Source organism: Mchenga conophoros, linkage group LG18 (genome assembly GCF_057382185.1).
Source record: "Mchenga conophoros isolate Kocher_MC1m ecotype Shallow Benthic linkage group LG18, M_conophoros_male_GT1.1, whole genome shotgun sequence".
Lineage (NCBI taxonomy): Eukaryota > Metazoa > Chordata > Actinopteri > Cichliformes > Cichlidae > Mchenga > Mchenga conophoros.
The window spans coordinates 34,603,725-34,667,351 of NC_140543.1; the positions used below are offsets into that span (position 1 = coordinate 34,603,725).

Below are 63,627 nucleotides of genomic sequence, written 5' to 3' on the forward strand. Positions count from 1 at the left end.
AAAAATGATTTGTCCTCTATAACCACTGCAAATACAGGACAACACTACCACACTACATGCTTATGGTCGCTGTGTCAAGGATGTCAAATGACATAGTTGTTGTTGGAAACATAAGTAGCATGACACAGGATTCCTAAGCATGTAGTGTGGGTGCAGCTGAGTAGCTGACATGAAGGGAGCAAATGTTCCAGGATGGCACTATCTGTTGTTTTTTTGTTTTTTGATTTTCCACAATTTGTTTAATAGGCTCCATGAAGCCAAACTGACAAAAAAAAGTTGATCATACAAAGAACAAAAAGTACAAAACAGTTCCCGGTTTGAGATATATATAAGCTTTAGGGAAACAAAGTTACATTTCTCGATCACTTTAAACAAGATTAGTCCATTTTACAGCACATTAAAAATGCAGATGTTGAGCAGAGCACGGAAGATACCTTGGACAGACTGTAGCATGCTGCAATTTGCAACTTCATGAACAGCCGGCCACTTCGGATGTGTAGTTCACCAGTCTGAAAGGAATTCACTCTTTTGGGAAATTGAACAAACAGGAGCCTCAGTTAAACTAAGGGTTTTTTTCTCTTTTTTAATATTAATTTGAATTTAGCATCAAGTCTCCCAAAAGTCTGTTTATGAGCATATATCTTTCCTCTCAGTTTAAAACCTGGCAGGAGGTAGGTCAGTCAGAGACTGAGGGGGAAAATAAGGAACACAAACAAGCCCCAGATATTGCAATATATAAGAAAAGGAATCAAATCAGGAAGCACTTCAAGTGCTGGACAAAGTTTAGAGCAATGGTAGTGGCTGTTCAATGAAAAGCCACACTGAGAACTGTTTTGATCCCCAAAAATGGGACTTTACAGTATCAAATTACAGATGCCTTTTAGTTGCACGATCTTTGAGAAATGAGTCCAATTAAGCATGGTTAAGATTCTTTAACTGTAATTTGTAACAGGTTTTATAAGGAATGACCAAAACCCATTGCTACATTTTTCTTCTTTTTAAAGATGCTGAACTATTACAACAACACTATCTGTTGTTAATAAAAGCACCTCTGCTTTTTCCCGTGCACTTCTCGGTTTCTGCCTGAACCATCTGCAAGCCTCTGATGGTAACAGTGAGAGTACTGTCCTGTGGCTTTATCTCCCCTCCTCCATCTGTGTCTCTGATCTGGTCCTATCTCCTTTCTGTTATCACCTCATTATTTCTCTGCATGTGCTGTTTTCTGCAGAAATGGCTGCTATTTTCATTCTGGTCAGACGGCAACATGGGTGATTCAAAGTAATCAAAAAAGCACAAATCAGTTACTAAATCTTAGCTTGACCTGAGAGAAAAGGAGTTCCAGGTTAACCTAATCCCAGAACATGCTAACCACACAAAGTAAAGTTATTTACTCCAAATAGGGGGACATTTTATTGGCTGATGAACTGTTTTACTCTACCTGTAACTGCTTGTAGAGGAGCAGCATCCAAACTGTACATACCTGAACAATTTTGCATTTTGACTTTGGTAGCACATTGCAGTGCTTCGTTCTAGCTCTATTTTGATTAAGTGCACAAACTATGTGGGAGATAAAGCCATCATCCTATTGAAACTTTAGCTGTTCAGGAGTAACTACACAGAATTACATGAGAGGTAGCTGATGATCTGAGTAGTACCTACAAAATGGCAATGCACCTATTCTCAGAGTACCCCTTCACCCAAGATCATTGCTTTTGCTTGCATGGTTGTATTTGTGCTCTTGAAAACTATTTGATGAAAACACCAGTGCAGCTGGCTAATGAAGTAGGGCAGAATGAATATTGATTGATATTGATTGGCTGTGCAGACTGCTGCTGGATGGCTCTCTCTCTCTCTCTCTCTCTCTCTCGCTCTCTCTCTCTCTCTCTCTCACACACACACACACACACACACACACACACACACACACACACACACTGTGTGTTGTGTATGAACTGATCATACTGCAGAGGCCAGTGGTGATGGAGAGGGGGAGAGTATAGAGAAGGATATGAAGGAAACAGTGCTATGGCAGGAAACTGAGGAGGAGGAAAACATGAAGGATGGAGACTTGTACAGGAGCGGGCGTTCTTCCATTGATGCATAAGTCGGCTCTACCCTTCTCTGGTCTGACTCATCTTCCACGCTGGTGCAGTCTGCCTGTGTGCATTTTCCAGCACACACACACACGTGCGTGCAGACGCTGGCACGTTAACAGAGGGAGCTCCGCCTCCTCTGCAGTGTAGCGACAGCTAGAGAGGGGCAGCAATGGAGGAGCCAGCAGTGCAGCAGGAAAAAATAGAGGGATCGTGGGAAGGAGGGCATGATGAAGGAAAAGCAGACTGGAAGAACGAATGCTCTCTCTCATCCCTCCTTAAACATTCCTGTCTACTTTGCTGGTCATCTCCCAGGGACGCCGACATCATGGAGACTGATGAGAGAATCCTTGCCAAGACGGCCGAGATCAGAGTAAGAAGACCACAGCACCTAGCACTGGTGTGTGTGTTTGAATCTGTGTGTCTGTGTGTGTCTGTGTTTTTTGTCGAAATCACGTTTTCTGTTATTTGTGAGATCATTTGGACAGTACCTATATCATTTTTATGCATGTGTGTGGCTGTAAGGTTTCCAGTTTGGGACCCTTCCATCACTGCATTTCCCATGATGCTCTCATGTGATGTCATGATGCTGTAGGACTAGTCTCACAAACATGAAGCTGTAAACACACACGTGTTCAGCGCAAGTCTGGATTGCCAAATGTCCTGGTCCTTGAAATGTTCAGATTTTGGTGACTTCTCTATGAACTTTAAAAAAGGGGAAGTGCCATTTCTGGTGCCAGAACAAAAACCAACCAAGCAAAGGGAAAAGCTCTGTACAGTAACTTGGGCTGGTGTATTTTCGTAATTTTGTTTTTTCACCTGCACTTTGTGTGTGTGAATGTTTCATCATCCCAGCATTTATATCGTTCTGCAGATTTTAACTGTGTCTTTGTGTGTGATGTAGGAGCTGGAGAGCGCAGTGGCAGTGGAAAACTTGGAACTTCAGGAGCAGAGGTCAGACCGCAAAGAGCTGGAGGAGACACTAGTTAAATTAGAGAAACACAAAGAGAAACTGATACAGCAAATAAAGGGAACCAGACAGCTCTGCTATGAAGAAAGTCAGCAGGTAATGATGCACAGTACTGCTGCTCTGGCAGCCTGTGCTCTGTATGTAGTTTTCCTTTAGGTTTATGACGCTTTGCTTTATTAGTATGTTTTAGGGTTGAGTTCTGCTCCTCTAATATTTTGAGTTATTTTGTATTCATGTTTGCCGAGTCTCTCTTGTTCCTGTGTGTGTTCCTTCATCATGGCCCCTGTGTCAAGCCCCATGTCTTAGTCTGCATCTTGGTGTGTTTCTTGTTTTATTTTGACAGTCTCTTGTCCCATGTTCAGTGTGTTCAGTTTTGCTTCCCCCTTCTCGTCTGTTAGATTATGACCTGCTGTGTTCCCCAGGTCTCTCCTCTTTGCTGTGATTTCCCCTTTTGTATATATTATTTGTGTTTTACTCTGTCAATCATTGTGATCTCTCTCTTGATGTGTGCCCTGTCTGTGTGGTAAATCGCTGTACTGCTATGTCTGTTTTGTTTTTGTCAGTTAGCCTCCCTGGTTTTTTATTTCTCAGTAGATCCAACAATAAAACTAAGTTCAGTCCTGCCTGCATGTATGCACTTTGGGTCTGAAACTCTGCCTGTCTGAGACATAATCTACAGCAATATATGCAATATATGTTATTGCAGTACTATTGTTATAATATCGTAACATGGGGTGTCTGTTGATTTCCACCTCTTTTTATATATTTTTATATATACATATAAAAAATTCCCTTCTCGCCCTTGTGGGTTGTCTATCCTTCAAGCTCGGTCCTCTACCAGAGGCCTGGGAGCTTGAGGGTCCTGCACAGTGTCTTAGCTGTTCCAAGGACTGCGCTCTTCTGGACAGAGATCTCGAATGTTGTTCTGGGGATCTGCTGGAGCCACTCGCCTAGCTTGGGACTTGCTCCACCTAGTGCTCCCATTACCACTGGGACCACTGTTACCTTCACCCTCCACATCTTCTCGAGCTCTTCTTTGAGCCCTTGGTACTTCTCTAGCTCCTCGTGTTCCTTCTTCCTGATGTTGCTGTCATTTGGAACCGCTACATCTATCACTACGGTGTCCGGTTGGTTAGCCACCACCGCTTTGTCCGTCTGTATCTGGAAGTCCCACAGGATCTTAGCTCGGTCATTCTCCACCACCCTTGGGGGCGTCTCCCATTTTGACCTTGGGACTTCAAGGCCATATTCAGCACAGATGTTTCTGTATGAGTGAGTAGCTTGGTGAGTTTGTATCCTCTGCTGCTTCTCTTCAATGTGGGGTCCCACAGGGTTCAGTTTTAGGCACGCTTGTTTTTCTTCCTATATCTCCGACCCCTTGGCTCTATTTTCAGGAAACATGGTTATGCTGATGACTCCCAGATTTATTTCCCACTTAAAAAGATAAATGGCTTCTCAGTAGACCCTCTACTCAGATGCCTTGATGAAATAAGGGCCTGGATGACTTTGAACTTTTTACATTTTAATGAGCAGAAAACAGAAGCGATGGTTTTTGGTGGTGCTTCTGAGACCACTGCTATAAATCTTGGTTTGCTGGCACAGTATGCTAAAGCAGTCATCACTAATCTGGGAGTTAAAATGGAGGCAGATCTTAAACCTGAAAGCCAGGTCAGAGCTGTTGTAAGATCTAGCTTTTTTCATTTGAGGCAATTAGCCAAAATAAAGCCCATCTTATCAAAACAGCTTTTTGAGACAGTAATCCATGCCTTTGTTACATGTAGGTTGGATTATCGTAACACACTTTATTGTGGGGTTAGTGATGCATCCATTAGGCGTCTGCAGGTTGTGCAAAATGCTGCAGCACGTCTTTTAACTGGAACAAGCAAGTCTGAGCACATTACCCCCCATTTTAGTTTCACTCCACTGGCTACCTGTACATTTTAGGATTGTTTTTAAAATTCTCTCATTTGTTTTTAAATCTCTTAATGGCCTGCCCCCCCCCCCCCCCCACCCCACCCCACCCCACCCCACCTCTCGGAGCTACTACAACTATATACACCTGCCCGTTCCCTTAGGTCCGCCAATCAGCAGCTCCTTAAGGTACTGAAAACTAAGTATAAATTTAAAGGTGATCGCGCTTTTGCTGTAGCTGCTCCAAAGTTGTGGAATGATCTGCCCTTGCACGTTAGACAGGCCTCTTCTCTTTCTGAGTTTAAGAGTCTTCTTAAAAGATATTTATAGTGTCCCATTAGAATGCAGCTCCATCTGAATCTGCACAGGTGCAGTTTCTACGTAGACTGTAAATGGGCTGTGAAGCAGCTCGAAATTCTCATTTTGTGCTTCAAAGTCACCAAAGCGCCGCAAACTCAGTGCGCTCAGTTTATCAGCAAAGTGCACATTTGGGAACATTGTTGCGCTGACTTGGTTCAACATTACTTGGCAACAGGGAAAGTGAGGCAGGTTGCACTGGTGCATTTGTGACAGCTTCACTTGAAATGCCTTCACCGCATCATACATGCCATGTCCATGTCCTTGCTGAGCTCAAAAACTCTATTGAGAATTTTTCCCCAACTCAGCCAGCGGACCTCTGTATGATAAGGAATGTCGGTAAACTCTGAATTTATTTCCCACATAAAAGACTGAATTTGACAGTGATTTAAACTTTTAGTTCGGATAAAATTTGCGGTTTGCGTTACGGTGATCATTACATGCTCCATTTTTGGGACTTTACCACACAGCGTTTCCTGGTGTATGATGCCGTGATATGCTGTTAACTCACCGGTACAGTTCTCCTGCATCTTTACTCGCATCCTGCTGACTAGTCCACTTTTTTCACCACACAACACCAGCGCTCCATCTGTTACAAATCCAACAAGTTTGTCCCAGGGCAGTTTCATGTCGGTTACACTTTGACATACGTTTCTGCTCAGGCTCACATTTGCCAAAATCTGCGTTTTGTCTGGACACAAGACGTCGCACACCATCACGCAGCTCTTCAGAAACTCTCCCTCGGTAAATGGCCGGGCTGATTTGGCTATCTCCTCTGCTACAATAAAACTTGCTTTCACAACAGCTTCACTTTGTGATTTTGCTCTGGTGAAAAACATCTGCTGAAATGTCAGATTCTTCTTTAGCTCTTCTACTTTCTGTAGTTTCTGCATTTAGGTTTTTCAGCTTATCCTGATGTTTTGTCTCGTAGTGCCGTCTTAAATTAGATTCCTTAATTACAGCCACATTAGCTCCACTAATAAGACACACAGGTTTACCGGCAATGTTTGTAAACATATATTCAGTCTCCCACCGGTGCTTAAAGGCTCTGTTTTCAGAATCAACTTTTCTCTTCGCCATTGTAAGGGGCTAGCTTCGCAATTCGCTAGCTTCGGGAATGTTCCCAGCTAGCCTAGCATTCAGCAAGGGATCTGTAGTTTGTGTGTTATTAGTGCCTCATATCGGCAGGCCATGCATAACAATAATAATAAGTCTATATAAAATGATAAATGTCCGCCGGGCCAGATGTGGCCCGTGGGCCTTGAGTTTGACGCTTATGCTATTTGCATTTACAGCACTTTGTGAACTGTGGTTTTATGTTAAAGTGCTTTATAAATAAAGATGCTATGCTATGCTATGCTATGCTATGCTATGCTATGCTATGCCAGCCGCTTGGTTATGGCGTTCCCTTTATGCCCTGCCTGCTAGCATCTGGACCCTGCTGTGCTGGATTGTCTCAGGGGCATCCAAGACAGCCTGCACCTGGAGTCTTACCTAGTGTGATAGACCCTAGCCTCTATGGATCTTGTGCTGAGAGCTTGTTCCTGTGCTGCCATGATTAGTGCCTCTGTGCTGTCTTTCAGTCCAGCTTTGTCCAGCCACTGGTAGGACTTTTGGATATCAGCCACTTCCACTCTCTGCCGGTGGTACATACCATGCAGGGGCCTGTCCTTCCATGATGGTTCCTCCTCTTTCTTGGGTTTCTGTTGGCTCAAGTTGTCACTGACCAGGCAGTCAGTTTGAGCCATCTTCCTAATATAGTTCGTTGTCTAATCCTGGACTGTGGTGCTGACACTCACCAGTCTCTGACCTCCTTCCTTCCACTTACCATACAGCCTAAGGGTGCTGGACTCTCCACGCATGGTCAGGAGTTTCCTGATCTTGATGATAGGCTTCTAACCTCCGTTCTTACCTAACGGCCTCTTCAGGTACTTGTAACTGTCCTCTATGTCTGCATTGTTGCTTTCTGGTAGTTCAATCCCCTCAGTTCTGACTACCTTCCCTCTCTTTGTTATCATCCGACTACACTTTTCCAGCCCGAACAACATTCCGATGTGATTGTTGTATATCCTGGTGGTTTGGATCAGTGAATCGATGTCTCGGTCACTCTTGGCATTAGCTTGCTGTTATCCATGTAGAGGAGGTGGCTGACAATTGCTCCATTCCATAGTCAGTATCCATAGCCAGTCTTATCAATGATCTCACTGATGGGTTCAGAACAGTAGTGAGGACAGAGCATCTCCTTGGTAGATCCACTTGATGATGGCTTGTGCTGTGGGCTTGAAGTTGAACTCTAGCATTGTCTGCCACATCCCCATTAAGTTCCTGATGAAGGCCCTTAGGGTCATGTTGATCTTGTACAGTTCTAAGTATTACAGGATCCAGGTGTGGGGCATCAAGTCATGGGCCTTCTTGTAATCAATTCGGCAGTGCACAGGTTGGTCAGCCTAGTCCACCAACCTAGCTGGTGTTTTGCGCCACTGGTATTCTTGCCAATTCCTTTCTGTGCCCCACTCATGTATTGACCCATGTGACTGTTCATCTTAGCCACTATGATGCCTGACAGGAGCTTACATGTGGTACTGAGGAGGTTATTGGCCGGTAATTGGACGTCACCGATACCATCTGGGGGCTCTTGAGGATCAGAACTGTCCGGCCTTCAGTTAGCCATTCTGGGTGTCTCTCATTGACTAGCAGCTGGTTCATCTCCGCTGCCAGACGCTCGTGGAGTGCAGTCAGCTTCTTCAGCCAGTAGGCGTGAACCATGTCAGGGCCTGGTTCTGTCCAATTCTTCATACTGGCGACCTTTGCTGTGGTCTGTTCTTAGATCTACTAGCCAATGAGCATTGCTGTTTTGGGTTGTGTCCTTCTCCCATATGCTCTTCCAGTATTGCTCTGTCTTCCAGCCTTGGTGTTGCTATTCTTACGATAGCACAGTTGTCCCCTTAGGAACTTTATGTTGGGGGTTCAACGTGAAGGTGTGTATCCAGTAAGGGTCAGCAGGCTAGGCACCCATGCTAACCAAGCCTATCTCGGAATATTTGCGATATATTTAACTGAAGCCATAACTGTTATGGCTGTTAACTGAAGCCATAACAGCTTGGACTTCACCAGGTCAGGTGTTGAGGAACCTGGACTGTCAGGAGTAATGAGAAATGGACCAAGGTAGTAGATACTTGTTAACGAATAAGTTCAGCTGGTTTGGTTTGGTGAGTGACGGAGGGAAGTGACTGACCATTGAGAGCATTTACAGCTACCAGAACCTCACAAGTTGTTGCACCAAATCTCTGTCAATCAGACTCTGCTTGGCACCTGCCTTCAAAAGCACTTGTATTGAATAGGTCCTGGTCTTGCCACACAGGGTGGTAGGGAGTTGCATACGGGGACCCTCGGCATCTGGAGAGGCACTGCCCACTTAGTATCCCTGTCACGGCCCACAGTTACTGGTAGGCACTGTCTTTTGGCCAGACACGTCAAGAGGCCAGAAAATGGCCCAACAAACCACAATACATACACAACTGCTTGTCGAACCTCCTCCAGCATTTCTCTGATGTCAACCTTGTGCATCCCAGTTGCATTGGCTCAGGGGGAGGCAAAGCAAATGCCAACAAGGAAGACTGGGGTCCTTGAAGATCAGGTCTCTTCAGCCTTCAGTTAGCCATTCTGGGTGTCTCTCATCGACTAGCAGCTGTTTTATCTGTGCTGTCAGACACTCATGGAGCTAGTCAGAAAGGTCCGAGGAGCAAAACGAATGGAGAAGTGCCCACCCGGTCTTGTAACCTCTAACCCTCTTCTCTCTCTTTCATGCAACCGATTGTCAATCCTGATTGCAAAATCGGCTAGGCTTTCAAAACACCTGGGTTCATCCCGTGCAGCGAGCTCATCCTTTTAAAGGGGAGCACAAAGCGTTTTCTTACCCCCCTGTCTCTGTGCCCTTAACATGAAAATTAATGGAGAACTCGGCTACAGACCGGGTACTGTCAAAGGCCGAGCAACTGATGGGCTGCTTCATCTGTGCACAAAGGATGGTGGAATAAAACCTTAAAATCTTACAGGAACTGTGCATAAGTAAGTATTTCTAAAGAATGTCACCAGGAGGTAAGATCTGACCCATTACAAGTCAGGGTCCTGAAAGGAACCAACAATTATTTATTCCCTTGAATTAACATTGGGAAAGGCCCTGGAAGAGTGCTGGAATAGCAGAGCAGAATGAAGAAGAAGCCTCTGCACTGGCCCACCTCCCCTGTAAATGGTTCAGGAGAGGGGAGCGCAGAGAAGCGGAAGCTAAGAATGTGGGTGCACTAGCCAGGGACAGGGTTGCAGGAGCAACTCGTTGCAAAAAGGTTTCTCGGATGGTCAACAGGGTGTTGTTCACCCTGCCTGCCTATTGCTCGGACTCACAGAACTGTCTAACTAGACTAGACGCCTACCTTGACCTTGGCCTGTAGTCTCCTTCTCCATGGAGGGTACTGCTCCTTGTGGCTGTTCAACTTGTAGCCAAGATTCTCACTGTTCATTGCTGCCGTGGTGTAGATCAGCTTGTTAGTTTCGGTAACCAGCTATGGAGGATCCAGGTTTCAAGCTTCGCCATGAATCTGTCTTTCACTCAACAATCCTTCTTCTATCGCACATGGGCTTGGTACCCAATCTCAGGTGGGGGTAATGGTATCTCCCCCCTGACCTGTCGTCCTGGCTCCCCTTTTCTATAGCATGTGTGTTGTACCTCTTCAATTTCTAGCCATGAGAGCGGTCCCTTCTTCCGAATGTTGGAACACTGAGCTACTAGTTGTTTTGCCATCAATGTGGATGCTGGGTACTGAAGATTCCATAAGAATCTTAATCATATTCGTGTAACCCCTTCCACTGGGGTTACTTGTGTAGAGCATTCCAACAGTGCACTATTTTTGTCTCTTGCCCACCGATGCCTTCCTGTTCCTGTAGCCCACTTCTCATCTGGGTGCCCTGGTTTCTTAACACCTGATGCGGACCTTGTTAATCCGGGCGATGTCCGAGCAAGTATGGCTTCATATTTATCTCCTTCGCTCATGTCTGCGGTAGGCTTGATTAGCATGGGGGTCTAGCCTAGGACTCTTATTGGATACAGTCACTCCAGGCGGAAATCGAACTTGCGACTCCCATTCCAAAGCTGTGCAGTCATACCGTTACACTTGCTGCTTCTTAATTAATGCTTATTTAAATAATTAGTTACTGCTAAACGTTCCTCCAGGTGTTTCTTTTTCGTGCCACTTAAGCATGATTTGAACTTCTGCAGGAAATCTACATCATAGTTTATATAGTGAACAGAAATTCCTTTTATCCCTACACGGCAACCTTCCGCACCATTCAAGTCATCATGGTAGACAGTAACATGACATGGAGTTACATTCCTTGGGAGGTGCAAGTCAGGTTACATTGAAGGTTGCAGCGTAGTTAAAATTGGGCTACAGTTATGTGTAAGTTGCGATGCAATCTGACACAGATGTATAATTCATGTGTTACTCTTCTAACCTTGTGTTGCTCTTATCAGTCTCATCAGAAAGACATTTCACTGCTCTTAAATTCAAGATGAGCTAATACATTTGTTGTTGTAGCCCACTGGACTGACTGAGTCCTGTCTTTCCAGATCCTATCTCTGCAGGCAGAGGAGGCACAGAAGGAGAGCCAAGTGGAGGAGTATGAGAGGGAGCTTTCCAGAGCCAGATGGAGGCTGAGGAAGCTAAGAGAAGAGGTGAAACAGGCCAAGAGGAAAGTGGAAGAGGCTGGAGAGCGGAACAGTCCTCTACAAGACTCGATCAGACAGTCTTATGAAGAGATCCTGCAGGTACAACGATCACTACAAGGATGTTTGAGTGCATCTGTCCATAAAGTGTTCATATCAATGATTTCTATTTTATTAATATCACTTATCCCCTAAAGCTTTGAAAAATGGACCATCTGTCCATGACTGCACTAAGAAAGTGAATGAAGTAAATAACTATTCCCGTTTTTTGGTAGGAATATAGTTTGTTTTTCTGATTTCAGAGAAACACAAAAACATTTTGCATTTAATTATCTCAAATAAAATATGTGTTGTAAAAAGAGGAAAACATGTATCTGGTTTCTTAAGTTTAACAATACCAGCTTTTCATGTTCACCCCACTCCTGTGTGTGTTTCTTGCAGGAGGAGCACACCCTGTACTCTCTGTCAGGAGGTGCAGTCACTCCAGAAAGCCATCTGGATGAATCAACATCTCTTGCAGACACCACTGAAGATAATCTGCCGTCTCTGAGGCCATGGGGAAGGAGCCAATCACTGCCTGCCTATGCTGACCTCATAATGGTAAATGGCAATGATGATGGCGAGTACCCCTTACTGAATATGAATGACAATTTTCAAGTGTGATCTAAAACAATACTGACAATTCCTAGAAGTGTGAGAACAGGCCTTAGTCGCTGTTAAGAACAGAAGGTTTAGAAACTATCATCTCCACATTTAGTCACTACTGAAAGCAGATTTCTCCAGTGTTCCTTAAAGGAACTACTAGCAGACAAACTGGACACTGCGGAAAGAAATCCCATGGCATGGATAGCTTTTTTCATGTATTTGGAAAATAAATATTTAGTCTTCTTTGACAAATCGATGTCGTTAGTCCAACAAAACTATAATGAATTGAATATTCTTGTATGGGAAATACACCTCTGGTCACAGAAGCTACTGTTTTTACAGATTTACATGGCTGCCTCTAATACACATTATACAACTGTGACCTATGTTTCTCTCTGGACACCATCTGTCAGCTGTTTCAGATCATCTGCTCTAGGGCTTATTAGTCCAGTCCTGGACAGTTGTTTGATACACTTCAAATAAATAATTATTTTTTTTATCTCTTTCCATACCCTCAAGGATCTACAGTCTTTTATTCTGTGGAACTTAGAGAGATTCTTAGGCATGATAACATGACACACTTCACCAGCAAAAAGAACAGCAGATCCTGAAAGTTTAAATACGACATATTTTACCTGCCGCTCCCTAAATCTTTGCAGGGAGCCATTTGCAGTGGTGTAATAACCAGAGACCAAAGAGAGTCAGTGACACTCAGTGATTTCAAGCATCTACGGGTGTGAAAAACACTGGGAGAGGCAGGTCCCACATAAACTTTTCTCAGCTTTGAGACTTAGATAGAGAGAAAGAGCCTTAGAGCTTTTTATTGTCATTGTGCAGTTTCTTGCACAGCGAAACTGGGTAGCTGGACCACAAAGTTGCAAAAGTAAAGAAGAGAAAACAATATACAGCAAGGGAAAAAAATGCAATATATATGTGTACATATATGTGAGTGAACTATATACATGTTATATGGGATGTTAATTCCACTGAGACCAAAATATTGTAGAGACTGAGATATTGCACATAGTTGATTAACAGCAGCTTCAGAGCGGTTGTGGTTTGAGGCATGTGGTTTGAAAAATAATAGCATCATATAAAAGCTGCATTTTCTATTTACTTATCCATGTCTAAGATTTTAATTTGTTTCATGATCTGAAACATGAAAGTTTTACACATATTCATAAATATTGCATTTGTCAAGATAAAAATCTGTCAAAAGACTGTACAGAATGTCGTCTTTTGTCTTTGTTACAGCAAAATGAAATAATAATAATAATAATAATAATAAAAACTGTGGGACCAGTGTTTCCCAACCACTGTGCCGCGGCACAATTACACTCTCCTCCACTAGAGGGCAGTAAAACTACCTCCTCTAATAAAATGGGTTGCCAACTGCCAGTAAAACAGAAGAAGGCGAAGAAGAAATTACATAATAGTCATGCTGTGAGACGACACAGGGCGTAATAGCAATAGATAAATATTTGAAAAGAAAAAGTAGTCAGTCTGGCCTGGGCCCTGGAGAAACCAATTCTGCTATACCTGGTGCGCGGGCAAAAATTATCAACATGCTTTTTGTGACATTTTTGTTTGGTGGTGTGCCGTGTGATTTTTCTAATGTCAAATATGTGCCCATGGCTCCAAAAAAAAATAGCACACGGCAACTTGATTTACCAAAGTTTCTTTTGTGAAAATAAGAAATAAGAGTGAGGCCTTCAAAATGCCAAAAAAGAGGAAAAAAAGAGGAAAAAATAGAAAGAAATCTGTGCAACACAAGCTACACGAGGGAGACACAGACGACCAGATCTCACCTGCTAACAGCATCATGGAAGATAATGGCAAGCAAGCAGAGGCTAGTGGAGAACAATCAGAGAACTAAATAAATTCAGAAAAGATAACTGTGCGTAGCTGAGTGGAATCAGAGAGGCTATAAGTAAAACAAACAAGAAAATGGAAGAGGCTGAAGAAAGAATCATGAAACCCGAATACAACTTAATGAGGAAGCAGTAACAGAGATGATGAAAAAAATCATCCTAAAGGGACGATCCAGAAGAGAAAACATTAGAATATGTGGCATTAAAGAAGGATTGTAGGAGGAGTCTCCATCAGTAGTGGATTTGCCTGACTCCACTGAGCTACAGGTGGAAAGAGCACACTGCACTCTGGTGCCAAAGCCACCACCAAATGTGGCGCCACGGTCCATAGTTGTAAAGATGGCCAACTTCAGATTGAACGAAACAACACTGAAAGCAGCCTGGCAGAAACATGGATTTGGACAGATTTGAAACAGGATTAACCTAGATCAGCGGTCTCCAACGTTTTTTGCGCCACAGACCGGTTTATGCCCGACAATATTTCCATGGACCGGCCTTTAACGTGTCGCGGATAAATACAACAAAATAAAACTAGTACCGGTACCGAAAAAAAGAAAATTTATTCGTAACACACATGAAAAGACCCAGGAAAACCGAGTAAACGATAAAAACGATAACAAAATAACGCTGAAAACCAATAAAAACCCTGAAAACCAGACATTTCACACCCGAGCCTCAACTCTCGCGGCCCGGTACCAAACGACTCACGGACCGGTACCGGTCCGAGGCCCGGGGGTTGGGGACCGCTGACCTAGATCATGATTATGCAGCTTGGGTTTTAAGTTGGCGAAGGGAATATGCAGAGGAGACCCACCTAAACTACAAGGAACAAGAGAAATGAAAAAGAATGGGTTTTACAAATGTATTTTCATCATCTCATAATTCTGGATGAAGATGAGGAGTTGCCATCCTTTTATCAAGCATTTTGAAAAAACATTTGCGATAAGAGATAAGGAGGGGTGATTTATTTCAATAAGGGAAAACATTGAGGGGAATTCAATTACGCTGCTAAATGTGTATGCAGCATCTGGTAGCGATATCCATTTCTTCAAGAAAATTGAATTCGAGCATACTGAAAGATCCCCACATTAAAGATAAGATAAGATAAGATAAGATAGAACTTTATTAATCCCTCGGGTGGGTTCCTCTGGGAAATTCGACTTCCAAAAAAAAGCACAGCAACGACCAAAGTTACAGTTACAGAACTGTTATATATATATATACACACACACACACACACACACACACACATATAAATACAGAGACAAATATAAATAAAATATACAAAGGGGATAAATAGAATAAATAGGAATAAAAAATAAAAATACAAGTGAATTGCACATTTCAAGTATTGAGTCTATTGCACTGTTGACTATTTACAAAAAGTATTGCACAAGGTATTGTACAGTGAGGTGAAGAGGCACTACAGCTTAGTTGTTCCCTCCTTTGTCCTCCTGTTTCCCCTCCCTCTCCCCTCCAGAGAGGAGTTAAACAGTCTGATGGCATGTGGGACAAAGGAGTTTTTAAGTCTGTTAGTCTGTTAGCAGAGCCGCTTTTATTTGGAGACTAATGACAATGGTGACGTGCGCCCGATATTCCATGGGATGAAAAAAGCAGCTCTAAAAGGAAGAATCAGAGTATCAAGAATCAAGTAAACAGCTGCTGGACATGTTTGCGAGGGAAGAAACAAACAAATATAGAGGCATTATTTCTGGCGTATACAATGGGCTTAAAAACAGGGAAATACATTCAACTCTATATATTAACGTAAAGTGGCAAATGGAGGGAGGAAAAATGGACAACATTATGGACATATCGATGGAAATGTAGCGGCTCACAGGAAGTATAGCAAGATATTTTATTACCCCTTACCAAATATCTTGCTGTGAGGGCAATTCACTGGGGAAATACTAAAGCAAATCATAGTCATGTCTTTTGGGATTGTCATGGTATTAAAACCTAGTGGCAGGAAATACACAATGCAATACAACTTTAGGAAGTCATCTGCCTTTGGAGAGTAAAGTTAAATCTTTTGGACTAATGCCTGAAGGATGGCCAAAGAGAGACAAATATCTGTTTATTATTTTGTTGGTGGCAGCCAAGAGAGCCATTACAAAAACTGGCTCTCACAGAAAGCCCAACTCTGAGCATGTGGATGGACATCACAGTAGACATTTACAGGATGGAGAGAATGACAGCAGACGCCAGTTATAAGAGGAACCTGTTTGCTTGATGCTGGAAGAAATGGATGGACTGTCTGATACTACACAGACCGGACATTGACCTTGGATTGTACTAGTCTCGAATCAGATTTGGTGTAATAACAATTTCATGTCCATTAATGTTCCTGTTTTTGTTTTAGGGGTTTTTGTTTGGTTTTTTTGTGGGTCATACATGTAAAAAAAAACAAAACAGGACATTTAAGCTTTTACTTTGTAACTACTGATAAAAATGAAAGTGCACAGTATATTGATTGCTGAATTTCAATAAAAAGTCAATAACAAACACTCTTCTGTGTTATATTGCACTGTGACAAGTGCTGTATAATGATCAATTTATACAGCACTTTTCTGCTCTTTCTGGGGTGACTGTAGCTCCGGAGGCAGAACAGATCATCTATTAATTTGAACATTGGTGGTTCAATCCCTGGCTGCTCCAGTCATGCCAAATATCCCCTTTCAAGATACTAACCCGAAGCTGATCACTAACACATCCATCGGAATGTAAATGTGTGTGGATGTTAAAAAGAAAAGAAAAAAGTGCTTGTGTGATTGAGGCAAGTTTTATAAAGCACTTTGAGTGAAGAGAAGAAAAGTGCTATATAAGAACCAGTCCATTTCCCATTTCACCCATTTACGCACACATTCATACTGCCATTTGTGCACTTACACTATATCCGATCCAGTGGCTGTTTGGCATGAATTATCTTCTCCAGGGCATTTCCACATTTGGACTGGAGGAGCCAAGGCACTGAATATGAGACATTTTAAAAACACTGCTTAACAAAGTTATTAGACCATAAAAAGATATTTATACAATCAAAACAAAAAGCACAAATATTTTAGAAATCTATCAAAAATGAATTTAAATTTAAATTCAAATTTAAAACTAGTATCTGTATTTAGCAGGGAAATATAGATATGAATTCACATGTTTTCTCTGGGGAGTCAAAAATGAATCAAGCTCATGCATGTGGACTATTAGTGTGTGATCTGGAGCTGTTTGTGATCTTTTTTCTTCAGTGTATTATTCTATGTCTTTCATATTTATGCTACAGTTTTCGCAGGTTTTTATCATGGAGAATATATATATATATGTGTCTTGCGTTTTCTTTTCTGTGGCATTTTAGTAACTATCTCTCTCTCTGTGCCTCCAACACCTCCAGGGGGGCAGTGGTTCACCTTTCTGCAATAATCTAGTCGGTACCAGAGAAGAAGATGACAGTGGGACCAGCTCACCAAAGGTAGCTTCGCTCTTACAGAACATGTCGTGTCATGCATAGCACGAATTATGTGCAAAACATTTTAGGCTAAAATCCATCCAAAAACTTGACATTGTAATTAGTGCTGACTTTATTGATATGAAATCAGTTTAAATTAATTTAAAGACCTCTAACCGGTGTAACTTGGCAGCACCAGCTGTCACTAGTCAAAGGCATCTTCCTTAGTTTTGCATAGAGCCATGGTGTTGTGACCTCTGGTTGTCACGCGTCCACAGATGGATAGGTCTGACATAGAGGATGGCCTGGAGGAAGGGGACCTCAACGCCGAAGGGGAAAACGAAAGAGACCAGGAAGAGTTCACTATGAACCCCAACCCCCTCAGCCAGCTGGACTTCTACCAAGCCAACCCCTTCGCCCGCTGTCAGTGTGACCGTATGTAACAAATTCAGAGGCTGAGCTACTATTGCTGTCGTGGATTTCAGACTTTGGCACTCTTTTCTCTAATTTACTTTGAAAGAGGTGACACGCATTGCTGAATTGGAGTGGGTATCCGTTCACTTTGCATTGCAGTACTGAAAAGTTAAGAAAAGTTGCATTTCTCGAACATCAACCTGGCCCCCAGACAGTTAAATCTGAATGAATGCTGTGCCAGTGCATCTTTCCAAGCAAATCACTCAAGAGTGTGACTTTGTTTGCTTGGGTAGTTTGGCATCAATTTGAAGAAGTGGTTGATGATTGCAATACCTAATCTTCCTGTTAGAATATGAACATACTCAAGCCCTACGGCTACACTCAAAAGTGATGTAATTGAATTGTTTGAGGGTTAAGTGATTTGGCCTTAAGGTGGTAATTGGAACTGGACATGAACTATGGCAGCCAGAGGACTGGGAATCAGAACTGTTAAAATCCAGCCTCTGGGTTGGTGGAGACTACAGCTTTTTTTCTGTCAGAAGGGACAACTTAATTCATGCACAAGTAGAACTTTTCCCACTAGGACATCGGGCAGCTCTGATCCTGGGGCTGTGTATGTGGTTCAAACTCTGGAGTAGGAGAGGACTAGAGTAGGGGCTCAGAAAATAAACCAACCCAAGCTGGGCATCAAAACTCCTTCAACTCTAGGGACCAGAGGGAGCTAGGCTGTGACATCGTGGGATAAATGATGATTTTTTTATTTGGCAAACTAATCATATATGCTTTTGTTACCTTTACTTTTTGTTGCAGTGGTATTAATAAAGTACAGTGATTTCATTTCTTTTACACATGATTTATAGATGACCTCTTCAATGAAGACCTATTCCTTAAAACAGACTCATCTGGTGAGTTATAATAGACCACTAATCTAAACAGAACTTCACTTGACATAAAGAGGCTCTTGTTCATTTTGTTGTTTTGTTACTCAACTTCAATACTGTTCTTAGCAAAACTTACAAGTATAAACTCTTTAAATATTCTGATTTTCAGATGGCTTTGGTTCTGACCCTTTCAAAGGCAGCGACCCCTTCGCAGCAGATATTTTGTTTCCGTTGACGAATACTGCCACTGGTGAGAGCACAGGAAATGCCGGTGACGAAGCAGACACCAGTCTGTCTTGTGTTGAAAACAAAGCTTCAACGGGAACTCAGTGCTTTGAGTCAGAATTCCCAGATGAAGACAGTGACATAGAGATTAGCTACAGTCGAGAGGACCTGGACACCATTGCTATGGAAGATGATTCTCATGGATTTAAACCCATTCAGAGTTCGTCAGAGGAGCTGGGGCCAGAGCCTATCCGAGGGTGGCGTTCCCAGGGACAGTATTCTGTAGAATCTGACCCTAATGGGTATGAGCTTGATCTTGGTGCTGTCTCCCCGCCCTCCGACATAGAAGAACATAGTCTGGGATCTCTGGCTGGAGAGGCTATTACTCAGTCATCAGCAGGATTAGAGCAAGGTAATTTATATTTTAGTCACACGCCCGGTTATCAGACATGACAGTTTTTCAGTTTTACTTTTTATTACTTTCATTTACAGTATCTCACAAACGTGAGTACACCCCTCACATTTTTGTAAATACTTTGTTATATCTTTTTATGGGACAACATTGAAGATATGGCACTTTGATACAATGTAAAGTAGTCAGTGTACATAACAGTGTAAATTTGCTGTCCCCTCAAAATAACTCAACACACAGCCACAAACTGCTGACAACAAAAGTGAGTACACCCCTAAGTGAAAATGTCCAATTTGTGCCCAATTAGCCATTTCCCTCCCTGGTGTCATGTGACTCGTTAGTGTTACAAGGTCTCAGGTACAAATGGGTAGAAGGTGTGTTGTCGCAAATGTGACCAAATTATTCAGTGGTGCAACTAAAAAAAAATCCTAGGTCTCACTGGTGTGACCAACTTTTCGAGTAAATAAAATAAAATAAAATTCTCAGCAACTCTGAAAATCTCCGTGTGGTCAACAACTGACACACATTATGCGCCTATCGTGGTCTAAACCAATCAGAGATAGTCAGGGGCGGGACCTCTGATTGGCCGTGGTCCTGTAGTTGTCCTTCGTTTGTACGTTTGAAAGTGCAGGCAGATAGAGAGAGGTCAGTAGCTCGAATAAAGCGATATCGATTCATTAAATCCTGAATCAACTTTTAAATATTGTGATATCCTAGAACTCAGGAACCACGGAGACCATGTTGACCTCACAGTCACTTCTTTGTTATATTGAACTGGGGCATGCGCCACACACACTGACACCACTCTTCAACAACTGTTGCCCCCTGGTGGACAATTCCTTGTTACAACATAACAAATATAAATGTATTTTGCCAGAAACGCCAGAATCTCAGGTTAAAGCTCACAAAACTATTTCAACAAACAGCAAATGAGAGCAGGAAAACGGATTCTGCACAAAGAAGTAAACACAGAGCCGCCACATCAGAATCAGCTTTCTCTTTCTCGGCTTTCTCACCCGAGGGCACGGGTGAAAGCCGACAGCTCACTGATTCTGATGCGTCCGGTCCGCGCTGTGTTTACGTCTTTTTTGCGTGAGATTCTGAGCTGCAGGTTTTATCTCTCTCCAACCGAAATTCACTGAACCAGCAACAAAAGAAGATCCAAACTACGCTTCACATTTGGAAAAACATCGTCATTTACATTTTTCATTCGCTTATTACCCGCCGGTCTACCGTGGTTTACAGCACTGTCAGCCGCTGTCTTTTTTTTTTTTATTGACTTAAATGGCCGCGAACTAGAAAGCCTAATTTTTGCTGTTCAATACTGAATTATTTTTTTTTTAATTAAAAATTTTGCAATATTGCAGAATATTTTTAAGTTTATCTGCTATAAAAAGCCAGGCCAGGAAAATCTCCCTCATGTTTTTCTGTGTTTTATCCTCAGTTACTTTGACACAAAGGCTCACACCTCTGATGAAGTCTCACATGTATCAGTACTGATAAATGATCAGAATTAGAGTATTTCTGACTGTCTGAGGCTAAATCGGGACCTTGTGAATTGGAACTGAATGGATAATAGAAATCAGTGTTGATACCCAGCCCTAGTGACCAGCCTAGGCCCGACAGAAGTGGATGTAGCTGTGGGTAATGAGAAAAGATGAAAAGAACGATTGATAACTTTTTTGTTAAGTTAAGGCCTGATCTGTCTGAAATTCATAGCCAGCTCTGACACGGAGCCATCAACCTCTGAACGCTGAAAAAGCACAGTGTATCCAGAAAACACATTATATGCTGCAATAAATGCACTGCCCAAGTCTCCCCTCTCTCCATTGCCTTTCAGTGGCAGGCAGCAGCAAACAGGTCATCAGAGGAGGCTGATGTGATGATGAAGTTTTACATTACCTACGGTATTGCCAAAGAGTGCCAAAGCACTTTAAGCACAAGCAGTTTTTCAGTAACTTATCTTGTAGAAATGTCCTCCAAATAAAGAACTTTGTGTTGACAAGATTTTTAGTTAATCATTTACACATTAATAGTGTCTGTACGGACAGCAATTCCAAGACAAACTTATTTGGCTCAGATGGTGTCAACGGTGTGTAGTGGCAACCAGGTGGAGTACAAAGACAAGTCTTGCCTACAGTCAAGCATGGTGGTGGGATGTTTGGGGCTGGATGAGTGCTGCTGGCACTACAGTTAATTGAGGGAACCATCCTTAAATGGAAGGTGGAGGAGTGAAAGGTCTCTAACAACCACCAGATCCATGATGTCATCATGGAGGAGTGGAAGAGGATTCCCGTTAACAGAGTTAAGGCAGTGTTGGAGAATAATGGTGGCCACACAAAATATTGACACTTTGGGCACAGTTTGGACATTTTCACTTAGGGGCATACTCACGTTTGTTGCCAGCAGTTTAGACATTAATGGTTGTATGTTGAGTTATTTTGAGGGGACAGCAAATTTATACTGTTATCCAAGCTGTACACTGACTACTTTACACTTTATCAAAGTGTCATATCATCAGTATTGTTCCATGAAAGGATTATGCTAAAATATTTACAAAAATGTGTCTCACTTTGGTGAGATACTGTGCATGTGCATATACTGATGCTGGGAGTCAGTTTCCTGCTTAAGTGGTGTCTACTTTAATTGCTGACCTAGGAACACATTTCCATTACACAAAAAAGTTTCAGACTGAATTTCTTTTCTAAAACGGCAGCCGTCAGTGCTGCTCCTCAGCCTCCTACGCCTGTGGGATGAATGTGAAAATCCTATGTGGCTTTGAGGTGACGGTAACCAGGATTCAAACTCATCTGAGATTTTTAGTAGATGCACCTATACTATAAATTAGAACATTCTAGATAACGTCCTTTTTGAACTATCACATTTAGACGATTTTCAGAAAACTTGACCTCTGACCTTGACCTTGAGGTCGAGGTCACCGGGATACAAACTTTAGAGAATTTTAGATACCGATGGTTTCAGTTTGAAAATCCTACATCGCCTCGTTCTCGAGTTATTGCATTCACAAACTTGGGTGTCCACAGGGCCCACTCAGAGGCCTTTAGGGGGAAAATATGCCCCCTATTGTTTTACATGTTGCATGTGATGAAAATTTAAATTAGTATCACAAATCTTTTTTCTGTGAAAATGGACTGACAGCATTTCTGGACATTGACTACGTTCGATTTTAGATGTGCAATTTTGAGCAGTATAATTGTCTTTATAAACTTTAAACCTTTGAATATCGTATTATTTCAGACTCTTTAGCCTGTAAGCTTAACGTCTTAAAATTGTGGTCTTGTAACTGCGTCATAATTCTATTCTTAACTACTCACTGTATATTTCTGCTAGGTGAGTGTCTTGGTTTGACTCAAGCTGTTGGCGAACCTGTCCTGTTGGAGCCAGGTTGGACAGGCAACAGAGAGGAAACGTTGCCCTGTGATGTCACTTACAGTCAGCAAACAGAACAGGTTAGGAGCATCAAAGAAGAAATCCAAATCCCTGCTGTTCCACAGAACTCACTAGAGTCCCAGAACATTTTCACTCAGCCTGACTCACATCAGAACAGCCTTGAGTTGAACTATGAACCAACCAGTCAGTCTTCCTTTGACCCGTATGGCTTTAAACTCAGCCCAGAGCATTCTAGTCACACTCTTTTAGACCCTGATGAAGATGAGTTGAGTCCAGAACCTGCTGATGATGATCTGACCTTTGACCCTGAACCCTGCTCTTCTCAACATCAGCTGAACTTTGATGCCTATGGGTTTGACATTACCTCCTCCCAGATGACACGGGACTTTGACCCTTATGGCTTTAAGCTGAGCCCTCAAGAAGAGAACCAGGAAGTATTGGATCCCTGTGGCCATGACAACCAGGATGCAATAGACCGTTGTACCAATGACAACAATGAGCAAAGAAAGCTCTCAAGCTATAATAACCCAGAAATACTGAAACCTCATACCCATGAAAACCAAGAAGTGCTTGAAAATGATAGCCACAATAACCAGGAATTTCTAGATTTGTGTAATAATGGAAACCAAGAAGTGCTGGAACCATCTAGCCTCGAAAACAGGGAGGTGGTTAACCATAAAAACCAAGTCCTGGAACTCTGTAGTCACAACAATCAAGAAGTTGTGGACCTCTGTCGGAATAATAGCAGTGAGCAATTACTTGAACCTTGTGACTGTCATAACCAAGAAGTGCTGGAACCTCACAGCTTTGGCAGTCAGGACGTCCTGGACTTCTCCTATCCTAAAAATCAGGAAGTGTTAGATTTAGATAGCCATGGTAACCAGGAAGTTTTGGATTTTAATAGCAAGGAAAACCAGGGCGTGCTAGTTTCAGGTAGCTACAATAAGCAGGAACTTCAGGAAAATCAGGAGTTACCTGACCAGGAGGGGTTGGACTTGTTGAGTACAGACATTTTGCCTGAAGCAAACAACATCCAGTGCATTCTGGAACCAGAACAGGATGTCAGTTCTGTTAATGACAGCTCAGATAGTGATGTGGCATCCGAAAATATGCTGGGACTGCAGCTCAGTAACCCCAGTGTCTGCACCTCGAATACCACACATACTAGTACTTTAAACATGGCCATCAGTAGCATGTCTGCCAGCCAGGACCTTAATTCGTCTGCTGCCCTGATCCACCACAACCTTTTAGAAGGTGATCTCGGTTCAGTGTTTGGGGCTGGAGGATACATTGGATGTCCTGATGTAGCTGATGACCTAGAGCCATTGCAGAGAAGGCAGACAAACCCAGTACCAGAGCCAGTACGACCAGTTAGGCCTCCTCGACCATCTCTCAGGGTAAGTTGGACGTTATTTTTCTTAACTTATTATAGCATTAAATCGATGGCCAGTTAGTTTGATATATCCTGTGAAATCCTAATTTCAGGTTTACTGTCCTTTATTTATTTTTTGCTTTTATTTGGCCCATGATTGTCGACATTTTGTAGAACTTGGAGATTAAGAATAAATACCCAACATTTAATATTAATATAATTCAAGCCGTCATTAATGTGTTAGGGTTAGGGATTTATTTTTTAAATATGTTATGTGTTAAATTTGAACTTTGAGTTGAAATAATTACAACTGTAAATATTTCTCAAGAGTAGAACCAGGTATTTAGTCATTTTAGCAAAGTTAGAAGTAGAATAGCATCCATTCACATTTTTCTGATCTAATACTTTGTGACTATCTGCTAATACACATCAATGTTTCAGTGTTAATAAGCTGTTTTCCTCATTGTGAGACTGGCCATAATTACTGTATATCTGGCTCCATTTGAACACCTAACTTAATCCTAAGAGACTACATTTACTGGATTGTTGGTATTTATTTGTGAAATAATAAATGAGAATCGGATAAATACATGAAACAAATATTTTTGGATTGATTGATCCAATTTAACTGTCAGACTATGAATTGGCTCCCCAATATTCCATCCAGGTTTTGAACCAATATTTGATCCAAATGTCGCATCATTGTATCCCTAGCTAGAATTATAGTTGTTCTGTTAGTCAGCTATTCCATTAAACTGCTCCAAAGTCCGAAACCTTTCAAACTTCTTACAACGTTGAGATGAAAAACATTTCTTGTAGGGGTTGGACAATATGCCAAAAGTTTCCATCCAACAGCCAGAAATTGTTGATATATTTATTGTTGGTTTGTGGTGCCATGCATACATGTTTTTCTTTGTACTGAACATTAATTCTGGTTTCTTTGGCTAATGGTTTGCACCACTACTAAAGTGCCTGCTGAACAGCCCTGAACCTATCTTAAAGAAAATATTTTTTCATTTTGTTTGAAGTTCAAATGATTATTTAAAATAACTGTTAAAAGTCAGCGTGCCTCTCGAACTGCTTTGTGCATAGAAAATTATATTTAAAAAAAAAAAAAACATCTACTTAAAAATATTTACTTTCATGTGTTTTAGGCCAAGGACAAGGCCCAGTCCCAGACTCAGGTCATCGATTTAAAGTGATCTCTCACCATGAAACATTCAAGTGAGGTTTACTGTGTCAGCACGGTTCCTGTGATGACAACAAGGCAAGAAGTGAAGATGATAAGGAATAAAGTACGACAAAGGGAAATGCAATGGAGGAAAAATGACTAAAGAGCTCATTCTGGTGTTAATTATCACAGTAAATTAGTTCAGGTTAATCAGAGGAGAAACAATGGAAGGCAAGATGAAAAAACTACCAGGAACCAAATGATAAAAAAGATTTCCTGATTATTATATTAAGAAACATGATTTTATCCAGTTTTTTTATTTACATCTGTCAAGGTTGCACACGACTGTCTGACCTACTATCTTGTCTTTTTATGATTTGATGAACTGAAGAAGGTTTTGACGGACCTGACTGGTCTGAAGTGCAAATAATGTCCATGTTTGTGATGTGACATACAGTAAATATTAGGACATATGTTACAAGACTTCAAATAGATAAACTGTATATAAATGATACAATGTAATCTGCTGTTGTGGTTTTGAGATTATCTATCCAATTAGTAGTTTAGATCTGAGTTGCATATGAGCTGTAGAGAGTTTATAGTCAGATTTACCAATGAACGCATATCCACGCTCACAACAGTGTTTTCACACATCATTTAAGAGGCTCCTTAAAGAGAAGCAGTGGTTCACTGCCATTCTAGGCTGGATTCTTCAGTTTCACCAGTGACAAAGCACGACTGATGGCTGTGGTCAGGTGTGTGCTTTGTTACATGTGTAGCACGCTCAGTAGTAATGCGATGCCACCCATGTTTATAATTGGACTGTAACTGAAAAGATGGCCACTTCATTCTTTGTTCCAATTTCATACTGCACACTAATGCTGAAAATAAAAACTATGCAGGGATTTTGGTTGTGTACTGTTAGTTAGGCAGTTACAGACGTAACTACCTAACTAACAGCGCAGGCTTCCAATTCTTTCTTTTGTTTGGTAGCAACAAATAAAAAAGCAGCAAAGCTGTGTCCACCCAGGAAATGTGGGTGTGGTTTGGTGAGCAATGAAAGTCAGCGACATTGTCTGACTTCAAGTGGCGATGGGCAAAAAGCCCAGGATGAACTTTTCTCATGTTGGAGGCCACTGGAGTGACTGACATTTGTAAATGCATGAGGTCACCTAGGCAACCACAGCCTGGAGCGTCTACTAGTGATCAAAGCGATGCATGAGGGGAGCGCTGGGGTGGGGACACAACACCAAAAGACAGATAGTTACATCTGAGTGGAAGACTGTTGCCTTGTACCGTTGTCATCAGTAGTAAGCTCTTGTATTTTTGTCTCTCCCTCGTAATGTAATTAATTTTACTACTGCTGATATTTAAAGACACCAGTACAGAAGTACTGTATGTAACTTTCAGAAAGCAGTTTCTTCTGTCCAGCAGCTTTTTATAGCACTGCCAGTGAAACTTTATGAAGTAATTAAGATGTGTTTTCATTTGTGGATGGCGCACACAAAGTCGAGCAGATTTACAGTGGTAAGGCAGATCTGAGCATTTCATTGGTGTAAACATCTTTGCTTAGGAATGATCTGAAGCGTGGAACCAGGACACAGCGAGGGTAAATGTGGAGTGGGTCTGGCACCGGTGCCGCTGTTACGCTGCCCATCCGGCAGTTTCTTCCACCCAGGTCTGATAAGTTTACTGTGATCAGACTAAAGTAGTCAGAACCAACAGTGACGCCACAGCCAGAGTACAAAGCAGAAATCTGTGAGCTGATCATTTTCTGTAGGTTAATCACTCCCAGAGACCTCTTTGACACTGTTATATCATTTTCAGGTTATAATTAGATATCTAATTATATGTAAAACACTGTTATTCCTTTTGATTGTACCCACACAAGGTCACACGCACAACTGCTTTTTAACAAGTACATGATATTTACTGGTATGGTAGCAGAGCATCAGTGTAACCAGTTCATTAGGCAGTTCAGAAATGGCACATAGCGCTTTATTCCTCTGAGCACCCGAAGCCTGTTCTACTGCAAGCATCATTTAACCATTTGCACTCACATTCACACAAGCACTTTCTTTACACCTGAGAGCTTTTCTCTAACAGTCACATACACATTGAACTTGGGGTTCAGTGTTTTGCAGACTGGAGGATGAAGTCATCAGTCTTCCTCCTGAGCCAACCTGAAGTACAATTCCAAAAAGTTTTCATGCTGTGTAAAATTTAAATAAAACAGAATTGGCTCATCTTTATTCCTGATAGAACACAGAAAGCATATCAAATGTTTAAACGGAGAAAACATATCATTTTAAGAGAAATATGTAATATTTTAATTTGATGGCAGCAGCACATCTCAGAAACAGGGTCATGCTTCCCACTCTGTAGACTTTGGGAGAGGAATGCTGTCCCATTCTTGTCTCATAGAGATATTTTTCACTTTATGATGCTCCACCAGCTGGTAACAGCAAGGACTCTTCTACTATGAAGGCTTTCCATGAAACACATGCCATCTGGATGGGAGTATATGCTGCTCTAAAACTGCCAACTCCAGAGGCACTGATGCACTGCCACACCATCAGAAACGCAGGTTTTTGAACTGAGCACTGACAGCAAGTCGGATAGTCTAGAAGACGCAGTGTCCATGTTTTCCGATTTCAAATTAAAATTTCTTCACTTTGCTTCAGTCCATTTTAAATGAGCTTTGGTCCAGAGATGGTGGCACTGTGGTGTGTGTGGACAACACAGTGAGCTGTGTTCACAGACAGTGATGTCTGGAAGTGTTCCTAAGCCCACGCACTGATTTCATAACAGGATCGTGTCTGCTTGAGGACCTGAAGATCAGCTGCATCTAATGTTGATTTTCAGCCTGGTCCCTCATGCAAAGATTTCTCCAGATTCTCTGAATCTTCTGAGCTTATGACTTTGGATGATGAGATATTCACAGTCTTTGCAACTATTTGTTGAGGAACATTATTCTGAAATTGCTCTACAATGTTGTTGAAGCACTTTTTTGCAGATCTCTCTCTCAGATGTTCTCTTTTTCCCCCCAGTCCTGTTACTGACCTGTCATCAGTTTGTCTAATTACGTATAAAATGTTTCTTTTTTGTGTCACTTACTTTGTCAGCCTTTTGCCGCCCCATCCCACCTTCTTTGAAACATGCTGCTGCCATCAAATTCAAACTGATTGTTTTTACATGGTAGTACAAATATCATGAGTGTGAGTCTACCTTTACATGGCACACTCAGCAGGCACTGATTGAACCTTTCAGTTCACACAAAGCTTCAGTTCAGCCTACCTCACTCTTTTACCATGATTTCATGACAGCAGCTACACCCATTAAAAGCAAGTATTCCATGACTTTCATATTTGTAGATATGTACATGAACTCACATTTTCTTTTGATTGTACAATGGTACACATCATATAGCAAAGACATTAAAGTGAAGTCCCACATTCCACCTGCTTCAAACGAGATGCTTCCACTGAATAACTAGAATGGTTCCATTGGAAATGGAAGAAAACACAAGCTGGTTCACGAGTTAACATCAAGGGTCTAATCATTTTAAACAGAACCAGTTAAAGAGCCAGAGCTAATTTAATATAAAAGAGTCAGTGAGACCCCGAAGACCAGCCATCGTCACCTTACCTTATATTCAAAGTTCTTACTTCCAGTTAAAGGATTACTGATGTGTCCCAAAAGTGCATCCTGTTCATCTGGACATTTTCAGTGGGAGAAATGTTTCGTCACTCATCCAGGTGACTTCTTCAGTCTCAGCTGACTGCAGGTTTCCCCAATCTTATATACAGTACATTTGCACAATGAGTGAAACTAGCACCACTGAAGGAACAGTGGGCTGGGAGGTCAGTTCCTGGATCATTAATATGCAAATTGTCATGACCACCGATCAATGGCCATGAGTCCCATTCACAGAGAGTTAGGGAATGGCATGCATCGAGACATTATTGACGTGCGTTTTGCAGTTTTCCTATGCATTTTGGTCTTTTGTCCATGGAAACCATGTGGGTGTAGCATAATGTGAGGGTACACACCTTTAAAGGATATTTAGATCTAATGTGTGTTTCTGTATCATTTAGTATCAAGTTATTGGCAAAATCTAAAATTGACAAATCTACTAGCGTGAATCACAACACTTCATATACAAGCACAGTGCTCCATGTATTTGCTTTGTTCAAATGTACAATCATGTGTAAAGAAAACAGAACATTTAGAAGACTTATTTTGTTCATTTGTTGCATTTTGGAACATAATTAGTTACATACACAACACTAAAATAACAGTTTGCACACTGCCAGCCTGTTACACACAGAAACTATGACGTATTGAGCATGGTCTGCTGCAGAAAACTGGATTATCTTTTTCAGACAGCTGGCTAAAACTATGCTGTCTCAAGCTAATAGACTGTAAACCTAAGCTGCCCGCTGGAAGCTCAGCTTCAACAGCAGTTTCCTGTCTGACTGCCGCCCCCTGACTCATCCACCAGTGGCTGTACTGACGGATGAGAGTGCATTGTACCATGATGTGCTTACAGTTAAGCATATTCCATATAAAGTAGTCTCACACATACACAAGCATGCATCATTACAACCAGTAACATGTGATTTAAGATGGTGCTGCATTGTATCTTATGTGATAAAAAGCAGGTTTGCTCAAAATGTCAGACTTTTTGTGGTGTAATAAAATAGCAAATCTGGAGCTCCACAGTGTGCCAGCTGTTAATTTGTTATCCATTCATCTTTGGCCCAGAACCTGCCCTAATTCTTGTGTGGATGTGTGTAGATTTTTGTAGTTATGCATATAAACTTACCTCAAATGTTAGCAAAATAGGCGTGTCACAGCTACCCATGTCAAATAAAAATGAAAGTCAGTTTCTGAGTTTGAAAAATTGAATGATGCAGTCAAAATAATGTCGTCCTCACAATGTGAAAACCTAAAAAGAAGAATATCTGCAAACATGAGGGTATTGTTCTAAAATGCATTTGTGAATAACAGTAGTGATAAATCTGAAGGTGGTAGAAGCTTTACTGACCACTTTGAACAGGTTTCTTCTCCGCCTGGAGAATGGATCTCAGTTCTGATAGTCTCATGGAGATACATATTAATATGGAGTATCTGTCAATAACATAATTTAGCAAGAAACATTTATCAGTAGAGTTTAAGTATCTTAAGTATCTGCAGGTGGAGCCGTCGTCCTGCTTAAACCATGTTTTGTTTTTTACTCTCCCAATAAGCTACGACATCTTTCATTAAAAATTGCTACTTTATTGCTACTAAATTATCCACATGTCAGGAGGAAATCTCAGCAGACTGCCACTCTCCAGGGCTAAAGTGTTTTAATCGATTGCCAAGGTAACATCCAAAAAAAGCAAAAATGCATCACTGTACATAGACACATGTAGCGCACACTAAAATGACAAGGTCTGCAATCAGTTTTATTATATACACAGATAGCTATCCATATCTCTGATTTAAAATATCTATATATTCATTTTACCAGCTGCTTTTATTACCCACACAGGATAAGAATATTACCCAAAGCATTGGCAGAGCTCTTCTACTGTTCAGAGAGGCAGATATCAAGTTCCCTGTGGAGCTTTTCATTCTTTGCAGCGTTGAATGACGTGTTTTCTACGATGTATATGTGTGTGCTCCAAAGCCATGGTCGAAGGACAGCATATTCAGAAGAAATTGTGCGTTTTGTCATGATGCAGCCATGGTTTATTGTGATGATGATTCATTTATGTCTAATGTACAATTTGGTGTCTTAAATGTGTGATGAAAAAACTAAGAAATAAAAGTCATCTGCAAGCCATAATGTGGTCTGCTTTTCCATCTCTATTGTGGAATACAAATACAAATACTGCTACCAATACAAAGCGAGAACGATCAGATGACCCCTGTGAGTCAGCACTTGTGCAATGGTGGGAAAAAGGAACTCCCTTTTTAACAGGAGGAAACCTCCAGAAAGACCGGGCTCTGGGAAGGGCAGTCATGAGCCAGCACCAGTTGTGGGGTAAAGAGGTGCGTAGTGAAAGGATAAGATTGGATTGATAAAGAATTTGGAGAAGATGTTTTATTAATTGTGCTTTGTAAGAAAGAATTGTTTCATGTTTGTAACATTTTTACCTTCAGATATTCATAAATCAAAGACTATGTGTCACAATTATCCTCTTTTTTCCTGTTCTGAGGCAATTCACAGACAATTTCAAAGACAAGGATGGAGCGCTTCTGTTCAGCCAGGCAGGGAGCCAGTTCTGCTGTAGCGCCTTTGAATCTGGCCTCAATGTTACATAGTGAGAGCTGAAAAAAGGATCTGTAACTGCATCTACTGACACATGGCTCCAGCATAGGAAGCGCTGGATTCCTGGTGCTGGGGCAGGCCAGCTGGGCCCAAGACCAGTCTTTGTTTACTGGAAATGAGTACAATGGATTCAGGAAGGCCCACCAGCAGTGGCTGTTGGAAGAAGTATGAAATTGATGTTTCTGCTACATTTGGGATCTGAGTGATCGATGAAAACAACAAGATGAGATAAAAGTAGTAAAGTAATCTTCAGCTTTTATTTAACACTATTTATATACAAATAGAATAATCCATGGACCTTTTGTCTCCCCCCACTCGTGAGAAAATAGCTGCTAAATAATCCACTGTGTTCACTAACCACCAGTGGTGATTTATAAGACCTGGACATTCAAATTTGAAACATAATGGGTCAAAAAGAAGAAAAAGGCAAAAGATTTGGCTCAGACACACAAATATGTTGGAAAGTCTTCCTAAGTAACCCCTGACAAAACAGCACATCAAGCTGATGCAGATATGACATCAAAACGAACTTGAAACAGCTTCAATTACCAGCTGTTCGTCCATCTTCTTCTACTTAACCATTTCAGGGTCACAGTGGGCAAGAGCCTAACCAAGGTGTAAGGTTTTGCAAGGAGAAATGAGAGACAGACAACTATTCACACGTATGGGCAATTTAGATTCACCAAACTTAACCCCAATAGCTGCATGTCTTTAAACTGTGGAAGGAAGCCAGAGTACCCAGAGAGAACCCACGCAGACATGACGTGAAAGGACAGGCTCCAGCCAGATGCTGGATTTAAACCCAGGTGCTAACCACCCAACCACTGTGCTGCACATTTACCAAAATATTTGTCAAACTGTTTGCTTTTTCTATAATCTTGAACCATTTAAACGTTTTTTACAAATGAAGATTACAGATAAACTGTGATTGTGACTTAATGATATATTTCAGTTACTTTAGAAAAAGAAATGTTGTTTAATGAAAATTACTCTACAGCCAATGAGCTCCATGCAAACGCATGGGTTGGACGCAGGTTCCGCCAGAAGACAAGCTAATAAATGATGCCGTACTTCAGGCATGAACATTCTAATAATCCAGTCATTTAGACACAAATCACGACTTTGCTGTAGCAGACTGGTTTTGGTTACTGTTTTCCTGATGTACCCGATGATCACACAAATGAAAGGACAAACACTGGTGAATGTGAAAGACCAAATTCTTGATGAAGTCTTTCACTTTCAGTGTCAACTAAGTAAAGAACTTGAATATGAAATACAGAAATAATACCCATAATACAGTGTAAACTTGGTTTCAGAGAGCAAACTTAACCCAAGCACTTTACACTGGTGCTGATGACTGAGACGTTTGCAGAGTTTTGTTTCTCTGGCGACAGCAGAGGACGGTCACCGTGACGATGACGATGAGGACTGTTAACATGATGAAGCCTACACCAACCCATGCTCCAACACTCAAATCTGCAGAAAGAACGAGGGTCACTGTTAAATAGACTGGTTCTACCTGAGCACTCAAAGTGCTTTATACAACATGCCTCATTCACACACAGACACACACACACACACAGAGAGAGAGAGAGGGGGAGATCATTACAGTTTTTTACAGACGCTAGGACACATGTCCCAATACTTAGGTCACTTTTGCAAAACTCTTCACACAATCCTCCTAACTGACCGTCAGCTTGGCAAAGCAGTTCATTTCACATTCAAAATGCACTACAACTACCAAAACACTTCATTCAGGTCTCAAATAAACTCATTCTTCCAGAACACTAGCAAAGGTTGACAGCCGACAAACACACTTTGTCATCCACAAAACAATGACCTAAAAACACTAACAACATGTAGCATTACACAGCGTTTTCTTGTGTAAAACAAGGACACATCTCTGTTTATAATTTCAATATATGTTACTGGAATGAATCAGACATCATGCAGAATTCGTTAATATTTGTTTATGTAGTTTTATTTTTTTGCACTAAGTAATCCCAAAATACAAGTATTTATATACACACCATCCACTGATACACATACAATAGTAATGCTAATCTACTCGGTCTCCTCCATTTGGCCACAGGTTCTCATCCACATCACATTTTATGTCATCTAGGGCAACACACCTAGGAAAGAATCTTCTGGCTGCCAGAATTGAAGGAGTTGAAAAATTGAAGGAGTAACACCTGTGTAGATGTTCATCTACAATGAGAATCAGCTGTGGCTGGTTAAACTGCATTTTTAGATTTAAAATATGTTTCAATAAAATATTGCTGTTGAATTTTGCTGTCTTTTCAAGTTTTGCATTGTGTTATTGTTTTGGCCATAAGTTTAACAGTTTTGAAAACAGTATGTAAGCACATGCAAAATGTCCTGTCCGTACAAAGATTTTTGGCAGTTGTTGTGTCTGAGTGAGAAGATAATTCATGAAATTTGAGAGATGTAGTCATTGAATGCATTTTGTGCCAAAACAATGATAACTGGTCCTCAGTTTAGCCCACATAGACTTCTGTTGTGCTCACTGTGTGAGGAGTTTTGCAAACGTGACCTAAGTATTGAGAAATGTGTCCTAGCGTCTGTAAAAAACTGTAAATCACATCCTGTCAGCCAGTCCCTTATGTCTGAGAAAGTTGTCACAGTGGATGACTCCACATATTTGGCACAGATGTTCAGTGCCCTCCTATTTATACAGCACTCGGAGTACACTAGCTTATGACCCACTGAGGCTGGGTGTGCCTCCTCCTAATCGTGAGCTGTTGATTTTTCACATAAGGCTCCAAGTGTTAACCACGATACTATGAAGCCAATGGAATCAAATCAAATCTGACAAAATACCAAATTAAGGTGTCTTAATTTCCAGCAGGGGGCAGCACTCTCCCTCTAATGCTGATATACACTGGTTGTTTATTACTCTGGTCTTGAGTACTTAAAGAGGAAGAAGCTGCAATTGAAACAACTAATAACAAATTTCAGTATGTATTCACCAAAGCTGAAATAGTTTACAGAGTTGCATGTAGAATATGTGTACCTTGCAGATTGTCCTGGGAACTTTCTGTGCACTGCTGCATGCTCCAGGATCCCTGCTGAGTGGCTTTGGGTCTGGATCTGATGAACGTTGCCACCATGAAGCAGTAACTCTCTCCTTTATCCAGCCCCGGTATCACTTTCATACTTGAGTTTGATATCTCATCTCTCTAAGGGGTAACAGCAGGACAGATTACTGTCATTCATCTGTAAACATTTAACCAACTAACCAAGCAGACATTTGGATGTTTGGGTCAAGTCTTCATTTGACTGATCGTAAGACCAGGCCCAGCAGAAAACAGCTAGCCTACACACACAAATGCCACATTGTTGTTCTTTATTTCAAATTCTTAGAGCTGCAGTTCTGGATTTTTAGAAGATGTCCAATTACATTGGTAATACTGACCAGTGTTGAATGAAACTAGCCATAGGCCCTAAATCTAAAGGCCCAGATGAACTTGTTACTAACTAACTAACTAACTAACTAACCCACCCACTGTGTGGGTGCCTATAGAATGGGCTGACCACACTAAGCAGAGAGGGACCCATAGTAAGGCCCATTGCTAGCCCATATTCTTCGTGTGAGCAAGCCTAACGTGGAGCACTAACAGAATTACATGAAAAAGGTGTAATTTTTTCAGTTTAACAACATAATTTGCAGCTCATTTCACTTTTAGCGTTAACATCAGATTACCTTTCCTGTGCTTCCAGACTTGTAGTAGCGGATCTTATAATTAAGATCTTTTTTGAAAATGTCTCTGATGCTGAGCTGCTTCCCACGATCATAAATGGAGGTTAAAGGATCAGTGATGTTCACTATTACTCTTCTGTCATCCAATGGCGCCACAGTGAAACTCACAGCACTGATGTTACCTGGGGACAGGACCAACCAACAGTTATGCTGAGACTGCCTGCAAAGGTTTATTCATGCGCTAAAAGTCAGTTCAGTTAGTTTACAACATCATTACTAGAGCGAGTGAGTTTTTGAGTGGATGGGTGCTCTACTAAACATTATGCAGAATGCCTGATTGGTGCAGGTATGGTAGCCTTGACATTATGGGCTCAGCCACAACAGGGATCAGGATGCATGGATGACCTGATCAGGTCCAGGCTTTGATTGACATTAAGCTGTGAAGGCTAAGGGTGTGTGTGTGTGTGTGTGTGTGTGTGTGTGTGTGTGTGTGTGTGTGTGTGTGTGTGTGTGTCATATATAACCTACTCTCTCTATAGGGATTGAACCTGGAAGATTGAGTGTGAGGGAGTTCATAGTCCATGTCCATGATTTCTGTTTGAACATCAGCAAAGTAGGCCCTGTGAAATAGGGACACAAAGAATACATATGCTTTGGAGGCACATTCATCTGCACTTATATAACACATTACGAGTCAAACGTTTGGACACACCTTCTCATTTAGTCATTTTTCTTTATTTTCATGACTATTTACATTGTAGATTCTCACTGAAGGCATCAAAACTATGAATGAACACATATAGAGTTATGTAGTAAACAACAAAGTGTGAAACAACTCAAAAAATGTATTTTAAATTCTTCAAAGTAGCCGCCCTTTGCCTTGATTACTGCTTCGCACACGCTTGTCATTCTGTCGATGAGCTTCGTAAGGTCGTCACCTGAAATGGTTTTCCAACAGGCTTGAAGGAGGAGATGATGAGAACTTGTTGACCTCATTCTGCCAACCTGATTTCTGCACAACACAACTGATGGTCCCAATCCCATAAAAACGGCAAGAAATTCCACAAATTACTCCTGACAAGTCACACCTGTGAAGCGAAACCATTTCAGGCGACTACATCATGAAGCTCACCGAGAGAAGGCCGAGGGTTTGCAGCTCTGTCAACAAAGCAAAAGGGTATTTATCAATGTTTTTTTCTTGCTACATAATTCCATATATGTTGCTTCATATGATTTAATGTCTTCAATTTGTAAAGTAAAGATAAAGAAAAACAATTAAATGAGAAGGTGTGTCCAAACGTTTGACTGGTAGTGTACATATAACTTTTCTTGAGTAAAATCACAGAGCACAAATATTGCTGACAATAAGAAAAAAATCAAAAGTAAAAGTATAAAGTAAGCTCGATGTAAACCTACCAGATGTGTTTAAGGGTGATGGAAGTGTTCTTACCTATCCGAGGCCTTGAGGGACTGAGTCAGGTCACATTCTGATGCTGATATTTGGATACAATTAGGACTTTCTTCCCAGTCAGCATCTTCACTGCAAGTCACACGGCAGTTACTGACATGCGCTTATGAAAACAGTTTTTAAAACTCAATGGAAATGTTCCGCTTGACATGTCTGGATTGTGTTGTTTTTTGGCAAGCAAATATTTCCTCCTGTACACATAGTCATGATATATGCAAGCAATACATCGAGGTTAATTCACTTTTTCAGTTATTTATTTGAATCACTCTATCACTGTGACTGCCTGCCTGTAGGTGTGAACTCTTTCTTTAGGTTCTAGGTGTTCTTCCTCGATGACAGATGCAGGACACTTGAAATATTTAGTCTTCCCAGCTCATGGGGCTCTCTGGCTCTCCCTCGCCACCTTGACTTCCCATTGAACCCCATGAGTTGTATGATCTTGTTAAAGATGTTCATTAGAAACTAACATAGTGTTGTGTCAGTTTAGGACCAAAGCTGGGAAGGCTCGTAAAGAATTGACCAGGTAATCCACGGGACAACTGCTGCCTAAGCGGAAACCGTTAGCTGCCCCACATGTGTCAGGAGTATTGGAACGGCTGAGACGCATTTTCTCTCAAACTTAAATGTGCTGTGGGCCACTGCGGGCACTGTCATCTCATTGGAGGGCCACTTTAGTGTTCAAGTAGTACAAAAAACCCAAACAAACAAGAAAACACTCACAAACATTTCCATTTTTTTTTTAATTTCAAATATTGTATAACAAGGTAAAACTGCAAATGTTTTCCCCTCACTCTTAACTAACCGAAGCCTTTCATTGAACTACCAAATAGACACACTGGTACTCTCTCTCTCTTGCGTTATATTTCTTCATGTCAATATATGGGCCAGAAGTAGGGGTGACGTGGGCCACAAGTGGCTCTATGGCTTTCAAACCCCAAAACATACTGCGCCAACAATTGGTCCGCCCCAACGATCTGGTCCCACAGCTCAAACAGAGTAATCTAGTGTTCACCAAACCTGTTCAAAGGGCCACAGGCCCAGAAGCAACCTCCGACGGGCCCTGCCTGCGGCAGAAACGCAGAGTAAAACAAATAAACCACACAGCTGGCGAGATAATCTTTGAGAAGATTTCAGCTTTTTTTGAGGACAGTGGTAATGAAGCATGTCTGTATGCTTGTAAATGGGCTGGTTCTTATATAGCACTTTTCCACTCTCACTGAGCACTCAAAGCGCTTTACACAACTTGTGCATTCACCCAGTCACACAAGCACTTTATCTAAGGTTTTAGTGCTTGTATCACTCCGATGGATGCATCGGAGGGCAACATGGGGTTAATATCTTGCCCCAGGATATTTGGTATGTAGACTGGAGGAGCCTGGGATCGAACCACCACCCTTCTGGTGAGTAGATCATCATGGCTTCATCCATGGCAGGAAAAGTGAGTGGTTTGGCTGCTGCACCTCAAACCTTTATTGCATTGTGCAGCAGATGGTGTTGTGCGCAAAACTAAGCACAGAGCTCAAAACAACAATGGACAGTGTGATGGCTACAATTGATTAAAGCCTCCAGCACTGCTTATTCCACATGCTGCTCTCAGAAATGTCTGCTGAGCACCATGACCTGTTATTGCACAATGATGTCAGGTGGCTGTCCAAAGGCAGTGCACTGGAGTATTTCTGTGATCTCAAAGAGGAGAGCACAACTTTCCTCTGCAACAGCAGGCAAAAAAACAGCAGAAACACATTTGAACTGCATGAGGACAACAGCTTCATGGCCAGTGTCTGCTTTCTGAGCGACATATTCAAAACATGAATGACCTCAATGTGGGACTACAAGGCAGAGGCAAAACTGACACTGAGCTTGTGGAACAGATGCGTGCACTCCAAGCCAAGCCGAACCTTTCACCACCGACTTGAGCACAGGCCGGTTGCTGCATTTTCCAGGGCTCTGCAAAAGCATCTCATCTGCGGCACAAGTCATGGATGTGATGACTGATTTCACTGCGAGGTTGAAAGAGAAGTTTTCTGGTCGATTGGATGGACTTGCTCTACGCACAAAGGTGATGAGTTTTGCCAGAGACCCATTTAGTGTTTTAACAGAAGGGCCAAACAAAACAAATGTCAGGTTACTGTAGACTTGTGTACTGTTGATTTAAAACAAACCTGCATTCCCTCAGTGTGCAGCAGTAAATGTTGTATTCATATGTGTTACTGCTATGGGTTTGTGCACTGATAGCTTTGATAGGATTGATTGTTCTTTTTAAATTCTGTTAAATGCACTTTAAGATGTGTCCGGGTCACATAAGTATGAACTTTATTTTGAAAGGGAATTGTCCAAATATTTTTTATTTTTTTATTTCAAATGTGAATAAAAAAAGTGTTGCTACTAGCGCAGGCTCTCTTCAGCTATAGCTCATTTATATGTTTTTTCATGTGCATGTGTGAAATGTCACAAGATTTAAAAGGGAAAAAATAATAAACAACTTTTTTTCAATACATTTGTGTTGGTTTGAAACTTATCGTGATCTGCTGCTGACTGGCTGCTAAACAATATCTGGCCCAGATATATTCCTTGGTTTTAAAATCTGGTCCAACTAACTTTATAGCCGTGGTGTACACTGTTGTGCCAGGAGGATTGCCGTGATTTACACACTGTGGGAAACCAAAAAACATCTGGATCCATTTCAGTTCGCATACCCGTCAAACTGCTTGACCGATAATGCATTTTCAACTGCCCTTCACTCAGCCCTCACACACCTGGACACGAGAGACTCATGTATCAGAATGCTGTTCATAGACTTCAGTTCAACATTCAACAGGATCATTCCACAGGAGCTCAGACGTGAACTGGATCAGCTGGGGATCAGCACCTCGCTCTGTAACTAGTTGCTGGATTTCCTGACAGGAAGAGGCGATCGTGGCTCAAGAGTTGGGTATTCGTCTTGTAATCGGAAGATTGCGCCAGCTCGGACAGTCTCGGTCATTGTGTCCTTGGGCAAGACACTTTACCCTACTTGCCTACTGGTGTTGGCCAGAGGGGCCGATGGTGCAATATAGCAGCCTCGCTTCTGTCAGTCTGCCCCAGGGCAGCTGTGGCTACAACTGTAGCTGCTTCCACCAGTGTGTGAATGCGAGAGTGAATGAATAGTGGCATTGTAAAGCGCTTCGAGGGTCTCAAAAGTGCTATATAAATGGAATCTATTATTATTATTAGTATTATTATTATTATTATTAAGACAGCAGGCAGTACGGGTCAGCAGCAACACCTCCAGCATACGAACGCTGAATACGGGTAATGGAATACATCCAGCAACCAAGCTGCTCTCAGCGTCAAAGACTCCAACCTAAAGAAACACTTCAGTGTCTTCGATGTACTATTGCTGTGATTTATTACTATTAATGAAGGCTGCATTACAACCTGCTAGCTGCAAATAATCACGTGCAGCTCTGAAAGAAGACAGAAAGAAAACATATTACTAATAAAGAAATAATTTTCTATACAAGATCACTGCAAAAAGTGCAGCCTCACCTAATGTCCCCCCTACTGTTGCTCATTTTATATTAAGATTTAGAAATCTAGTTGGTGTTACTTTCAGAACTGCTCGTGATCACTTGCAGCTAGCAGGTTGTTAATGCTGTCCATCAAGTCTAACAGTCTGCAGTCTATGTGTCATGACCCCACGGTGTTCAGCAAACTGGACCTGCGAAACGCTTACCACCTGGTGAGGATCCGGGAGGGAGATGAGTGGAAGACCGCTTTCAACACTCATATCGGACACTATGAGTATCTCGTCATGCCCTTTGGCTTAACCAATGCGCCCGCGGTCTTCCAGGCCCTTGTTAACGATGTTCTGAGGGATTTTATTAATCGATGTGCTTTTGTGTACCTTGATGATATTCTCATTTTCTCTAAGTCCCAGGCGGAGCACGAGAGTCACGTGAGGCAGAACCGGTTGTTCGTGAAAGCGGAGAAATGTGAATTTCACGTTGACACGGTGGCCTTCCTTGGCTATATCATCTCTCAGGGGCAATGGCGTGTCCAGCGGGGTGGCCTGGGGGGGCACAGGCCACCCCCCAAACCAGACTGGCCACCCCAGGTGCCACCCCAAAGGCAAAACAATAAAATTCAATCAAATATCAAATGTCCGATTATGTTTTCACGGTGACGCTCAGATATCCGAGTGTAAGTGAATGCAGCATCGCTTCTGCGCTATGCGCATCACGTTAGCAAAGGTAGGAGAGCCAAGCACGAAAGAGGCACTGCAGGAAACAATTTTTCGGTGAAAGAAAATGAGGACAGAATAAATGTCCCGGTAAGTAATATTAAGTTTGTTGAGTTTAGTAAACTTCGGTGAAATTAGAATACCAAGGAAAAAAATAACACTTAAAGAATTATTGCAGCTGTGGAATATTTCAGACAGTATGCTACTGAGGGCAGCTAACATAAGAGTTATGAGTTATAAGATATAATCTAAGTCGTAACATTGCTGTATGGAGTTGCAGATTTGGTTGCAGGTTAACATAGCTGGACTGGCCATCGGGCATACCGGGCATATCCCCAGTGACTTATTTTTTATTTTTTTTGTAATGGCATGAACAATGAGAGGTGGTGGATTGGCCAGATGCAGGTCGATGTGTAGAAATAACTCAGTTGTTTGGTGGTGGCTATGACGGGGCTTCCACAGAGGCAGCAGGTGGATGAGGGAAGGGGAGGCAGGAGGAGAGCCCCGAGGCAGCCGCCAGTCCGAGTGTCAGGTGAACTGAACTTCAGGTAAGAAGTTATGAGCTGCAGTCTATCTGGGTCAGATATAAACCAAGTTTAGGTGGAGTTTATTTTCATGTTGCTGACTTTTTACTGTCAGTTGCAATAACTCATACTGCGTTCTAGCCAGCTTGACGGAGTTTTTATACAGCTGGGTGGGTGCTATGATGTTACTGATAGTGAACTTTATTTTATTCATAAGGTTAGTTAGTAGAGTTGCCAACGGCTCCTTAAAAAAATGGAATGGTCCCTCATTCAGAGAAAATATTACACGTTTCGTATTGAGCTGAGAAGAGACGCAGTTTGTCCCGGACTTTAGCTAGAATGGAAAAAAGACACAAAGCTGGATTTATTCTGTCTTTATGCTGCACAGCTGCCTCTTCTCTCATTCTCCCCCCCTCCCTCTCCTGTTGCTACTTCAATCATGAAACTGATCAATGATCAGCTGATCGGCTTTTCTCTCTTGTTTGTTTATCGCCCACTTTGCGCCAGAAAGAGGAAACCAGCAGATGTCACGTTAAACAACAGCAGCACGTTTAAGCTTGATCAGCTGTTGTTAGAATTTATTTAATATTAATTTCTAGTATCAGCTGATGTTTGCTGGAGCCACAGCTGTAAAGCTGCTGGTCATGATGTCGGTTTGGATATGTGGTGAGAGGGAAACATGAAGATGAAACCAGGAGATGTCCTTACTGGATCATCAGAGCTGAACAGTGATGGAGAAACAGGTTTACCTTTTAGGTGACATGAATGAGTTGAAGGGAAGTTATACATTGTTTCTGAGAAATAACACCAGGATCCTTTTCTAAGCAGCTGACAGCTGGTAACTGTGCAGGGGCGGGTCTAGCAAAGTTTTGCCAGGGGGGCAGGTAGGGCATTAACAGGGAAAGGTGGGGAACAAAGAAATACTTTTCTTTCTTATTCTCATTTAAAATACCTAGTTTTTATTAAATAATTATCTGAATCTTACAACCAAAGTTTTTATCTGACGTAAAATGTATAGAAATCATACATATACCAACAAGACTGTACATCACTGTCACAACAGGGTTTGTTTTCAGTCAAAGTCTTTATGGCTTTACTACCTGGTGGGTCGGTCTGTAGTAAAAATGCCCAATTTTTTTGTCCCAGTCCAGCCCTGCAGGTTAATACTGGCAGTGTCACCATGCCAGCTGAATGTATTTTATCATCAGCCAGTGTTGTTCTTTATCAATATTAGCAAAGTTTACCATAAGGCAGCATAGAAAGTATTTACTTGCTTTCAGGTTTTATTCAAATGTTAGTCTTTTCATTTGTTTCCCCACTTTTTTCCTGTTTCAAAATCAAACACCAGTTTGTGAGAAGATTATCTTCTTTTTTTAACAGGCAGATAAAGTTTTGCATTGGCATTGGCTAATTTGTCAATTGTTTGTTACAAATGTTCGTATTTTAATTTTCAAAAATGTTTTTGCCCAAAACATATGTGCACTATATGTCAGTAAAAATACTATGCAAATATTGCTGTCCTTGAATGCTGAGTAAACACTGACAAAGCACTGATTGTATCTCTTGTACTTTATCAACGCAGTATCTAAAAACTTTGCACCGTAGTGGTTAAAATCTCATTCTAATAAGAGTTAAAAGTGCATTTGGTTATTAGGTTTATAGGATTATTGAATTATGGTTAAGGGTTGGTAGAATTTTTTTTTTAAAACATTATCTGCCAATTAAATCTGCCACCCTTCTCCAAATCTGTGCCCCTACCTGGCCCCCCCAACAAAAATTTTCTAGACACGCCACTGCTCAGGGGGATCTCAAACCTGACCCCGAGAAGGTCCGGGCCGTGGTGGACTGGCCTCAACCGCCGAACCGCCAGCAACTCCGACGGTTCCTAGGATTCGCCAACTTCCACCGACGCTTCATAAAGGACTACAGTAAGATCGCCTCACCTCTCACTGCGCTTACCTCTCCCAAAGTTCCTTTTCAGTGGGACCTCTCTGCTCAGGAGGCCTTTTCCCTACTAAAGGAGAAGTTCACTACCGCCCCCATCCTCCGTCAGCCCAACCTCAGGCAACCGTTCGTGGTGGAGGTGGATGCTTCGGACTCTGGAGTGGGAGCAGTTCTGTCTCAACGATTTGAAGGTACGCTCCATCCCTGTGCATTCTTTTCTCGTCGTCTCTCACCCGCAGAACAGAACTACGGCATCGGTGATCGGGAGCTGCTAGCGGTCAAACTGGCCCTGGAGGAGTGGAGGCACTGGCTTGAGGGCGCGGAACACCCGTTCATCGTGTGGACCGACCATAAGAACCTTGAGTACATCCGGTCCGCCAAACGCCTAAATTCACGACAAGCCAGGTGGGCCCTCTTCTTCACAAGATTCAATTTCACCATCACTTACAGACCAGGGTCGCGCAACGTGAAGCCCGATGCACTCTCCCGTCAGTTTTCCAGTACAGAAGGAGACTCCGATCCAGAACCGATTCTTCCAGCTACCTGTGTTATTGGAGCTGTCACATGGGAGATCGAAGCTCTCGTGCGCGAGGCCCAGGATACTGACCCCGACCCGGGGACGGGCCCCCTGGTCGGTTGTTTGTCCCTGCTGCTGTCCGACCTCAGGTACTCCACTGGAGCCTGCCGCACCATCACCTTCCTCCAGCGGTTTTTCTGGTGGCCCACCTTGGACAAGGACGCCAGGGAGTACGTTATGGCGTGCGCCACGTGTGCCCGGAACAAACGTCCCAACCGACCACCCGCCGGGCTTCTTCAACCACTCCCCACGCCAGGACGGCCATGGTCTCACATAGCGCTGGACTTCGTTACGGGGCTCCCACCGTCATCCGGTAACACCACCATCCTCACTATTGTTGACCGTTTTTCTAAGTCGGCTCATTTCATTGCCCTCCCCAAGCTCCCTACAGCCCTGGAGACCGCCCAGCTGCTCACCACCCACGTCTTCCGGCTTCATGGCATTCCGATGGACATCGTTTCCGACCGGGGACCCCAATTTACCTCTCGGGTTTGGAAGGAGTTCTGCATGCAGATCGGCGCCGCGGTCAGTCTCTCTTCGGGCTTCCACCCTCAGAGCAATGGACAGGCCGAGCGTACCAACCAAGAGCTCGAAGCGGCACTCCGCTGTGTCGTCTCTCTCAACCAGGCCACTTGGAGCGAGCAGCTCCCCTGGATTGAGTACGCCCACAACTGCCTGACCTCTTCAGCCACTGGACTGTCGCCGTTCGAAGCCTCATTGGGCTACCAACCACCCCTGTTCCCGGCCGTGGAGGGTGAGCATGCCGTCCCATCAGTACAACATCATTTCCGCAGGTGCCGCCGGGCCTGGCGGTCCACCCGAGCCGCTCTGCTGCGGACGGCGGAGCGCAATAAAGAGATTGCTGACCGCCACCGGATCCCTGCGCCTGCCTATACAGTTGGGCAACAGGTATGGCTCTCCTCACGCTTTGTTCCCCTTCGTGCAGAGTCGAAGAAACTTTCCCCGGCTTTCATCGGTCCGTTCGAGATTGAGGCCCTGGTCAATCCGGTATCCGTCCGTCTGAAGCTGCCTCGCAATATGCGTATCCATAATGTTTTCCATGTCTCCCAGGTCAAGCCCGTGCTCTCCAGCCCGTTGTGCCCTCCTTCCGGGCCCCCTCCGCCCGCCCGGCTCGTGGATGGGCAGGAAGTGTTTAACATCACCCGCGTTATGGACTCTCGGCGGCGGGGGCGGGGCGTCCAGTACCTGGTGGACTGGGAGGGCTACGGGCCAGAGGAACGTTCCTGGGTGCCCCGGTCGGCGGTTCTGGCTCCTGGTCTGCTCCGCGAGTTTCACCGGCGGCATCCGGGTAAGCCGGGTGGGTCGCCGAGGGGCTCCCGTTGAGGGGGGGGTACTGTCATGACCCTGTGCCTTCTCGGCTGACTCTGTATGGCTACAAGTGTTTTTGTTGTGCTGCATCTCTCTCTCTCCCCTGCACTGCGCTCTACCGGGGCGGAGTCATGACGGCTCCAGCCCCTGGCTCGGACACCTGCAAGCAATCATCTCACTCACTTCTTAAGGCGGCTGCTGAGAGTGCTTCCTCGCTGGATTATTGTGTAACACTCGTCAGTGTCATCACCTATCTGAGCCTTTTTCTGAGTTTCTGTCGTGCCACTACTTACCTGCCTTTCCTCTCTGTGCCAGGATTCTCGCCAGCCTGAGGACCGCCGTTGGTGAGCTAAAGCCGGAGTCCGAGCTACCTGAGCTTCAGTGGATTTTGTACATAGCCCTCTTCTTCCCGTGCCTGTGCTTCCCGGAGACCCTCTTCCTGTGCCCCCTCACCTGTATATATTCGCACCTGGTGTCTGTGTGTGTAAATAAAACGTGAACTTTAGTGACGGTCTGACTCCGAGTCCCTCCTGAGCCTGACACTATGAACTAACCAATGGTAGCTCGGTGGCGAGTAGCCTTCAAATTTAAATTCAAAATGTATTTGTGTAGCACATTTAAACTGGGTTGACCGAAGTGCTTCACAATCGGCTAAAAACAAGAGAAAACAACAGAGAAACACAGATAAACAAGAAGACAGTGAATTAACAATACAAACATAAAACAGGCCTGATGGTACTCATACTGAACTCAAATTAAAAGCCAAAGTAAAGACGTGAGTTTTAAGACGCAATTTAAAAGACTGAATAGACTCTACAGTACGAATCTCCTCTGGCAGATTCTTCCAGAGTCTGGGCGCTGCTGCTGCGAAGGCCTGATCTCAAACGAGCCCTCGGTTGTGCTAAGAGCATCTGGCTAGATGATCTCAGTGCTCTTTTGGGGTCATACATGTTGAGGAGTTTGTTTAAATAACTAGGCGCCATATTATTTAAAACTTTAAAAGTAAGTACTCTTAAAATCAACACGATATTTTACAGGGAGCCAGTGTACATCTGCTGAAACTGGAGTGATGTGTTCATACATTCTAACAGCTGTTAAAAGACGTTCAGTAATAGTAATAAATCACAGAGCAGTAGGATAAATAGCACGAGAATATATCAAATAATCACACTGAGTAACTTAACAGAATACATTACAAACTACATTTTGGGTCAATGTACTCTGTAATCTGTAGTGGAATTTTAAAAGTAACCTTCCCAACACTGCTCCCCAAGGATGTGTTGAGCCCACTTCTCTTCACTCTGCTGACCCACGACTGCACATCATCACACAGCCTCTTCATCTAATTTGCAGACAACACAACTGTGGTAGGTCACATCAGCGACAACGATGAGACCTACTACCGGCGTTAAGTTACTAAAAGAGTTAATAGTGGTTTCCCTGAATGTGGAGAAGACTAAGGAGATCATCGTAGACTTCAGGAGAGCTCACACCATGTATGCTCCACTAACCATCAATGGTGCTGCTGTGGAGAGGGCAAGCAGCACCAAGTTCCTGGGTGTGCACATCTCAGAAGGTCTCTCTTGGTCAAAGAAAACAGCCTCACTGGTCGTTTACAGTTTTTTCTGAATGCTTAAACCCTAACTGTGATTCCTGTAGCACAATCTTTACAGTTTTTTCTGATTGCTTAAGCACATTTTTTGTAACTATTGGCTAATTTTGCAAAACTCTTCACACAAATAAGAAAACCTGTCACCCAATCATCAAAACATTGTAGTTCTCTTGCAAAAGCAAACACAGCTAGATTAACCCTTCACACCTTCGTAAAAATGGTGTTTCCGTATCAAACAGTACACACAAGCCATCATCTACTAAGCACACAATGCGCCAACTGCACACTGATGGTATGAATACAAAACACATCTGGCTTTTGCTTTCTCTGTGCACAAGGTAGGCTATGTCAGTTTGAGCTCATACTTCTGTCATAGATCCATAAGCATAGAGGGATCCAAACTTCAAGTACTGGTGTTTATTCACACACATCAAAACAAACACAAGTGTTTATTTCCAAGTATAGGATTATTTGCAATCGCCATAATGACTATATGGGTTACTTGGTCTGCAGTGAACATGCTTCCTCTGCCCCAGCATCTGGTCATCTAGCAATTCTGTAAAGTAACAACTTCAGTATTTTTACATCAATGGTATTGGTGTGTTTCTCATTGGCATATGGCAGTGCTACAAATCTTTGTGCAAAGTGACTGTACTAACCGATTCTCATTTCAAGATGTCCTTATGGTACTTGCTACAGTGTAGCGGCTCGAGTTAGGCTGGACCCGTTGGCCAGCTACCCTCAGGGTCATTCCACGGTTGATTACATGGTCCACTATTGTAGCTCTGATGTCATCAGCAATTCTCTTTCTTACTCTTCTTACCCTTCCTCTCCCCCCTCCTCATCTGCCTCTCCCCCCTCCTCATCTGCCTCTCCCCCCTCCTCATCTGCCTCTCTCCCCCCTCCTCGTCTTCCTCTTGCTCCTCCTTGTCGTCCTCTTCATCCTACTTCTTCACCTCCACGTCCTCTTCCTCGGCCTCCTCTACTTCTCACTCTTCCTGCTGCCTCCATTGTACTCCGCACACACAGCTTACCTGTATTATAGTGCTTAGGCTGATTGCAAAGTGAACTAATTATCTAAAAAAGTTTTCACATGTGAAAGTGTGCCAGACAGTTGGCAAATTAGTGTTAATGATAGCCATACATGTGTATACTTTTGCTAGGAGTGTGTTGGAAATTTGGTAATTGAGTGTTGTGCAGTGAATTGTGCCTACAGTTTTGCAAAGTGTGTGTTACAAAATTGCAAACTGAGTGCAAAGCAGTTTTTGTGCTTTTAGTTTTGCAAACTCAGTGAGTGGTTTTGCTATAAGTCTGAATAGTTTTACAGTTTTTTCTGAATGCTTAAACCCTAACTGTGATTCCTGTAGCACAATCTCTAAAACTATTGAAGTTTGGATCCCTCTATGCTTATGGATCTATGACAGAAGTATGAGCTCAAACTGACATAGCCTACCTTGTGCACAGAGAAAGCAAAAGCCAGAAGTGTTTTGTATTCATACCATCAGTGTGCAGTTGGTGCATTGTGTGCTTAGTAGATGATGGCTTGTGTGTACTGTTTGATACGGAAACACCATTTTTACGAAGGTGTGAAGAGTTAATCCAGCTGTGTTTGCTTTTGCAAGAGAACTACAATGTTTTGATGATTGGGTGACAGGTTTTCTTATTTGTGTGAAGAGTTTTGCAAAATTAGCCAATAGTTACAAAAAATGTGCTTACGCAATCAGAAAAAACTGTAAGCCCAACAACAACTCTACTTCCTCCACAAACTGAGGAGGAAGAGCCTCAAAATACCCGAAGTTTAAAGGCATCTTTGAGGTTCAAAATGTGTGTGTGTGTGTGTGTGTGTGTGTGTGTGTGTGTGTGTGTGTGTGTGTGTGTGTGTCTCACCGTGAGAACCTGACAGTGTATGTGTAGTCAGAGGACGTCACACTCCAGCGAAGATGTGTGGTGAAGTCCAGAGACACCCAGTGGACGTCTTGTGCTCTGGGGACTGAGTTCACATCTGTGAATAAAATAAAACATCGTCAGTATTTTCCAGTTTTCCATGACTCCTGCTTCCTGTTTTCGTTGGGTTTTTGTGTTTGTTTTTATTTTACAATAACTGAATTGAATGAAGGATCTTAATGAACCATTTATTTAAGCTGGAGAAAATGATGACAACTCCCTCAACATCTTCATACTCGTAATCAGAACCAAATTAAAGTCTGCGAGTCAGCAAAGGTAGGCACAGGTCCAAAATGAGAGTTTTACATAACAGAAAGTTATACATTTTATAAAATCATAAAGCGAATGCATCTGTTAAAAACTGTAGTGGAAGATTTTGTTTAGTTCAGCATATTTAGAAAATCCCCACATCTGTGCACCGTCATGGAATGGTTAATGAGTACTCCATTACTAATATGTTTTATTCACAGACGCCTTTCAAAACACTCAAGTTTACAATACAAGCAATTCAATTACAAGTCACAGTATGGATCAAATAAAAGTTGGAAGATGTCGTAGAATTAAAAGTCAGTACAACAGAGTTTTCAGACTGAGAGCGAATCAATATTTCAAACATGGTGGTGGGAGAGCTAAAGATGAGGGGCAAATCGGTTCAAGGCTCTGAAGCCCAGAGGGGGTCCGATGAGCAGATGGCATAATGACAGTAAGCGAGAAGGAGGATCTCAGAGTACAGGAAGGAGAGGTGATGCGATGAATATCACATTATTACACAACAGTACGTGTTCCTACCAGACGAAGCTCAGTTTGTCACTGTTTAATTTAAGAAAATTAGCAAACAACCAATATTTAATTTTGCATAAGCAGTCAGTGAGAGCAAAACTTGATGGAAAGCTAGATGCCATCAGAGTAAGAATAAAAATGCAAAAGCAGTTTTCTTTCAAATGTGACCAGAAACCCACGGGACCATCCCACTGCTATTTTCTAAATATTCTAAATTTCTTTCAGATTCTCTGCAATATTTCAGAACATCTGTAATTGTTGGACATTTTACTGCATCATAATACCAAGCATGAAACTTTAAGTCCTGTGTAAGATGCTTAACTCTTCTGTCTGTGTTCTCTATCAGATGAAGTAGAGCCTGCTGTGTTGTAAGGACTAAACTTTGATATGTGATATGCTAAAACTGAAACGAGACATGACACTGGTGTCTAGGTAAAATGTCTAACACCAGTCGCCTCTGTCTGTCTGTCTGCCGATCATGTGCTGTGTGTTTTACCTGCAGTGGTTATGCCGAAGGCAGACAGAGAGAGTCCCAGCCAAAGCAGAGTTTTTACAGTTGCCATGTTAGTACCAGCGTGTCCTTTCTCTGTCCTGATCTGTCCTGATCTGTTAGCTGAAGAGAGCAGAAGGAGCTGAAAAGGATTGGTGCCGCTTCCGTTCAGCTGCACACACAAGGGTAATGGGGTGGGGTATGCTGATCCTTCCCACATGTTTGCCTCAACATTGGGGAATGGGGGAGGAGATGTTCTGAAACAATTTGCTCAATCCGAACTGTTTTCCTTCTTATTCATCCCCTTTACGACGTTTACAGGAATTGGACTGCGATCATGCAGTGTGCAAACTTTTGCAAAAGAATGCTTATATTTACATTTAACCTGTCTTATCATGAAGTTCTTCTTTGTGGAAAGGAATTCGCCTGCACTCCACGGTCTGTCTCTTCAATGGTGTTTTTGTGAGTGCACGCAGTTTGATGCCCTGTTGCCTTGACAACTAATAGGCTTTGTGTGAGTGGTTCAGTTTTACTAACTTCTAGGTTGCCGGGAAACTTGTTTCTTTCTAGTTTCACTCAGCAGCAATGCATACAAATACCACACAGTACAAAATAGGATGCATTATTACAATTTTTGCTCAGTCGCTTTGAAACATTTCCCAAAACACTTTTAAAGTTCTCAGCAGTGAAGACATATTTCCATAAACATGTGTGAAATACACTGCAGCTCACCCAGAGCCTCAGTTCATATTTTAAAGTCACATGTTTGTGTCAGTGAAAAGGTCACTGCCAACAAAATTAAAGGTTTAGAAATGTTGTAAGAATAATTTCTCACCTTCCAATTTCACAGTCAGGTCCAAAACATTTGCTACAGTATACTTGAGCTTGAAAAAACCTGTTAGGGATGACTGGATGTTATTGCAGCAAATACTTCTCCTCACTATGGAACAGGTGAAGAACCAGCAAGTACACATGATTCAGTCCACTGCAGTGAGATTTATGTGTTGGGCATTCAAAAAGCTCTTGATTTAGTATTTAGTATTAGTATTTATTTATTTATTGTCATTGTCAAGAACAATGAAATTGCGTTTGGGGCTTCCATACAACCCAAAAAAAAAAATACCCCTTATAACCCAAGTGTACATATTTAACCCAGTGTGACTCCAATGCAATAAGACAATCCTTAGCAATAATGTTCGTAGAAATTCAGACAAAGACCTGAGAAACATGACAAAATACAACAATGCAACCCATTCAATATTATTGTACTGTGAGATATGATATCAGATATGATAGTTATCTATTTAAGAAAGAGGGGGGGGCAGGAGGGGGAAGAGAATAAAGATATGATGCACCAATGCAGACCAGTTCATTGCTATTAAGAAGTTGGATATGGTTATTGTCCGTGAGAGGGGGGCAGAGAGTTCAGGAGCCTCACAGCCTGTGGATACAGGCTGTTGGCCAGTCTGGATGTTCTGGCCTGTATAGACCTGTACCTTCTCCCTGAGGGCAGCAGATGGAAAAGGTGGCGCGCAGGGTGATGTTGGTCCCGCAGGATACTGTGCACCCTCCTCAGACAGCGAGTGGGGAAGATATTACTGATCTCTGGCAGACTTGTTCCAATAATTCTGCCAGCTTCTTTCACCACCCGCTGGAGTGCTTGCTGATCGGCCTTGGTGCAGCTGGGGAACCACACTAGAAATCCATACGTCAGAACGCTGCTGATGGCACAGTTGTAGAAGTTCAACATCAGAGATCTGGGAATGTGTGCGCTCCGCAGTCTCCTCAGGTAGTAGAGGCGCTGTTGGGCCTTCCGTACAACTGAGGTGATATGGTTGCCCCAGGACAGGTCCTCGGTCACAGTTACCCCCAAGAATTTAAAACTGCTCACCCTCTCCACCGCCTCACTGCCAATGAAGAGAGGCAGATGGTTGTTATGGCCCCTCTTCCGGAAATCTACAATGATCTCCTTGGTCTTTTTGGTGTTTAAGACCAAGTTATTGTCGTGGCACCATGACTCTAGTTGTTGCACCTCTGTCCTATAGTTTGTCTCATCATTGTTGGATATAAGTCCGAGCACTGTAGTGTCATCTGCAAACTTAACAATGAGATTGGACGCGCAGGAGGAAATACAGTCATGGGTGAAGAGAGTGTATAGCAGAGGGCTCAGAACACACCCCTGAGGGGCACCGGTGTTGACCACAAGGGTGGAAGAGGTGTTCTTACCCACTCTGACACTCTGTCTACGGTTAGTGAGGAAGTCCACAATCCAGTTGCACAGAGAGGAGTTAAGTCCCAGTTGGTGGAGTTTGGGACGGAGTTTGTATGGCCGGATGGTATTAAAAGCCGAGCTGTAGTCTACAAAGAGGAGCCGTGCATAGGTGTTCCTGTGTTCCAAGTGCTTCAGTAATGTGTGCAGCACTGTGGCGATCGCATCCTCGGTTGACCGGTTCTCCCTGTATGCAAACTGGTGCGAGTCCAGGGATGGTGGAAAAGCAGCTCTGATGTGTTTAATGACCAGTCTCTCCAGGCATTTGGCGGGAATGGGGGTGAGTGCCACAGGTCTGAAATCGTTCAGACATGTGACATTTGACTGTTTTGGGATGGGAACGATGGTTGCTGCTTTGAAACAGGATGGTACCAGTGAACAGGACAACGAGGTGTTATATATAGAGGTGAAGACGTCCGCCAGGTCCGCAGCACAGTCTTTTAGCACCCGGCCCAGCACTCCATCCGGCCCGGCCGCCTTCCTGGTGTTAATGCTCCGGAACACACGCCTCAGCTCATGAGTGCTCAGGACCGGAGCAGGGTCGGTTGAGGGGAGAGGGGACAGGACAGGGTCGGTGTTCTCCCTGTCAAAACGGGCATAAAAGAGATTTAGATCCTCAGCCAGAGTAGAACTGTCGGCTGAGGGTGATGGTGTTCTTCTTTTGTATTCATCAGGACAGAAGGTTTCTTGGCAGGATGAAGGAGATCCTGCCAAGAAACATGAAATGTAGATTGTTCATTTGGTAGAAATGTTAATAATGTATATTATAATTCCAACAAAGCTTCATCTTGGAATATGACTGGCAGCTGTAAGTCTGACAAAATGTCAGCATATTTAAGTGCATATAAATGCATGGTTATCATTTGATGATATTTCATCTATAAAAACATGAATTATTTAATATTTTCGGAAACTTGGGAGAAACTAAGCTATTGAAGTAACCGTGAGGAAGAACTGAGGCTTTTAGTTAGTTAAAAAACTAAAAATAGATCACTTTGTTGTTCTAATGTCGGTTGTACAAATGCAACAAAAAACAAGACATTTATGAGAACTTTTACAGACTCTACCTTCCCTTTGCTCTCCATCCATTAGTCCCTTGGGTGAGCAGAGCAGGGAAAAATGCCAAGGAATGTGGCTGTGAAGAAAACAGTCAGCTCTTTTATATGCTTGTGGGAATTCATGCTTCCCATGATTTCACCTATTTCAGATCATCTAAAAGCCTCACTGGGAGCCAGTAACTATGTGGGAAAAGTTCAGCAGTCGCAGTCATTTCCATGAAACCTTCTGGTATCATGTAAGCACCAGAGTGACAAACGTTGGACCCTCCTCCACATGTACGCAGGAACACACACTTACTCCAAAAACCCACAAGCGTACAAAGTATTTGTCTTTTTTGGTTAGCTTCACTCCAGGATTGTTTTGTGCATTTCACTTTGTCAAGGAAACGATGATGATGTGGATTAAATACTGGAAACAGCTTTACGTGGTAAAGCGTGTGTCGTTTCTTCTAGGATTTCCTGCGTTAAAGTGTCGGAGCATCTGCTTTGCTTCTTCTCAGCACTGGTTAATAAACAAAGCATTGCTGTAAACAATGAGAGCCCGGACACATGTTTCTGATCACTGCAGCACCAACACCAGCGCACACATGCAACACGAAATCAGTGTGATGGTGCAGCCAGTCTTGTAAAATTCACTGCTCAACAACCAAGTCAGTGTTTACATCAAGTAAACATAGTGACAGGTCCAAAAGTAGTTGTTTTTCCTTTTTTAAGTGCAGTTTAACAGTAAATGAAGGGTTTAACAAAAGTATTGCATTAACCTTTAAAGAATGAAAACCATTTCTATGCGCAGTTCTCCATTTTCAGAGGCTAAAATGCACCATTAACTGGAAAGTATTTTCCTGGTGTGGTGAGGCCTGCTTCCTCATTACTTCATAACAAATAAAGCAAACACAACATATGCAGTTGATTCCAACTCTGGAATTTGCATCTGGTAACTTTTAAGGCTTTTAATTCTCAATGAGGCCCAGCGAAGACGAAGAGGCCGAAAACCCCAAACAAACTATCAGACAGAGCAAAACCTCTACGTACATACGTACATTGTTAAACGAAGGAATACTTTGGTAAACACAGCAACACTGTCTCTGGTGGGCTCTACAGCCCACAACATACAGTGAGCTCTCAGTCTATTCAATGCAGATTTTGTAAACAGAAAACTACTGTAGAAAAGTGTCTCCAAAGCCTGCCTGCGTAGTCGCAGTGATGCTGTTCTTCTCTTTTTAGAATAATAAACATCCACCCAAGCAAACTCTGAAAATCACCACTAATCCCTTCTGTGCTGTGCTCAGCCAAGTGCTGTCCCGAGAGCTTTAAGTGGTGCCTTAGACTTAATTTGTAGACATAAGACAGAAAGGCTTGACTAACAAAGTGTAATATTTCAGCAGTGTCCTCCCTATGCTGGAATGTTGAAATCTAATGAGTGATAGTCATGTAAGGAATGCCAGTTTCACGGAAGGAGTCAGCATGGTGTTCACAAGGTTGCAAGGAAATTTATTGACTCACCCGGTCACTCTGACACATCTCACTCAAGTACCTGACTCACATCGTAGCAGTGTACATGTCTGCCTGTGCTGTTTGTTCACACCAGGCTGCTTTACGTAGAGTGAACATTCAGGCCTCCTGCTTTGCTGTGTGGAGTCACACAGCTATGATCTCGCAGTCCTAAAATGCCTGTCAGCTGCAACATTCAAATCCCAGCTGGTGTCTTTCTGTTTTCAAAACACGTGTACTCGTTAAATCCATGGAAAATTTGAAATAAAAGGGACAATAAATACAGCACAGTGATGAGTTTATCTCTTAACACTGGGACTGTGTCAAATTAACCAGCATGTTAGCTGCTGCTGCTGCTGCTGCTTCATCAACAGTAGAACCAGCAGTGTTGGGCAAGTTGTTTGGAAAAGTAATTAATTATAGATACTAATTACTTCTTCTTCAAAAAAGTAACTGAGTTAATAACTAAATTACAAGATTCTAAAAGTAATTAATTACTAGGAAAAGTAACTATTGTGCTACTTAAAAAAGTTGTTTAACCCTCTGGGGTCCAGGTCATAATTGCCCATTTTTAACTACTTCTGATGTTTCCTCTACATTTCACCTTTAAAACGATTTTCTTTGCCTTGTTTCGTATTGTGGCGGACCACCAGGTGGCTCCACTCACACCCAAGTTGAAGGGAAGTGCTGGGGTGGAGATTTTGGCGCTTACTATATGTGAAGTTCTGAGAGTCAGTTAATAAAGTTGGAGTGAGACACTGAGACCTCTCCTGTCGTTATTACATACCTCCACAGTATCATCCTTTTCAGCACTACCTCACGTGTCTGAATTTACAGTCATGTTTTCATTTTGACTACAGTATTAACACAACTGATCTAAAATCAGACAAAAAACATAAAATCCAAGTAGAAAAAGTTATTTTTACTGTAACAACCACAAACATGTTTAATGAATCGTATTTCATAACTTTAAATGTAAATATAGTTTGTAAATTTTAAAATCCTGTCACGGTCACCGAGGCAGACCGTGGGGAAGTGGGGAAGGACCCAAACGCTGGACTCTGTGCAGTGAACAGTTTATTTACAGTGCAGAAAAGGACAATAAATCCACATGCGCTCCCTTGACTTCCGTGTCGTGTCTTCTCCCAGAAATCAGTGTCTTTGCACTCCCTGTGCTCGGTGCCCTCCTGTTTCCACGCTCCTCATGGAGTCTTCGCTCCCCCGACGAGCCTCATCAGCAGCAGGGGAGTGGCATGGTCTTCAGGTGTGGCCAGCTCTCCTGCAGGGCCACACCCACCAGGCCTACGGGTGCCTGTCACCCAGCCTACAGGAAACAGCCACACCTGCAGACACACACGCACACATGCCTGCGTATACATACAAATGTGGAACACAGAATGGCAGCACAGTGCAGCAAAAATACAAATAATAATAATAATAACAATAATAATGAGAGTCCACACTGCTCAAGGACCCTGGGTCACTCACACCCACCTGACCTACAGGTCAGTGGCCACTCTTTCAGTGATGAGGATATGCACATCCTGGACAGGGAGGAACGCTGGTTTGAGCAGGAAGTCAAGGAGGCCATTTACATGAAAAGGGAAAGGCCACCTTTAATTTGAGGAGGGGGGCTAAGGGTACATCTGTCACCATCTTACAATACTGTGATTGTAGCTATTCCCCAACTCTCTGTGAATGGCACTCATGGTCATTGATCAATGGTCTCTGATCAGTGGTTTTTGATTAATGGTTATGACAAGTTGCATGTTGGTGATCAAGAAACTGATCTCACAGTCCATTGTTCGCTAGTGGTGCTAGTTTGTGCAACTTTTATTGGGCGAAGCAGGGCTTTGTGCAAGGGCGCTGCTAGGATCATCTCAGTGGAAGGGGTTACATGAAGAGGACATGGAAGCTATGGAAACATGGAACCTGTGATGCCCAACTTCTAGACTAACTGCAAAACAACTAGTAACTCAGTGTTCCACCATTTAGAAGACGCATCTGCTATCACAAGTGGAGCTCAATGAGGTACAACACAAATGCTATGGCAAGGGGCAGTCATCAGGTCAGGGGGGTGATATCATCATCCACACCCAAGATAGGGTACCTTAAACACAATTGTTCATATAAATCCTCTGAGGATCTACTAGATGATGTGAATGCGGCTCTACGGACAATACCTACCGCCACCATTACCGAGACTAACAAGTGGGGCTGAGTATCATCACTGATTTCTAGAATCAATCGATTCCAGTTCACAAGGTCCCGAATCGATTCAATCCACGAATGGATTCGATTCAATTCGATTTGAATTTGGGAAATTTTGCCTCAGACAGTCAGAAATATTATAATTCTAAACAGAATGTCTGTGAAGGTTCTCAGTCATCCAGGTCATCGTAGTCAAAGGAGCTTGCAAAGAAAAGCGTCTGGACTTCTTTAAGTTGCAACTTAAAGAAGTCCAGACGCTTTTCATCCACAAGCTCCTTTGACTATAATTCTAAACACTTATCCATATTTTTATATCTATAAAAAGACAGCTGACACTTGTGAGCCTTTATCAAAGGTGTGAGCATCACAGCAGATGCCTTTGTGTCAAAGTAACTGAGGATAAAACACAGAACAACATGGACATTTTCGTGGCCTGGCTTTTTATAGCAGATAACCTTCAAAATATTGTGCAATAGAACAAAAACGAAAGAAAACCATGAATCATCATATGAACATTACCTGATGCTGCTGAAGTGAAGCAGAACAAAGTTACAGAGCTGAGCGTTTTGCAATTTTGCATAATTTTAAAAAGTTTACATTTGTTCAGTATTGACCAACAGAAATGAGACTTTCTTTTTGGAAGTCAGTAAAAAAACAAAAAACAAACTGTGGCCGACAGCGCTGTAAACAACGGTAGACAGGTGCATAATAAGCAAGCGAATAATGCAGAAAACAGAGATTTTTGGATGGGAAACCTATTCCTGAGAGAGGGAGACAGAAAGCTCTGCATGAAGTGTGATTTTATCGTGGTGGAAGCAGAACAGCAAAAGTCAGAAGGAATTCATGACGATGTTTACGTGAAGCGAAATGTGAAGCGTCGTTTGGCTTCTTTTGTTGATGGTTCAGTCAATATTGGCGAGAGATAAAACCTGCAGCTTCAGAATCAGCGCAAAAAAAGACATAAACACAAAGAGTGGACCCACCAACGCATTAAAAATCAGTGAGCTGTCGCCTTTCTCATGGACATGGCGTCGGGGCGACAGCTCACTGATTTTAACTACTATCATTTTACACCTCGGAGTTACATTAAAAGATTGTGACTCTACTTAGAGTAAAATTAACTCTACTTTTGCAAGAAGACTATTAACACCAAAACATTTAATGCTTTTGAATTGCTGTGAAGTTACTGATGGTGTACTTTGTGGTAACTGAGACACGCCAGGACCACAGACTCGGTGTTGGATCCATTTTATTTATTCTGGCTGCAGCTCTCGGCTGTCAGCCGCACATCACACCACAAAACTACTTGCAACTCTTACCCAAACCCTGATTCTCCATGTTTTAACATGGGGGGCATGATTGCAGATGCCGTGCAGTTGCGTTCGCATGGCACCGCAGACTATGCCCCACCACATACTTAAACTTACTTAAAATGCAATCTGTGTCTCCTTCCCTGTAAAATAACATGGCCATTTTCCAGAAAACAAGCAATATTTATACATTTTACATCGTATGAGGCATAGCCTGCATTCATGGAGTCACTTAAACATACACAACATCAAGGTATTTTACAGAGAAAGAAACACTAAGACAGATTTCTGAAAACTGACTTTGTGTGAAGCTGTTCCTCCAGCACAGAGAGCTGCAAAAGCCCTCAGGAAAATCTAACTCTCCAGTCACAGACAAAAACCAAAAACTCGAGCAGGCACCTGGAAAATGCTGTCTGGGTTGATATTGGATGTTGCTGCTGATGTCAGCAGAGTGCTTCTGACTCATGTGGACAGTGACTGTGGAGAGCTGCCCTGGCAAACTGAAAAGAGACGTAAAATGAAAAAACCCAAACAGGATTTCCATAAAGGCCATTTTGGAATCAGTAATCAAATATTGATCACAAATATACGGAAAATTATTGATTTATCTTTCAGTTAAATATGAATGTGTTCCTTAACTGTGAGGAGTTAAGATGTGGTTTGATTTACATCTTTCATGTACCCAGCACGTCTGTCATGGCCTCCAGCTAAATATTGGTGTAATCTCAGGGGAAATAGCTTATTGTAGGGATTCTGTGAGAAAGATTGCTAGCTCTAATATTAATAGCACAAAATCCAAGGACACACCGACAGCTCGGATTTCTAGAACAATTTAAAAAAAAACATTCGTTTTCTTCTGCCCATTCAATTCAGGGTCACAATGGGTTCCAGTCTGTGGCAGGACTTACAGTGAGACAGACATTAGAGTAGCAAGTCTGTTTAAAACGACTGCAAGCTGGCTGCAACTATGACCATGTGTCTCTGTGCCCACGGTCCACTTCTCAGGAACCTGCAGTTCATTTTTAGTCTACTTTAAACAGACCTCACAAAGTCCAGTATTTTGAATTGATTATGGTACCTTTGGTCATACATCTCCTCACCACCTTCATTTTAACAATTCTAAATGAGACTTGAGTATTTTTCCCACACCTAAATAAAAAATACTGATATTTACAGATAACACATTCAGCTGATCCAGCCTGACTCCAACCTGATTAGAAAAGCTTCAGCGCAGACAGACAGGCATTGTTTAAAGTCAAGGACAGCAAATGTTTGTACAGTATTTCCCAGACAGTGTTTGCATGATGTTTGATGTGACATTTGATGTCATGAAGTTTCTAACTAATGCTCCGGCAGCAGTTAAGAGGGTCATTAAAGCTGCATCCTGAGGTTTGTTGATGATCTGTCCGGCTGATTAAAGGAGCCAGATTTCTTTCAGACAGGTAGAATTTTATTTTACACTGACCCTGAGTCAGTATGAGTAACCTATACACCGAAACTTTAAGCCAGCACCATAAAGACGGTAAAGCACGTGATAATAACACTCCTGGTAACCACATTAACATTACTGACACTCGCTGACTTATTATAGTCCCTATAAATGCTCTCCATTGCAATGGTCTTACCTGTAAACACTGCCATGTCCACCAGAATCTATCAATCAATCAATCAATCTTTATTTATAAAGCACTTTTCATACAGAAAAAATGTAGTACAAAGTGCTTTACATAGTTAAAAGCAGCCCACCCCACCCTCCAACTCACTCCCCACACTCTCAATACACATATATCCCCCCCCCCACACACACATACACACACGCGCACACTTAAAGAGTAAAAATTGGGCTGGGCTCGCATGAGCCAAGTGAGGAAACATTATAACAGAGAGCCGTCTGCACCGGGAGCCGGTCACAGACCGCAGCCTCCGGGCTGGGCACACAGCGGGAGGGAGGCAAAGGAGCCCCCCAACCAGGCTGAGAGGACCCCCAGAGACCCAGCAGCCACGGTCAATAACAGCCCCGGTGCAGAGAGCGCCCTCCGAGGAAACACTGGAGATATGACGCAATACGATGTATACAGGGTAAAATGATAAAATAAATAAGAACAGGATACAATATAAATATAAATATAAATAGAGTAAGAAGATTAAAAAATGAATAAGAATAAAATCAAGAAATATTAGGTAAATCCTAAATTAATAATAGAATAACAGGATAGAATAAATAAGCATAAAATAAATAAACGCTAAGTAAAAGCTAAATTAAAAAGGTGGGTCTTGAGCCTGTTCTTAAAAACATGTACGTTCTCTGCGGCCCTGAGCTCCTCCGGCAGGCTGTTCCACAGACGAGGACCATACCACTGAAAAGCTGCCTCTCCGTGAGTATGTGTCCTGACTTTAGGGACAATCAAAAGGCCAGTACCAGAGGACCTCAGGGTCCGCGAGGGTTCGTATGGTAAAAGCAGATCTGAGAGATAAGAAGGCCCAAGACCATTAAGACATTTAAAAACCAATAAAAGAACTTTAAAATCGATCCTGAAACACACGGGGAGCCAGTGCAGCGATTCTAAAACCGGTGTAATGTGGGCCCGCCCTCTGGTCTCCGTCAGCACACGAGCTGCCGAGTTTTGCAAGAGTTGTAAAGGTGAAATATTCTTCTTAGGAAGACCAGAGAGCAGGGCATTACAGTAATCAATGCGACTGGTAATAAAAGCATGCATCAGCATCTCCGTGTTGGCCCGAGAGAGAATAGGGCGGACTCTGGCTATATTTTTTAGATGATAAAATCCAATTTTGGTCACATGTTTAATATGTGGGATAAAACCAAGCTCAGAGTCAAAAATAACACCCAGGTTTTTCACTTGTAGCGAAGGACATAGTGAAAATGCCTGTAATTTAGACAAGAGTTTCTCTCTCTGAGCCTCAGGACCGACAATTAAAACTTCAGTTTTGTCCTGGTTAAGCTGTAAAAAGTTTTCTGCCATCCAAGATCTTATATCCAAGATACAGTTAAAAAGGGCATCCATTGGTCTGGTGTCATCAGGAGACACGGAGATGTACAGCTGCGTGTCATCAGCGTAACTGTGGACGTTCACTCCATGCCTCCTGATGACACTGCCGAGAGGCAACATATACAAATTAAAAAGTACAGGGCCTAGAACCGACCCTTGAGGCACACCACATGTCATTTTATGGATCTTAGAGGAGCATGTATCCATACTCACCATAAAAGATCTGTCAGAGAGATAGGAAGTGAACCAGTTATGTACAGCACCAGAGAGGCCCACCATGTGTTTCAGTCTGTTTAAAAGAATAGCGTGGTCTACTGTATCAAAGGCTGCGCTTAGATCCAGTAGCACCAGCACTGAGAGCTTTTGGGCGTCCCAGTTACATCTAAGATCATTTAAAACCTTTAGGAGAGCCGTCTCTGTGCTGTGGTTCACCCTAAATCCAGACTGGAATATCTCCAGGATCTGTCTATCATTGAGAAAATCATTAATCTGAGTAAAAACAAGTTTTTCTAAGATTTTATTTAAAAATGGTAAGTTGGATACAGGTCTGTAGTTATTAAAATCATTACAATCCAAATTGCTCTTCTTCAGAAGGGGCCTCACCACCGCCGTTTTAAAGGCAGCAGGGAAGACACCCAACTGAAGAGAGCAATTCATCATGTATAAAAGCTCAGCCTCAAAAAATCCATAAAGTGTTTTAAAGAGTGAAGAAGGAATTGGATCTAAAAGACATGTGGTGGGTCTCACTGTGGAGAAAACCTTCTGAAAGTTCTCAGCATTAACCAGGACAAAGCTGTCCAGTGTCTCCTCAGGTACAATCGAGCCCTCAGATGTGTTTAAAATCATATCGCGATTAGATAAAATATCAGATCTGATGGCGCTGATCTTTCCCCTGAAGTGGTCTGCAAACTGCTCACAGAGCGAGTCTGTGGGGGTTCTTTGGGAGCTGTTAAAATCAGGGTTAAATAAGTGATCTATGGTGGAAAAGAGGACCTTGGGATTATTTTTGTTTTTACTGATTATTTTGGCGAAGTATGAATTTCTTGACTTCCTTAATGTATTATTGTACATTTTAAGTTGCTCGGAAAATATTTGATGGTTGATAGTATTTTTATTTTTCCTCCACCTCCTTTCTGCTGCCCTGCAATTTCTTTTGAGTGTTTTGACTTCTTCGTTTCTCCAGGGTGATGCATGTTTTACGTTAATCTTTTTGGTGGTGAGTGGAGCAACGGAGTCAAGGCTTTTCTTCAGTTTGCTGTTGAAATGATTAAAAATCAAATCGCAGGGTGCAGGTAGAATCACAGGGGGGCATTCGTCTAAGACCCTGGTAAAATTTGCAGCCACTTCAGAGGTTAGATAGCGCCTCCTCACAGTTCGCACCGAGGTCTCCCGCTGAATAAAACCGGTGATGTTAAAAAACACACAGTAGTGGTCAGAGACAGCCAAGTCAACAACAGAGGACACGCTGGTGGACAGCCCATGGGTGATGACCAGGTCCAGAGTGTGTCCTCTGTTGTGAGTCGGCTGCGTGACGTGCAGGTAAAATCCAAACAGTGAAGAACGTTTAAGAATTCTTTTGTTGCAGGGTCAGAAGGATTATCTATGTGCAGGTTAAAATCACCGGTTAAAATTATCATATTATATTTATCTAGGGAGTCTTCCCATCCTCCTGTTAGTGATCCCCCATCTGAATGGATGATAACAACCTTCTGAACAAACTAGGTGTAGAAGGCCCCTACTGGCCCATATCTATGGGGCTGATTTCTGCTAATAATGCCCATTGTATGGACTGTTAACATGTGAATCGGGTGCCCATTGCCTTTTACGGTTGACTCCAGGTATTTAAACTACTCCTTGCATCTTCAGTATTATACAGTACCTATCTCCCTCTCATTCACACACATCACAAAGAAGCTCTAATGTTTAATAGTAGCAATACTCTTCACTTCTGTGTGTGATTTTCTACATTTGGCAGAGCAGCAGCCTGTGCTCACAGATGGTGACGGTGTGAGAGACTGTGGTGTTTCCTCAGAAGAACTACCAGAGGGCACAAGTCCTGTGTCATCAAATGTATATTCCACATCTTCTATGCGTACAGATGCAGAGGCTCTGTAGAGGTTAGACAAAGCAGAGAAAATGAAAATCTGATCTCTCATAAGAGGCAGAAGATAAACCATCCACAGCTAGAAAAGAAATAGTTGTGAGTTGTAGAATTTATGGCCTCTCATGTTGTACGTAGTGTGTTCTTTACATTTTACTGTGATTTTTGTCGGCTGATGTTTAGAGTAGGAATGGAAAGTGGAATGAGATGCAGATGTTTTCACTGTCTAATGAAGTGTTTAAATCTTTAATAATATTTATTTGTTGGTCACTTTAGGAGTGTTTTTCTGAACATGGAGAATTTCCAGTCTCCTGCTGCAGGTGATGACTGTAACCCCAGAGCGAACTGGTCT

General features: G+C 42.5%; 2 protein-coding genes across 4 annotated transcripts; one reads left to right on the forward strand and one right to left on the reverse strand.

Moving 5' to 3' along the window:
• Positions 1 to 2,044: 2,044 nt before the first annotated feature.
• On the forward strand, positions 2,045 to 30,727 carry LOC146554254 (uncharacterized). Of its 3 annotated transcripts, none has more exons than XM_085256105.1 (10): positions 2,045 to 2,493; positions 2,998 to 3,159; positions 10,955 to 11,152; positions 11,492 to 11,650; positions 16,952 to 17,029; positions 17,284 to 17,440; positions 18,280 to 18,324; positions 18,470 to 18,937; positions 22,289 to 23,745; positions 24,875 to 30,727. In XM_085256105.1, exons 1-10 carry the CDS (start codon positions 2,266 to 2,268, stop codon positions 24,920 to 24,922), a joined length of 3,000 nt encoding a protein of 999 aa, XP_085112231.1. In that variant the 5' UTR covers positions 2,045 to 2,265; the 3' UTR covers positions 24,923 to 30,727. The 3 variants fall into 3 exon arrangements, with proteins under 3 accessions (XP_085112231.1, XP_085112232.1, XP_085112233.1); XM_085256106.1 differs by having other exon boundaries at positions 17,284 to 17,428; XM_085256107.1 differs by having other exon boundaries at positions 2,047 to 2,466.
• A 721-nt stretch (positions 30,728 to 31,448) lies between these two features.
• LOC146554255 (tissue factor-like) lies at positions 31,449 to 50,005 on the reverse strand. The gene is made up of 7 exons (XM_085256109.1): positions 49,834 to 50,005; positions 48,501 to 48,615; positions 36,388 to 36,477; positions 35,466 to 35,557; positions 34,941 to 35,119; positions 34,251 to 34,416; positions 31,449 to 32,689 (listed from the first exon to the last, which is right to left on the reverse strand). Exons 1-7 carry the CDS (start codon positions 49,898 to 49,900, stop codon positions 32,553 to 32,555), a joined length of 846 nt encoding a protein of 281 aa, XP_085112235.1. The 5' UTR covers positions 49,901 to 50,005; the 3' UTR covers positions 31,449 to 32,552.
• Between the last annotated feature and the right edge of the window lie 13,622 nt (positions 50,006 to 63,627).

Coding starts and splice junctions, on each gene's coding strand:
- LOC146554254 (XM_085256105.1), top strand. CDS start 2,266: ATGGAGGAGCCAGCAGTGCAGCAGGAAAAAATAGAGGGATCGTGGGAA. Junction 11,651..16,951: donor CCTATGCTGACCTCATAATG/GTAAATGGCAAT, acceptor CAACACCTCCAG/GGGGGCAGTGGTTCACCTTT. Junction 18,938..22,288: donor ATCAGCAGGATTAGAGCAAG/GTAATTTATATT, acceptor TATTTCTGCTAG/GTGAGTGTCTTGGTTTGACT.
- LOC146554255 (XM_085256109.1), bottom strand. CDS start 49,900: ATGGCAACTGTAAAAACTCTGCTTTGGCTGGGACTCTCTCTGTCTGCC. Junction 48,616..49,833: donor CTTCGGCATAACCACTGCAG/GTAAAACACACA, acceptor TTTTATTCACAG/ATGTGAACTCAGTCCCCAGA. Junction 32,690..34,250: donor TTCCCAGGACAATCTGCAAG/GTACACATATTC, acceptor TTCTTTCTGCAG/ATTTGAGTGTTGGAGCATGG.